General features: G+C 33.7%; 1 protein-coding gene across 8 annotated transcripts; it reads left to right on the forward strand.

The window, feature by feature from the left end:
* Positions 1 to 4,542: 4,542 nt before the first annotated feature.
* Positions 4,543 to 48,173, forward strand: LOC129220044 (cytokine-like nuclear factor N-PAC). Of its 8 annotated transcripts, XM_054854378.1 has the most exons (7): positions 4,543 to 4,833; positions 13,771 to 14,396; positions 16,609 to 16,705; positions 17,145 to 17,427; positions 35,733 to 36,457; positions 39,727 to 40,013; positions 47,390 to 48,173. In XM_054854378.1, exons 4-7 carry the CDS (start codon positions 17,188 to 17,190, stop codon positions 47,911 to 47,913), a joined length of 1,776 nt encoding a protein of 591 aa, XP_054710353.1. In that variant the 5' UTR covers positions 4,543 to 4,833; positions 13,771 to 14,396; positions 16,609 to 16,705; positions 17,145 to 17,187; the 3' UTR covers positions 47,914 to 48,173. The 8 variants fall into 8 exon arrangements, with proteins under 8 accessions (XP_054710353.1, XP_054710351.1, XP_054710355.1 ...); XM_054854376.1 differs by lacking the exon at positions 16,609 to 16,705; XM_054854380.1 differs by lacking the exon at positions 13,771 to 14,396.
* The last annotated feature ends 23,916 nt before the right edge of the window (positions 48,174 to 72,089 follow it).

Consider the following 72,089-nt stretch of genomic DNA (forward strand, 5'->3'; position numbering starts at 1 on the left):
AAAGTTTTTTTTTTTTTTTTTCTTTTTGTATGCCTTTTCTGTGTAGAAAATGATGCGTACGACAGAGAGAGATTTCAAATGAACAGAGCAAAATAAGATAACGTAGTAAAACGAAGTTTTTCATTTTTAGTACAAAGTATTTGACAATTTCTCCAGCCCTTTTAGCTAATGCAATTCAGGTTAGAAAATTTATCAAACTGCACAGATACACGGATTAATCGGAAACCAGCGGCATTTTTCTGATTATTTGTAATCGGCAGATTTTACCCATTAATTGGTTGAAATATCATTTTTTATTTTAAATTAATTAAAGCAAGAAATTATGCTGAATGAGTTTAAAAAACAATTAATACATGTATTTTTCCTTAAATAAGATGATTTGTAGCAATAAATAAATTCATAAAAATAAAAATATACAGAATTTAAAACAAGTTTCTTAGTTTATTTTTTAAAAAATAGTTTACTGAAATATTTTGCATTAAAGAAAATGTGACTGTGATTAGTTCTCCCCTCCCCTTCCCCCAAGCGATTGATGGAAAACTACAATACAATCTCTCTCCTTTTTTTTTTTCAGTTATTACATTCAAAGTTTATACATACAATTACAACGTACATTTAACAATTTTCCAATTTAGTACCTTTTTATTCAACCAAAACTTTGTATTATTAAAAAATTTTTGACTTCATAAAATTTAGTAAATATGCTTTAAGTTTTTTCACAAAAATTAACGGTAAAGACATTTTAATTTATTATATTGATCTGTACATATGTGCATGGAAGGTTGCACATGTCTCTTGTGTTAGTACTTTTCGTCCTATCTAACCTACGGTGTAGATCTTTTTAAGATTGCTTTATAATTTTTACAATAATTAAACGTTCGTTGTTAAATGGCTACTAATAATAAAAGAAATCAATTCTAAATTTAAAATACCTGCCAATCATGGACTACTAAACAAATATTTGAATTTTCTTGTCCAATTAACAGAATGAAATTTTATGAACAATGATAAGAAACATTACGCACAGTTTGAGTAAAATTTCGAAATATTATTTGCAAAAAAATATGAAAATAATAAAAAATAAACTATCACTCACATGAATGAACTAATAATAACCAATTTTGAAAAGTTGAAATTTCAAAAATAAATAAATGAATATGTGGTGATTGAGTTACTGTACATTTTAATAAATCAACTGTTGTCTATTACCGATAAATCCACAAAAGGTCAGTTTGCATATATCGGTGCCTCCCCACTAAGGAACTTTGTCTCAAATATGACAAATAATACATTTTTTAATAAATTAGTTCATATTTCCATATTACCTATAATCTAAAATTTTAATTGATTTTTGACATTAATATTACACCTTTATTTCATACTTATTGTGTTTTGTGTCAAGATAGTCCATTGGAAAAAAAACGGGCAGGTCCACCAAGCATCTTTGAAATTCTTATTTGGTCTGAAGTCCCTATCTTCATAAAAACAGGTGAAGCGTTCGGAAATTTTTTTTTAGTCTGGAGTTTGATGTGCCAATGGCGCCACACATTCACTCCTTTCTCATACGGCAATAGCGGTGCTAGCTTTTACGAGGCTCTGTGCATTAGGAGTCAATATAAATGGGAGACCCTTTTCGAATGCGCCGCGTAGTCCCTAGAGGAACTAAGCCCTATGCGATGGACAGTTCTCATTGTGTGTAGCGTTGCCTGAGATATTTGGAGTGTCCGGCCACGACACAAAGAGGAGACATCATGCAAGGTCACCATGTTTATCTTTCAATTTTCTGCGGTGTCACTGCAGGTGCCTCCATGTCTAGTCCATTATTTAAAGTGTTCGCTTGACGCGTGCCACACAAAGGTGTCCAGCTCCTGTCCGTTAACCGGTATGTACTTCTGGGATGTACTTCTGGGTCGAGATGAGAAATCCCGAAACATTCAAAGGGCGATCATCTGTAAGGAGCACTTGAACGTTTCATTTTCGAATGCGAATTCGAAGCAGGTGCTGCCTTTTTTTTTCCATTTAGAAACTTCATTTGTTTCGTCTCTGTTTTTGCAAAATGTTTCGAAAAGCAAAGCGACTTAAAAACCAACCTACTATTAGTGCATGTTTCCGCAAGATTCCTACTGTGGAAAATACAGGTGAAAGTCAATCGAAAGACGCGGATTTTTTAAATTTCAATGCAACACTGTCTGATTCCATGCCAACGACGTCAATCAATACAAATACAGAAGACTCGATGGTTAATGAAGACACGACATCTTGCGACAACCATGATATCAGAAAAAATGAAGTTAATGAAGGCCCGCATCAGCCTTTGGACATTCAATATCCAGTTAATAATGGGAGGGAATTCCAGAAAAACTGGTTCGACCAATTTCCATGGTTGGAATATTATGGAGAACTGAACAAGGCATTTTGTTTTCCATGTCGAATGTACCAAAATGAACTTCAAGGTTGTGCAGAAAAAACATTCACAGAAATAGGATTTCAAAACTGGAAAAAAGGTGTTGAGAAATTCAAAGCCCACGGAAACAGTGAAGCTCATAAGTCGTCTGCTGAGAGACTCAGAGCATATAAAACTTCATTGAGACAAGGGAGCGTGTGTGTTCAACTAATCTCCCAAAGAGCAATCGAAATTGAAGAAAACAAAAAGTATCTCGAGTCCGTTTGTGAAACTTTGTTGTTTTGTGCCAGACAAGGCATTGCGTTAAGAGGACATGACGAAAAGGAAGAAGCAAGCAACAGAGGAACTTTTTTCGAACTGTTGAATCTCCGTTCAAAGGACAATACTCTAATTAAAAAATTCTTTAAAGGAAAAGAAAAATATTTTTCTTACAGTAGTAAGGAAATTCAAAATGAAATTTTAGAGCTCATGGGCAAGCAGGTCTGTGAATCCATAGCTAGCGAAGCAAATCGGTTGGGTTGTTATGCAATACTTGTTGATTTTATCTGTTATGTTGTTAAAATCTAATGTTACTGCTCAATTATGCGAAAAATAAAAAAGAAAAGAAGCTTGAAGGGTGTTGTGTCCCGCCCACGCACTCACATCGCTTTTGCCCCCCCCACACTTTTTTGAGGCACCAGCCGCCTATGCGCACACTCAGCCTTGATTTTAGTCAGGGTTGCCCTGAACCTCAATTTGTTGGAAGGCGAAAATTTTCAACTTGCCGAATGCATGCAGCTTCGAATTTTACCGAATGATGAATTATGAGCCTATACACATATTTGCATTTAATCAGGAGACCTTAAAGCATCACTATTTAAAAAAAAATAATAATAATACATGAAAGTTTTGTAATAAAAAGCAATAAAAAATGAAATTTTTTTGCTACTGTCTCCAAGTTTGTCGAATTGTCAGTTAAGATTAGCCAAAAAAGGAATATTTAGGAGGTCACAGTGACCTCCCATTGGAGCACCATCGATTACAGGCGTATGTCAATTCTAACTTGGTAATACAGACGAATTCTGGTTTTATAAAGAAGCTGAAGGGACCAATGTGAAGATTTTGCTAGCGAAATTTCGTTGTCTCGAAATTACAGTGACCCTATGCTAATAAATTTCGGTATCTCAGGAGTTTTCGTTGCAACAGAATTTTTGTTACAACGATGTTCCCTAAAAGGGGATTTAACTGTATTTAGGGTGGACCGAAAAAAGGATATTTTCGAGAAGCAACTTCTATCCTATTCCTATTCAGAGTCATAACTAACTACAACTGTATTTATGTCGAGGACTGCATACTAAGTGCCTTGCCTCCATTATTTTATATACCGATAGATGGCAGCACCATCACCGCATCGAACAGTTAATGAGAATTTAGAACTAGTCCAAGAGCTAATAGCTACCTGGTGCTAGCACCCCCAGAGGTATCGTTTCACTTGGAGGACATTGAGACCACGAGCATATTTAACGTCGCCCAGTCCCCTTTAATGACGACGGTGGGTCTTCGACCATCGAGGTTCGAACTCAGGACCCTCCGGCCCCGAATCCGACACTCTACCGATCGGGCTAATGCTGAGATTGAGAAGTTAAAAAAAATCTGCCGTCAAATAGCGCTGTTAGGGCCGTGGTAGCCTGATCGGTAGGGCATTGGACTCGGGGCCGGAGGGGCTCGGGTTCGATCCCCGCTGGTCGAAGACCCACCGTCGTCATTAAAGGGGACTGGGCGACGTTAAATATGCTCGTGGTCTCAATGTCCTCCAAGTGAAACGATACCTCTGGGGGTGCTAGTACCAGGTAGCTATTAGCTCTTGGACTAGTTCTAAATTCTCATTAACTGTTCGATCCGGTGATGGTGCTGCCATCTATCGGTATATAAAATAATGGAGGCAAGGCACTAGTATGCAGACCTCGACATAAATACAGTTGTAGTCAGTTGTGACTCTTGAATAGAAATAGAAATAGAATAGAAAATAGCGCTGTTTGCGGCCAATATAAGAAGCTCTTTAGTTTCCTCCGTAGACTACGGTTTCCTCACTATCGATGACATTCTTACAAATTCCTGCGCCGGGTTGCCAAACGCTTGCTTTCCGAATGTAACCAAAATAAAGTCATTGTTGTTGAGTGATGCGTAAATTAATTTTTGGTGCTTAAAAAAAGTGTTGCTGATCGAAACTACTTTGATGTTTTCATTTTGCGTTCCTTATGTAAAAAAAAACCGTTGATTTCTTCTTGTGTGAATCGGTTGTGTTGTAAAGGCGTTGATTTTTCAAAAAATAGAAGAAAAAAAAACTTCATTTTATAGAACAAAAAGTCAGAAAATTAATTTGAAAGTGAAATTTACTATTTTATATGTGGTTAAGGTTTTATAAAGCTTTGAACAGTATGTTTCATTAGGTAATTAAATATAAAAATATCGAAAAAATCGCTCTTTTAACAAAATTTTTTTGAATGAATGAAGCAAACCATTTGAATGAACATAATCAATCATGTTTTATGGTTTTTGTAGTTTTATTCATGCATGAGTGCGACACATATTGAACATATTTGGCATATGGGCAGTTCCATGATAAGGTCAACCAGATAATAAAAATTTCTAAACAAATAAGGTGTCATTTTAAAGGTAAAGATGAAATGCCTGTCTAAAATTTGATCACTTCAGTTATAAATAAGTTACAGGAGGTTAAACTAAGGTCAACATCTTGAGTATTATTTTCAAACCGTATTTGGTGACTCTTGAAGAAATTCTGTTTTTTCCAAAAAATATATTTATACTAATATTATGAATTGAGATGAATAACCATTTAAAGATACAATGTGTTGCTGGGGATGTTGCAAAAATGTGTCAAAATATAATTTATTTTGATTTGTAAAAGAATCCCTCTGGGGTACATTAAGTGTTTTATGTCCTACATCAAAATGTGCAGTTAATTATGCTGAGCCAATAATTTTAAAGCTAGAGCTACATACATGTATTTTTGGGTACAAAGTGAGATTTTCAATCTCAATGATGTAACCTGTTTTCTTTTTGTAACAAGTGAATATTTTTTACTAAAATCTTAAGTATCGGACGTAAAATTGTTTTTATGTCCGACACTGTTAATATTCCTTTAAACAACGTATGTTTTCAACTGTGTTTCTCCTTTTTTGGCCTTTAATTTCGAAGTTAAAGTGAAACATGCATAAAAAACAACTTAGTGAATTTACTGTATAATACATTTAGGGTTGCTAGCAGTAAGTAGGACCCCTTTTGAGAAAAGGTGTGTTGAATGAACGTAATACAGTTGATCAAGATCAATTTTGGCAAATTTGCCAAAACTGTGAGTGGTAAAAGCAATTGGAAACACTAAATGACTACGTCTATGTAAAGTTGGCTAAGGAAGAATCATTATCAACATTCAACCCATATAAATCTTGATGGTTTTCTATCAGGTAAGTTTCACAAATAACTAATCGCCAGCTTTTGTAGCTGAACTATGTCATCATAGTTGTCTTCTTTTCCACTGATACAAATATTACGTCAAAGTTGCTTTTGATTTTCAAACCCTCCCTGTTATGGGGGGAACTACTTACCACATAGTGTGGGGACCTCTTATAGCGAAAATTTTACAGGATAAGTGGGGCTCGTAGAGGGAGTAAACGGGTGAAGTAGAGGAGGAGTCCCACCTCCTCTAAAAGTTTAGAACAATATTTTATTCAAAAATTCTGATTGCAGTATGCACTGTAAGTTAAACTGTGTACATGAATGCTTAATGATCATAAAAAAAATATATGCTAACCGGGAAACTCTTTGAAAAATGCTGCTCTAAACTCTCAAACAAATATTTTTCAGATTTTTTTTTACTACGTTCTCTCACCTAGAAAAAAAAATTCCACGTAACCCAAATATATGCAAAACTAATCACTGTGATTAACCATGTCAGTTGGTTTATTCATTTAGAGAGCGATATTAAAAGTAGGAGCCAAACATGTACAAAACAACGCAATACATTTATTTAAAACCAACTAATTAATTTAAACATTTGGAAAACGACTGTAGGTGCATCACTTTTGCGTGCGGTTCACAGTTACATCTAACATCCCCCCTTTTAAGATAATAAGTTATTTGAAATTTTAAGTACAAAAGCAAAATAAGATTGAGTTACATAATCTTTTAAATAAGCAGGACCGAGACCCACGTGATAACCAGGCCAGACAACTCCCCTCCCCCCCGCTTCGTTACGCCACCAGTAGTCGATCTTTGAACTTGGCGCGAAACTTAAAAACAGTGCAGTTTACCAGTAGTGTTGCTTGCTCTGGTTGATATAGATGAAATAGGAAATATGTAACTTCGGATGCACATTTTTGAATACAATTCTGTTGGATTTATCTCTTCCTTCCCACGTACCGGAATGTAGAGGCAATTAAAAAATATATGTATAATATAAGTCTTAAGTGTCTGCTGAATGAAAAGTGAGTCAGCGAGTTCCGCTGCCGAACAACCTGCATGTAAAGCAAAAAGTTGGACGCCTCATAGAATAAATTTTAAAGTTCGGAGGTAAGTACTCTTTTCTCAGATAAACAAATTTACATTTTATGCAGTTAAGATTTCTTAAGTTTTCCTCCATTACACAAACAATTGTCAGTTTCCTTTCCGATATCTTTGTCTGTAATTTGTAATTTCAGCATACTGCTTTAATATTTGAAACGGTTAACTTGCAACTTTTTATTTCTTTATTTTTTCAACTTTGAACACGCATTTATTCGAAATGGATTTTCCAAACTAACAATATACATATGTCAAAATTTTCTGCGAATATACTTGTTGCTATCAGAAGCGTAACTTGGTGTTGATATTCAGTAAAAATGTAAACAAGTTTATTGAAACAGGCTTTTAACTGAACTAATCTTATATTTTCGGTTTCGATTAAATTGTTTTATACGCTAGCATGTGTTATTTTGACCAAAAAACATTCCTTGATGGGTTTCCGTAGTTCTGAGATAAAAGATTAGATTTGAACGCCGGAGGTCGTGGGTTCGATACTTAAACATTTCCCCCCAACTACGCCCCTGCAATGTTATTCAAACAAGCTGGTTCTGTGCGTAAATTAAAAAATATATATATGGTTTTTTTTTCACTGTTGTCTTTAGGTTTTATGATATTTATGCACACATTGTGGTTAAGTTAACGGTATTCATAATTTCTGGGCTTGCGAAAGATTAATTTTGAGCAGTGGATACACAACGTGTTTTTGCCAAATGCTCTATGCTTGTTTGTTTATGCTTAAAAAGGGCAAAATGTCTTGAACTACATATTTTTTGAACTCCTTGGGTTTTCTGTTAATAAGCTTTCAGGAACTCTGAAACTGTAACATAAATTGAATTAAAGGGCTGTCTATAAAGTATGTTACAAACTTTTGAACAAATCCCCCCCTCCTCCTTGTTACATGTAACGCTGTTCAACATGAGCATATTGTTATAAACAACGCGTGATGTCACACTTCTTGTTATCCCCTCCCTTCCCTCTGTCACAAAACTGTCACATTGATTTCCTAAAAGAGCATACTTAGCAAAATGTTGATCTAAATTTAACATATATGAGGTTTTAAGTATTAAAGAAAGTTGCTAAAATGGTCATTCTATGAAAAGTTTTTTGAAAAATATTACTTTGTCATCAATTAATGCTTTTTAAAATAATTTTTCAAAAGCCTAAAATGATGAACAATTAAAGCCCCCCCCCCCCCACACACACACACAAGAATCATTAGCAGCAAAAAAAGCTAAAAATGGGAAAGTAGCCGAATTCCAAAAAAAAAAAAAAAGGCTGTTTAGATATTGAATACATTTTTTGATATACAACATACAGTATTCATGATGTATCATTCATTCTTTAATTAACGTTTTTCAAGTTGAATTCCTGTGTAATTTTTCGAGAGTGCCCACCGAAGGGGGGGGGGGGTCGGAATCATAGTCTCATAGTAATGATAGCTTTTCAACGGCTATAGTTATAAATAACTGTGCCCTTAAAATTTTAAGGGAGATGGAGATGTTTTTTTTTTTTTTTTGAAGGTTTCATAATTGAAGGGGGTAGGGCACCGTCTACTTTGGGGATGGCACCCAAGCATTCACGTCTTTTTAAAAGCATAAATTTGCTCAGCTAAGTTAACATTAATAATCTGGTATTATGTACTTTAATTTGATGTTATGTCTTTGAAACATATTGCAGTCCTGTTTCCCGTTTACTTAAGTAAAAATGTTTATTTATTTTTTAAAATTTCATTTAATTCTTATTCAAATACAATAGTAATATTATTTTTTGTTTTGATGTAATTGTAAAATGAAAGTTCATTTATTTATTTGAATACTTCTTAAGACTTAATGTTTCAATACAATATACGAGTACTTAAAATGCGATTAGTTAAAAAACAATTTCTAATGAAAAATAAAACTGTGTTTATTTATCACTTTGTTTTAACATGATTGTAAAATAAAATCGTGTTTAGTTATTTGAATACTTTGTAAGACTATGAATTAAGCTCAGTGTATTTTTAATGTATGATTATCGGTTCCTTTTTATGTTTTCAAATGAAAAAGTAGAACTTGTAATGCTACTTGAATAACAGAAGACAATAATAAATAAACCAAATTGTTTTATTTAACCAAAATATTAATCGAAGTGCTCCCTTCCCAATATCATTGTGGATCGACAAACGATGACGTCATTTGCTAGTTGGATGGCCTTTTTATCTCGAAGGCCTCGGCAGGACGCCTTGATATTCATCCACTTCTGGTTCGAATACAGTTATCATTGTTCACAGTTGTTCTATTGCTGACATCAGTGTGAGTATCTCCATCGTCATTAAGGCTGCTGTTATTATCAGGAATTTCATTGATATTATCATTTGATGCGGAAATATTTTGATATGTTTGTTCTTTAAACTGCAAATTTACTTTCCTGATGTCTCTACGGTTTCTTCTTAACGTTTTACCATAACTGTTTTTAACTATATAGGATCTTGGAACAGATTTTAACTTATGTACTATTTGAGCTGGTTCCCAAGTCTTATTTGCGTAATTTCTTATTGTCACATTATCTCCTGCTTTGAGATCTTGTAACGAATGAGCATTTTTGTCGTAATAAAACTTCAGCTTATTCTGTCTGTGAACTAATTTTTCTCTTATATTACTGAAAAGCTCTGCGTTTAATAATTTACTGGTTATGGTTAACTTAGTTTTGAGCCTTCGGTTAAACATTTGAGCAGGAGAGAGATCTATACCTGCAATGGGGATATTTCGGTACTCCATTAAACCTACATGATAATCTTTGTTATCCTCCTTTGCTTTTCTGAATAAAGATTTGACTATTCCTACTCCTCTTTCCACCATACCATTACTAGGTGAATAGTGTGGACTTATGAAGACGTATTCAAAATCCCATTCTTTGGAAAATTGTTTGTATAAGTAGCTATTAAATGGAATGTTATCTGAGACTACTTTATCTGAAACACCGAATTTTGTGAAAACAGACTTCAGCTTGTCAATAACTTCATTTGCAGACTTATCATTAAGTTCACAAACTTCCAACCACTTTGAATAATAGTCAATCAAAACTAAGAAAGACTTGTTTCCAAAACTCATCAAATCAAAACCAACTTTTTCAAATGGTCTGTAAGAAATATCGTGAGGATGAAGTGGCTCTTTTAGTCTACCCTGTAGTTGTGGTACCTGTCTAGGAAGATGTACAACTGGAACAGCATCATCTTTTAAAACAATCTTGTATGGTTCATCAGGGAATTTACCATTTCCACTGAATACACTCTTAAATTGGTCAATAACCTGTTGTTTACTTTCAATTTTCAGTACGTCAACTCTTTCAATTAACATTAACTTACTACATGCATCTAATCCTAAAATAGGTTTTGACTCAAAATTCACAATGTAAAATTCTAGTTCAATGTCTCTAAGCTTATCTGTAGAGCATTTAAATAAAGCAATTCCTTCCGGAATAATTTTATGATTCCCATATGACAGTAGGGTAATGCTCGTTGGCTTAAGATCTTGTTTCCTTACTAGGCTTCTAATTTCCTTATAAGAAATTATATTGACATCAGATCCAGTATCAAGCTTAAAATTCATACTTAAACTTTTCTTATCATTTGACAAAATTACATTCTTATTCCATGAATTTGTCTCTTTTACTTTGGCGGAGTGTACTGAATCAATAAAAACACAAAGTTCGCTTTGTTGTTTAATCTCGTCAACTTTTCTTCCATGTGATTGGCAACCAATAGCAAAATGATTTTCCTTTTTACATTTGGCGCATTTCTTTCCATATGCCGGACACTGTCTCGCTTTATGACGTCTTCTGCATTTCTTGCAATCAAACTCAGCATTTTGTGACGATTTAACAGGCAAATTTTTCTTAGTAAACTTTTTCCGCTGGACGACATCCACGCTAGTTTCATTAAATATCGGTGCTTCAGCGCCTTTCATCAACCTTAAATGCTCTTGGCTCGTTTCTGCTGCGCGGACAAATTTAGCTGCTTTGATTAAAGTTAGGCTTGGCTCCCTTAACAATCTTTCTTTAAGTCCTTGGTTACGTATCCCAAGTACAATCCTGTCACGGATTAGTCCATCTGTTTGTTCTTCAAATTCACAAGTCGACGCTAAGGTTTTCAACTGAATTAAATAGTTATCGAATAACTGTCCCTCTTTTTGGCTGCAAGAAAAAAACTTGTAGCGTTCAAAAACTACGTTCTGCTTTGGCGAGCAATAGGCCTCAAATTTTGCAATAACATCTTCGAAATTATCACTTTTGGAAGAATCGCCGTCAAAATTGAACGTGTTAAATATTTCTAAGCCTTGATTTCCCAATAAATTCAACAAAATGGCGATTTTCGTTTTGTCGGATTTGGCGTCTTTTTCTGTCGCTACCAAATAATTTTCTAACTGTTGTTTCCACTTTTTCCATGATTCTTTTAAATTTCCTGATGAGAAATTAAGTTCTCCAGGAGCACGGAACGAATCCATTTTTAATTGTGGTTGATTACTTCTTAACAAAATTTATCCACTGTAGGATCTTCAATGTTTAATAATTTCCTTCGTGAAAATTAAACGCTCATTTAAAGAAAACCAAAACGTCTCTAATGGTTTTGCAATCCACTTACTATATTGGTTTTAACTCCTGACACCATGTCAGTTGGTTTATTCATTTAGAGAGCGATATTAAAAGTAGGAACCAAACATGTACAAAACAACGCAATACATTTATTTAAAACCAACTAATTAATTTAAACATTTGGAAAACGACTATACGTGCATCACTTTTGCGTGCGGTTCACAGTTACATCTAACATGTCATGATCAATGTTATTCTTTATAATATCATTTGAAAACTGAAATATGCTTCTTCAATCATAAGTATACTTTAGAAATAAACTGTTTTTAAAATTAAAATGCAAGCAAATTCACAGACTTTTAATAATTTTTAAGTGAACCATCAATTTTACTATTTGTGTGTCTATGCCCGACACCAACTCTTTAAATTTTTTAAATTTATACTTTAGGGATCTATTTTGAAAAACTGACATGATTTTTTATTCAGTGGGATGTATCAAGTATCTTTTAAATAAATTTAATCATTTTGGAACAGTTTATATTTGGTAAATGGAATTAAAACTGAGAAATTTTTCTTCATTTTTTACGACTGACACCATGGAATTGCCCATATATTAAAAGTATTGCAAAGCAAAAAGAAAAAAACAGCAAGCAAATGTGCAGAGGAATTAGCAGATGTAATTGTAAATATTTTCAATGCTTCTTATAACTCGGGGACAGTGCCAGAGGACTGGAAGCTGGCTAACATTACACTGCTCTTCAAGAAAGGGTCTAAAGGGAGTGCGAGAAATTATAGACCTGTGAGTCTAACTTCGGTGGTTTGCAAAATTTTTGAAACATTGATAAAAATTAAGATAGTAAATTTTTTAGAGACTAATAATCTATTGACTAGTTTTCAGTACGGTTTCAGGAAAGGTAAATCTTGTGCAACTAATTTATTACATTTCTATGACAAAGTTACAATGGCTTTGGACAATAAGAAGCTTGTAGATGTTGTTTACGTTGATTTTCAAAAAGCTTTCGATAAGGTACTGCATGTTGCTCTACTTAGCAAATTAGCTGATATAGGAATAGGAGGGAAAACTTTCATTTGAGTAAAAAACTGGCTGACCGGAAGGAAACAAAGGGTAGTTGTAAGGGGAAATTATTCTAATTGGAGTGAGGTTTTAAGCGGGGTTCCTCAAGGATCAGTGTTAGGGCCTGTTTTGTTCATTGTTTTTATGAACGATATTTATAAAAATATTTCTGGGAACATGAATTGTTTTGCTGATGATGTCAAAGTTATGGGGAGTGTAGAAAGTGAAGAACAAGCAAATCAGCTGCAAGGGGATCTAGATCGTATTATGAAGTGGGCTGATAAATGGGGTATGGCTGTTAATGTTGGGAAATGTCAAGTGCTACACTTAGGGCATGGAAATAAGTGTACAAGTTATTATTTGCAAGGTTCAGTCATTAGTTAGGCAGAAAAAGTTACTGATCTGGGGGTCTTAATAAGTCAGGATTTAAAGTTTAGCCAATACAGTGCAGCATAGCTAATAACAAAGCCAATAAAATGCTTGGGTTTATCAATAGATCTATTTCAAACAAATCTAAAGAAGTTCTTCTGCCCTTATATAGAAGTTTGGTAAGACCTCATTTGGAATATGCTGTTCAGTTTTTGTCTCCTTATCTTAAGAAAAATATTGATGTATTGGAAAGGGTTCAAAAGTGGGCTACAAGGCTAATAAATGGACTTTCTCATTTAGACTATGATTCCAGGCTTAGAAGGCTAAAAAAGTACAGTCTTGAGCAAAGAAGAGACCGAGGGGACATGATTCAGTTGTTTAAATTTATTAAAATGAAAGTAATACGGGGCTGAAGTTTAGCACTGAAAACAGGACAAGGGGTCATTATTTTAAGCTATTTAAATCTCAGACTAACATGAATATTGGGAAAAATTATTATTTTAGCAGGGTAGTGGAACCTTGGAACAGCTTACCGGAAGAGGTGGTAATGAGTATGGGAGTAGATAGTTTTAAGAGGGCCATTGATCTTCACTGGGGATTGTAAATTCACTAGGACCAGTCTAGCTAGGCCCAGAGCCTGTTGCTAGTTGTTACTATTGTATTTGTATTGTATTTTTGTATTTATTTTTAAAGCATAAAAAAATGTTTGCTATCCCCCCCCCCCCCTGCTTTAAAAGATTTTTCTGCTCCAAAACTTTGTTTTCCCTGCTATGAAAGTGGTTTGTTCTGTTAGAAAACTTGATTTCCCTGTTGCAAAAACTGCTATAAATCTGTCCAACTGAGTGTGACCCCTGATGGATTAATTTCGGATTCTTTTGAGCATTCTTATAACTGATTTATCAAAGGTCTTGATAGCTTTTAAAATTTGATGACCTAGTCTTCAGCAGAATTCTTATTCAAGAAAAGCTTGGCACATTACTGAAGTAAAATATTTCCATTACTCTGCGGGTTTTCAGCTATTTCTAAAACTAGAAATAAGGCATTCATTAATATAGTAGGGACTGATTGTGATCATAGTGTCCTGTAACCTTTAAAATTTTGTTGCTAAACCTGTGAATGGATAATAAGAAGATCTAGTGTTAGAAATAACATAGGATAAGTTTTGTAAGTGTCAAAACGAAAAACCCAAGTGTCACTTTAAGTAAACCAAATTGACGTGAGTTTATTTTTAAAAATATACAGTAAAACCTGTGAAGTTGACCATTAGGATGGGCCAAAAAAAGATAATTTTTAATAAGCAACTTCTAATAGCAAAAAAAAAAAGCTGTGTATGGCCATCCTAAACATGGGAAAAATAATAAAAGAAATTAATATTCATGTCTTCAGATCATGCATTGGCAGCAAAGTTTGAAAAAAAAGGTAAAAAATTGTCAATTTTTAAATATTGTTATAAAAATCCAAATGTTAAAATTTTTTGTTCTAATCCTGTTTAATTGCTTTCTTTTAATAGTATTTTAATAAATCTTTGAAAAGATTTATATTTCTTTACAGTTTTTAGTTCGCGCATAAGCCGCAAAGTTACGTGCCGTCACCCTAGTGGTGAGCACCTCGAAGCAATTTTTCGAAAATTTGATTTTGTTCTTTTTCTGTTTCAATTCTAAGAACATTTTACAAAGCAAATTATCATAACGTGGACAAACAAATTACCTTAACGTGGACGAGCAAATTCCAATAAAGTGGACAAGCAAATTACCATAAAGTAGATGAGCAAATTACCATAAAGTGGACGAGCAAATTACCATTTAAAGTCAGGGTTCGTACGAGTCATGGAAATCCTGGAAAGTCATGGAAAAAAATTAAACAGATTTCAGACCTGGAAAAGTCATGGAAAATTAATGTTTTCATTAAAAGTCATGGAAATTTATTTCTAGTCATGGAAAAATGTCTTGGGCAGAAAGAAAGTAACAGAAGTTAAAAGAACATTAGAAATCTTCAGTGATTTAACAGTATTGCACGTAACAGCTATTTACACTGGAAAACTGAACTGTCCCAAAAAACGAATCTGAGTTTTGGAATCCTATTGCATCTGCTTGTGTTACAGCCTTCCGCCTTTTTTGTAATGTGGTTTTACTGCTGGGATATCACTTATTTAGAGTTCACAATTATTTTCAGCGCATTTTATATTTTTTTAGAACTGGACTTGCACGATCTAGATTTTGCCACACCCTCTCAAAAAGTATAATAAAGTAAAGTAAAGTAAGTCTCAAAGTAAGTTCATTTCAACCACTCATAAAAAATCACTATTAAACTTGTCAGAGTTTGTTTTAATTTGTTGAAGGCTTTAGAAAATAAAGGTTTAATCAGGCGATAGAACAAAGAAATAGGGAATTCTAATACTTAAAAAAAATAAATTAACAGAAAAACGAGGCTTTACTTCAATGAATAAAAATACTGTCAAGTTACAGTATTTTCATTCATTGAAGTAAAGCCTCTAAGTTAAAGCCAATAAGATGCTTGGGTTTATCAATAGATCTATTTCAAACAAATCTAAAGTTCTTCTGCCCTTATGTAGAAGTTTGGTAAGACCTCATTTGGAGTATGCTGTTCAGTTTTGATCTCCTTATCATAAGAAAGATATTAATGTATTGGAAAGGGTACAAAGGCAGTCTACAAGGCTAATTAATGGACTTTCTCATTTAGACTATGATTCCAGGCTTAGAAGGCTAAAAATGTACAGTCTTGAGCAAAGAAGAGACTGAGGGGACATGATTCAGTTGTTTAAATTTATTAAAATGAAAGTAATACGGGGCTGAAGTTTAGCACTGAAAACAGGACAAGGGGTCATTGTTTTAAGCTATTTAAATCTCAGGCTAACACGGATATTAGGAAAAATTATTATAGCAGGGTAGTGGAACCTTGGAACAGCTTACCGGAAGAGGTGGTAATGAGCAAGGGAGTAGATAGTTTTAAGAGGGCCATTGATTTTCACTGGGGATTGTAAATTGACTAGGACCAGTCTAGCGGGGGCCAGAGCCTGTTGCTCGTCGTCACTTTTGTATTTGTACATAGATAATTAGATACACTGTTGACACCAAAGTGCAATATTTTTATGAAGTAAATTTATTTTTGAAAACTTTGTAATGACTCATTCAACCTTTGTCCCATTTATTAATATTCTGCCTCATTTACTGCTACAGTAAAATCTGTCTAAGTTGATCACAGGCACGGAATTTGCTTTTATCATATAAACCAACCTCTGTAAGTTGATCACCTGTTTAAGTTTACCACTAAAGTAGTGCACCGCAGGTGGTCAACTTACACAGGTTTTACTGTATCATGCTCTGTTTGTTAAATATTTATTAATTTTGAACATCTATATATTGCATTCACTATATTTTTACCTTACTTAAATTAAATAGGTAAATAAGAACAGTTATTAGTTTTTGTACTATGTGCTGATGTTTTTTCTGTCACAAGTAAATGTTTTGATAAGGTAGTGGCAGTCACATAATAGTTTTGCCATTACCCATTGCAGAAAAGTGGTAAAATAGTACTATTCTCTTTGTGTAACAAGATCATGAAAATTTTTATGAAGTCATGAAAAAGTCATGGAATTTTTTCATCCAAATAGAGTATGAACCCTGTAAAGTGGACGAGCAAATTACCGTAATGTGAACGAGCAAACTACCGTATGCGACGATAGGCGATCAAATGAACATAGCTAATTGGCGAGAAATTCATTATCCATTATTTGTAAATATACAAACAAAATGACCTTTTAATTTTCTACTACGTGCAAAGCCGTGCGGGTACCACTAGTTGTCAATAAATTGGCCAATATGACATCAATAGTGCACAGGGAATTCTGTTCCGATATTTTTTGAAAACAGTTTGCAATGAGTAAGAAATTGGTAGCAAATAAATATAGGAATAATAAGCTCCTTCTGATAGGAAACACCAATTTTTCTAAACTCGTGTGTGTGTGTGTTTCCATTGCCATTAAATATATGCTTGATTTAATGCTAGTTATTTGTTTATAATTTAACTAAATTACGGAGGGAGGGGGGGGAATATTTCATCTTTTCATAAATACATATTATTTTTTCATTTATTCTAATTTCATCTTTTCATAAATACAAATTATTTTTTCATTTACTCTAATTTCAGGTCTTAGTTCCTCTGCATTAGTCTTTGATCATTTTTATTGACTATGGCTTCCCAGTTTTTTAAAGTTGGAGATCTAGTGTGGGCTAAAATGAAAGGGTTTGCACCTTGGCCAGCCCAGATAGAGAAACCTCCAAGTGAAAGTAGGTCACCTTCAAAAACTAAACATCAAGAGTATGTATACTTCTTTGGATCTAAAAATTATGCTTGGATTCCGAAGAAGGATATTACTCCCCATTCTAAGAAGATGATCCAGGCTGCTAACTTGAAAAAGAAAACCAAGCAGGTTTGTATGACTTGAAATTAAAAAGTATAATAAAATTTTAATTTTTTCTGAAAGGCATTCTGATTATATAAGTGAACAAATATGATGCTCATTTGTCATTTTATTGTTATGGATTTTTGATAAAGCTAATGAGCTCCACAGAAATGTGCTGAATATTCAGTTTGCATTCCGTATATGCTGCCAAGTTAAAACCATGGGACAACAGTAATTCAAATTGTTATTTACTAATAGTATCACATTCAAAGTAATTTTAAAGGGAGAGGAAAACAGAGCTGTTATTAATTTTTTTGTAAATCTTGTACTACACAGCCACACAATTACTAACTCATTTACGTATAACTAACTTATTACTAACTCATTTAAATATGAAGCAGTAACCAAAAAAAAAAAAAACTCCATATTATTGTGTGTTAATAAATATGTAAAGTAAAATCAATTAACTGCAAATTTATTGGCAAAGTAAGTGTCCATTGCACTAACAAACAAAAAAGAAAGAAAAAAAGATTTGGCAATGTTTAATCATTTAATTTTGGTTTTTATAAAACCATTTGTCTGTTACTGAAGAGGTTAAGGTTGCAGAAAATCATATAAATTGTAATTTGTAATAATATTTTAAGCAACTAGGTTTTGGATTAGTAACATAAGGACTAGATTCTTTATTCATAACATAAACATGTTAAACCAGTTACCTCGCCAAAGATTTCAACATGTGCACCTAGACATTGTTGGACCCTTTCCACCGTCTGATGGCTACCAGTACTTGCTCATCTGTATCGATAGATATACAAGATGGCCTGAAGCTATCCCTATAGTCGACATGAATGCAGTCACTGTCGCAAATGCATTTCTTTTACATTGGATAGCCAGATTCGGAGTGCCCTCTATGGTGACAACCGATCAAGGCCGGCAGTTCCAGAGCAACCTGTTCTCTGTACTTAACAAGGTCTTGGGAGTTCAACAGACTCGCACATCACTGTACCACCCTTCTGGGAACGGGTTGGTTGAGCGCTTCCACAGAACCCTGAAACAAGGGCTCCACTGCCATAAAGACAAATGGACTCATGCTCTACCCCTGGTTCTATTAGGAATTCAAGCGACAATCAAGGAAGATCTGCAGTGCACCTGCGCAGAACTGGTTTATGGTGTTCCTCTCTGATTACCAGCAGAATACTTAGAATAACCAACAATTAATATTCAACTCCACGATTTTTTACAACAGTTTCGTCAATCCATGCAGTCGGGAAAATCTACTCCTACTGCTTCCCACAACAAAAGATCAATATTTATTCATCCATCTTTAAGTAAAGCCACCCACATATTTGTTCTTGTTGGCGGTGTTAAAAAATCTCTTCAACCTCCATATAATGGACCCTACTTGGTAATGCAATGTACAGACGACCATCACCCTAAATATCAATGGTAAACCTTCCATAATCAATATCGACCAACTCAAGCCTGCCTTTCTGCTCAACCACGAACCAGACCGTCCACATCCACCACCAGATCCAGCTCATCAGTCTGTACAACCCTCCCAGTAACCTGAAGCACATGTTGCAATAACTCATTCTGAACGACGAGTGAGGTTCAACCCAAGGCACTTGGGGGGGGGGGGGGGGAGGGGAGTACTGTGGTGGACACAACAATATAAACTTTAACTTTCTGTTAAAAAAAACAAACTTTCACTTCCACCAAGAAATAAGAACTTTAACTTGCACCAGAAATACTAACTTTCACTTCCACTCAGCAATGCGGCTGAAAAACAGCCGCCATTGATGTGTCAGTAGCAGTTCCTCTCCACATGTGTTAACTTGTGTCGTGTCACTGTGCTCGTGCAGAGTGGCTGGTTGAATAGTTATGTTCACGTTTACTATTTTAATTGTTTTTTAACGTTTTAGCATTTACCAGTTATTAATAAATGTTTTAATGTTTAACCAAGAATGTTCGTCATCTTTTGAGATAGTGTTGCCCAACAGAAAGGGCTCTACACGCAACCATCTAATTGATAAGTAAAGTCACACCCAAAGAAGTGACTAAAGTGGCGACCGGTGGGAAACAATCACCGGTCGTCATAATTTGTTTCGACCGGATTTGATTTGTCGCCAATTTATTGAAACATTAACTTTTTTTTTAACAATTTTCTCAAACTATCAGTGTTATTTTCCTCTAGTCGCTTGTAAGGCAGAGAACGTTAAAAAGGGAAAGACTATCACACAGCACATAAAAAATGAACACAAAGCAAACATTTCTTGAAGCAATGAGTAATAATTTTAATTTGTACATTTTTTAAATGATGGAGGAATAAAAGGCTCACTGGACAAAAAAGAGGCCCCTTTCATTGTCCCTTAGATTTCAAAGTTATGAAACACCAGAAGAAAAGTCTAGTCTTGTGTGTTCTCCAATGGCAGAAAGCAGAAACTCCTTATACGTTTATTTTCCTAGTATTGTTAATTGGCAAGCACAGCTATTTTCCATTGATCATTACTGGTTTCGGTTTATGTTATTCTGTTACTTTACTTTCAGAAAATTACCTGACAAGGCATTCGTAGCTATTACAAAAAATGATATCAACTGCACATCTGCAAATGGAAAAACTTGAGCGAAAACACAGACTAAAAGCATTAATCAGTATTTGCATGAGATCTGTTTCTTTATGTAACAAAAGCTTTTGTTCAAAATATCCAATGTTATGAGGAAAACATTTCAAAGTAAAAGTTTTTTGATATCCCGCCAAAATGTTCTTAGAATGCCAAGCTTTTGGGGGGAAAAAATTAAGTTTCTTACTTTATGGTGTATGAGGAGGAATAAGGGGGTTGTTGGGCTGCTTTTCTTCTTTTCATTGGCAATACTGCCTGGTATAGACGAGGGATCTGAAGGGGGTTGAGCATACATGGAAAGGCTGACGCAATATTATTTCTACTTATTGTTACAGGCACGATAGTGATTACAAGAACCACATGTCGTCGCCCTCCTGGGTGTTCGACAACCCCGGGGGAGGGGGAAAAGCAGTGAGGGGAGCCGTTTGCTAAAACATTCATAACTCGCCAACTATTTCAGATAAAACATAGTGAAAAAAATTGGCAATCGACGCAACAAAAACAAGGGCTTTTTAAAAGCTAAATATGATTATGGTTCTATCTTTATTGGTTTCTGAGTAAAATTCCATTTTTGGCAAACAAGCAAAAATTTTGAATAAAATACGCATTTTTTTTAAACATTTTATTTCAAGGATAAAAATTATTTAATTGTAGGACAGATAAAATTTGAAACATCATTATCCAGTTTGTTTAAAATTACTTAATTATTATCAAAGCGTCAAAAAGCGAAATAAAAGCAAGCTCCGAAAGCATTCGCAGTAATTCATGAAAATAACAAGCTTGCGAAATGTACCTTGAAGACTCGACTTAAACCGAAGTAAATTTTGTGGCTCTCTTGTTTTGGGGGGGTGGGGGCGCTAGAATATCAAAACAATGTCCTAATTAAGTAATTATTTAACGCATTATAACTGCTTAGTATAGGTCACAATGGCACTTTTTTTTAATTAACACCTGCAAGTACGAAGTAATTACAGAAATGGGGCCTTTTTTTTCATTACATTTAAAGAATTTCGGAAAGATAATTCACTTTCTTACAAAGCCTGCAAATGGTGTAACTATTTTGAATTATTTATAGAAATTCTTTTAGACTGCTAGATCTGAGAGAGTTAGAGCAGAGAGTGATGTAAATAGAATCATACTTTTCCTTTTACAACGATGCAAGGGGATGTATATTTTAGCAGATATTGCCCGTTAACCTCAAGAGTTAAAGGTAAACTTCCGTCAAAGATTTCTTTTTGTAAGGAGAAAAGTAGAAAAATTTAATATTGTTTGCCTCGGGTCTTGTTTTGGAGCAGTGCTAAATTAGCTCTTCTAAAGTGCATATCTAAGGTCTTATTGGAATTCATCGAATGAAAGTGCAATGCACAACCAGTGTTCATTGTATCATTTTAAATCTGGCATTTTTGACTCCAACAAGAATTTTGAGATAAATTCCAAGATCCTACTGGTGAGGTTGAAAAGTTTCTTCATTGAGAATTGAGCAGAAAGTGATGTCTAACTTATTACTAAGTTCATAAATGATCGTGACAACTCTTATGATGATTTTACACCTGAGTAAAGAAACATAGTGAGTGAGGCTATTGTCACATAAGCAGCATCAAAATTTCAGTAGAACGTTAAAGAAAATCCGAATAGTCTCTATCCAGAGAAGTCCTGCAATGACAATGTCTTCAATAGTGACTGCAAAACAGCAAAAGCAAAAAAAAAAAAAATAGAGAAAAAAAAACACTGGGAAACATTTGCTCAAAAGTGATGTTAGTAAATCTGAAATACATTCCTATACAATAAGTCCTACGCTAGGTTAAGCTCATCAGAATGATTTACTGAAGAAAAGCGCAAGATCCGATTTTGTGAATGTAATTGAAAATGAAACTCCATGTCTCAAAACTCTGGAAGAAGTACCCTATTTGAAGAACAAAGTTCAAATTATTGATGAAATGACTTTGGTTTATAATGTCCCAAACACTACTATCAATTGTAGTAAAGATTTGGGAGATCTCCAAATAAAAAAAAAATAGTATTTTCTCACCAATAGTCAAAACTATGCAAGTGGACCTTCTACACGGTCCATATAGCAATGGCGCTTCATAACTTAAAAACCAGAAGTTCAGGAAAGTCTCCTTTGCTCATAAAAATTCATAAAGTACCAAACTAGTACGTAGCCATTCCTGAAAATTAAAGGAATCTTTTAAAGTACATTTCAAATAACTTATCCGTTCCTGCAGGCAAACAGTTTTGGTGTCTGGTAGCTTTGAAAATGAAAATGAATATTATTTAAAATATGAGAGTCAAGTAATGAATTTCTTTGAAATACTCAAGTCGAACCAGAACAAAGCACTCAACAGAATCTGTTTTCCTGCTTATGATTCAGTGCAAAATGGATAAAAAAAGTAACTAATGGAGTTTATAGACACTGATGACTTTGCATTGGCAATATCATACTGGTCTTTGTTAAAGGGCAGAGGTTGCCATTTCACGTGCTTTGTCGTTGGTATTAGAGAGCTTTAGGATGGCACAGCTTCAGAAGCAGCTATAGAAAAAATGTCTAAAAGTTTACAAGCTTTTCACACGTTTTCCGCCTGCGGTTCAGCAAGTAAAATAGGAATAAAAAAAGTATTCTTTCACTTTAAAAAAGTCAGAAACTGCTTTATGTACACTAGAGTTATTTTTTTGACAAAATATCTGAGAACTTCCAAATTTCAACTATCAGAAGCTGTATTTTAAAAAATCATCAAGAAAAGGGTATTTCCTGTGACAGCAACCATTATATTAATTTCTTGTCATTTCCATCAGAAATAAATAATATCAGCTCTCTACCATGCTCCTGCAATTCTTTCCGGCAACATGCTAAGAAGTATAATTGAACTGTACTATTGGATCAATCAGTGGCGCACCCAGGATTTTTTCCTGGGAGGGGCTAGAAGTTTCGTAAGGAACTCCCATTCGTAAAATAAGGGGCATATATCAAGAATGCCCCCCCCCCTTTGATGCGCCTTTTTTTGTGTAGTTTAAAATTTTTGTTGAATTTTACAAACTTTAAACGAGCAAAATAGTTTTATTTCCTCTTCTCAGAACTTTTTTTTATCCATCTGACTACAAAATTATTTTAAATTTTTTAATGGTAATAAGACACGCAGTAACCTTATCACTCTCAAACTAAGAAAAAAATTTAATAAAGAAAACTGCAATAATGTTATCTAGAAAAAGAAATGGTGTGTTCTACAGTTGTGAAAAGCATTTTTTTTCTTGTTTTTTTTAAATTAAATATCTCTTTTAATTAAATTTTCTAAGTTCCGTACTTTTCCCCCAAATTGAAATCAATTTTAGGTAAACTTTGATGAGTTTAGGGGGTTCTCCTGGAAATTTTCCGAAATTGAAGCTTTAAAAACGCAATTTTAGGCTGTCTTTGGTGATATTGAGGAAATGGAAAAGATTTTGGGGTTCTTTCCAGAAATTTTTCAACGCTGAATTCTAAAAAGCGTAAGGCTGTCTTTGGAGACATAAGAGGGAACAATAAGGGATCTGCTCTGAATTTGTTAAAATCGGTTTTCTTTAATAAGACAAACATAGAGCGACATCAAGAATCCGACCGCTCGTTGGCGGGAAATTTTCACCATTGAACTGTGACTTTATTTTACCGAAATTTACGACTTAGGGCTTCTTTTGGAACGAGGATGCAGGATATTCGGGGTTTTCTCCCGAAATCTTTTTTGCCGTTTTTGGGGAGGAAGAGTGTTGGTCTAACTAAAAAGCAGTGGAAATGCGGAGAACAGAATTTTAATTCATTCGAGGCAACGTTTCATGGGGGGGGGGGGTTCCCCCATTGCCTAACCCCGGAAAATTTCGGGATTGAAGTTTTAAAAACGCACGTTTAGTATATCTTTGAGAGCGACAGTATTGGGGGATATTTAGGGATCTCGTTCAGATTTTTTTCGAATTTTAAATCTTAAAGATGCAATTTTGGGACATCGTTGGTAGTAACGTTAGGAAATGAATTTGATTATCCACTAATAATTTTTTTTTTAAATTGAAGTCCTAAAAATGCATTTTAAGCTATCTTTGTTAAGGGTACAAAAAGGGCCAGGATTCAGGGGCTCTGCAGTGTAAAAACAATTCAGAAACATTCCTGGAAGATAATAGACAGCTGATGTGCCCAATTTCTGCCACTAACATGTCTTGCAAAAATCGGGAAAGTTTTTCATTAAAATTCAGAAACCTTCCAAAAGTTCTCCCGAAAAATTTAGAAATCTTCCTGTCTCAAGCCAGTTGTGTCTCTGGAACTTCTGAATAACCTTAGGTTGGATAATATAACAACTTGGCACCTTCCTGATTTATTAAGGCAGTTCCAAATGCAATATTGCAACCATGGCCGAAGCTGAGCCAGAATTGCAAACATCAAGCATTTCACTTACTTGCAATTTGTGCAAAACTACCTTGTCCAAAGACTTATTCTCTCCCTTTGGAAGCTTAATCAGTCTGGATGAGCCGTAATCGTTCTGAAGTCGATATGTCTTGTAAATACTCTCAGTTATTTTTTAAACTGGGAGCTAAGATTTTCTTTTTCAAGAGAGAGAATTCGTGCAACTTGTTTGTGCAATCTGCATTCGTGCAACTTGTAGCAATTCAGGAAACTTTTTGGCAATGATACTTGATATTTCCAGGAAGTGGATAAAAACCATTGAAATCCCGAAACATTGGAAGGAATAAATCAGTAACATTTCTGAATTTTTTTACAGTTTGTTTCTGCCCTAAAACTTTTTTCCAGAAAATTTTTAGAATCACAACTTTATATGTTGAGACATGAGGAAGACTTCCTAGAGCTGTGTTTTGCAATGCAAAAGACAATCGAGACCGTGTCACGCGTTCCTCTTAGGCCTTGACCATGATAAAACTTTTAGAATGAGTGTTTTTCCTTGATTTTTTTTTTTTTTTTTTTTTTGAAATTATAGGACTAAAAATGCACTTTGAGGATTATGTTTAGTGATAAGGTTTGAATTCCACAGAAATTTTCAGATATTGAAACTCTAAAAACGCAATTTTAAGCTGTCTTTTGTCATTTTTGTCATACCCGGGGAAGGGGTGGAAGGTTCAGGATTTCTCTCTCCTAAAAACACATTACAAAGCTATCTTTTGGGATCTTTAGAAAGGGGAAGCTGGAGATTCCCTGCAGGTAGTAGTTTTGAAACAGAATTCGAAAAAGAGCCATTTCAGGCCATGTTTGGCCAAGTTAGGGAAAAAAGCGAGTGAGTGGATCTAATACTAATATATATTTTTTTTAAATTGAAATACTATAACAGTTATTTAAGGTTATCTGGTAAAATTAGGAAGGGGTGGAGATCGGGGACCCATTTCTAGAAATTTTCCGAAATTAAAGGCCAAAAAACGATATTTTATGTGTTTTCTTTGATCTAGTCAAGGGGCTGAAGACCCTTTTTAAATTCCTTTTGGTTTCTGGGAGGGGCTTAAGCCCCTTAGCCCCCTCTGTTGGTGCGCCACTGGGATCAATTCCTCTGTACCTCATGGGCGGATTTATGGGGGGGCGGAGGGGGACAATGCCCCACCAGTTTTGGGAGGACTTTATGTAGTAACAACACATCTTCCAAAAGTTAAAAAAAATATATTATTTTTTCTTTTTTGAATAGTTCAGAAGGGCATGGGTAGATTTATAGGGGGGGGGGAATATGGGGCAATACCCCCTCCCCCAGTTTTGGGAGGACTTTATATAGTAACAACACATCTTCCAAAATCTTAAAACAAAAATATCATTACTTTTTCTTTTTTGAATAGTTTAATGAAAATGAAAAGAAAAGCGAATGTCCTTTTCAGATGGAAGAAAAGAAAAGGAAAAAAAAAACGAACATTAAATACAAATAGTACATCTGTCACTGGGGTGCTGAAAATGTGTCTAAATTCACTATTTTGGACTAATATAGGCTAAAATGTATGAAAATATAGGCTAAACGAGCTATACATTAAACTGCAACACTTAAAATAATTGACGATTATTTTAACAAATTAGAACCTAAAGCAAAGGGGAAAAAACTCCCCTTCTCCCCATTTGCGCTAACAGAACGAGCTACTCTTTATGATTTGTGTCCACATTTCAAGTATATTTGTGCATAATATTTATGTTCTTGGTAGATTAATTGGCCTTTTGGAGAAATTCTAAAAAACAGTTTTTTTCCCTTCTCTCTCTCTTTTTTTTAAGAGAGCGAGAGAGAGAGAAAAAAAATAAATACTATCGCAAACTGAATAAATTTCAGTCATCTGAGTGTTCTGATTAAATGAATCTTTTTACTTAGAGGGAGAGTACAATTTTACTTACTTTATAAATGCTGGTTTAAAAGTAAGGTAAGTCATAATCATCTAAGTCTAAATGAGTCAGTCCTTGTCAACATTGAAATTTAAATAATTTAGTCATCAAAAGTTTTGGAAAAATTTGCTGAAATTTTATAAAAGTCTATAAAAACCTAACAAAGACTGGTAAAATCATAAAAATCCTTTAAACATAAAAACTGAGGAATTTTCGTAAAAATTACAAAAAAATCAAACAAAAATTTGCAGGTAAGAGTGAATTACAAACAGGGCCAAATTTGCCTTCAAGATAAACAAGCTATTGCTTAGGGCCCCTGCTTTGAAGTGTGACCCTAACTCCCAAAAAAAAATTCACAATTCGTTCCTTAAAAAATAGAAATTGCTTGAAAAAACTAATTTCATTTTTAAGTGCTTGAAAACTTTGAATATTTGGAGACGTATGGCTACAAACCTTAAATTTAAAAATTTCTAACAAATGGTAGAGGGGAAGGAATGCCAAAATATATCAAATTCAGCTCTTTGCCACATCCTGTATTAAAAATGTAAAAATCGTGGTTCTTACGTTTGTAACATATTATATGAAATAAATTTTTGTGACTCACATGTTTCATATCTTGCTATTTATTCAATCCCGAATGCAGTATTTTGGAAATTCTTTTGTATTGATTCCTTTTATCGTACTTCTTCTGCATATTGTCTATCTATTTAGCACAGAAAAAAATACACTATCTCTACTCCTTTTTGTTTTCTGCCCCACTTGCAACTGAAGAAAAGTTGTCATGAGAAATCTATGGTTTCTTTTTTCTTTTAAATTTAAAACAGTATTTCTCACAAAGTTAGAACAGAACTGTAAAAATTTACCATCAAGTATTAAAATATCACACACTGGAAAGTACAAATGAATTGTGTTAAATAATTTTATTTATTCTAGAGTAATTGAAAATAATTAGATAAGTCTTTGAAAATCCTAAGCAAAGTGGACTCCACTTACTTCTACAGCATATTGTTAATCTGTTTAGCCAGGAAAAAAAATGATACACTACCTCTATTCCTTTTCATTTTCTGCACTATTTATAATTTAAAAAAGGTTGTTGTAATGAGAAATCTATAGTTTATTTTTTCTTTCAAACTTAAAATGGCTGTTTCTTACAAAGTTTGAACAATACTGTACAACTGTATAATCTAGCTATCAATTTCTACGTCTATCCAGTTAACCTTTTTAAGGCTTCATAATGCAGAAGTTCATATCCATTTTTAAAAATTTCCTCCGGGGGTGAAACACCCGGCCCTCTAAAATTGGAGATAATCTGTTTCCCACTTAAAAGGGAGCCCTGCGTCGCTCTCTCGATGCCAGCTCCCTCTCTTAAGGTCAATTCAGAAAGGACAGCATGAAAACACACATTAATGAAAACGACACACAAAAAAGTAAAGCATAGACTTATGCATCACAGGAAACAGACAAAAACATGGTAGTGAGGGGCAATAAAAATGTTGCTAAAAAAAAATCCTGCCCCCCCCCCCCCCCAGGAACTTAGTCCTAAATCCGCCTATGCTGTACCTTAGCAGAGCCTTTAGATGTACCCAAGTTTGGGTTTTATTTGAATGAAAATAAAACACTAAAGCCACACCTAATGATGCAGTAAGTTCTACCGGAAAGTTTTAATTCCATCATTCGCAGGCAAGAGCTATTCATCTGCCTGTAAATATTGTGCTTTTAAGTCTAAAGCAAAAACCCATAAATTACAAAATACTCGGAAGACAACAATTCAATAGTGCAATTACAAGTAAACTAAAAAGGGCTAATTAATACTAAGTTTTTTAGTATTAAATATCAAAAATTCAACTTTCAGAATTTCTGATATATTAACACTAAAAACTTTAGTCACTTTATGTATGCATATTGATATTCTATGATTATTTTTATTACGCATTATTTTACTAATTTTATTTAATTTGTGATTTTTTTTTTAGGAATCTAGTTTATGATTTTATATTTATATTTGTTTTGATATAAGCTCAAAGAAGCTTCTCATTTTTTTATATTTATTTAGTACATATTACTTCTTGTATTATTGTTCTTTGTTGAGTAAATTATATAAAAAAATACCCGCTATATTCATTTGTGCAAATTAAAAACATAAATTAATAGAAATAAAGTAAAATTGTTTTTGAATTGAAACTACTGGTGGGCCCCTGATTTTCTAATTCCTCTCAAATTTAAAGCATTAACGAAATTATTACAAAACAAAAATCATAACTGCATGCTTTACAATTAGAGTATGTTCGTAAACTGCAGAATGGATGGATCGCGATAAGGTTGTCTTTTTTTTTCTTTAACATGCTGCCGCTTTATTCAGTGCTCTAACTAAAGCGGTGCTTTCTATTTCACTTTTTAACACATATGTTGGTAATAATTAAGTAGGTAACAAACTGAATGAGGAAATTTCAGTCTTTATTGATTCTCTAAATGGTTAAATAATTTTAATAAAGAACTTATCTTTGGGGAAAAAAAAACACTTTTGCCTATTTTATTCAAAATTTTTGCTTGTTTGCGAAAACAGGAATTTTACTTGGAAACCGACAAAGATAGGACTATAAACATATAAAGGTTTTTCAAGCCTTTGTTCTGTTGCATCTTTAACGATAACTGTATCTCAACAGTTGACACCAACAAGACACAAGCTATAGTACAGCTTGAGGACTTTGTATTTTCCAGGGATGACGTTTTACTTCATTTGAAAAAAATTAGAGACTAAGGCTCCGGGACCAGATAATATTTATCCAAAAATTTTAGTTGAATGTGCGGAGGAATTAGCAGATGTAATCGTAAACATTTTCAATGCTTCTTATAACTCGGGTACAGTGCCAGAGGACTGGAAGCTGGCTAACATTACACCGCTCTTCAAGAAAGGGTCTAAAGGAAGTGCTGGAAATTATAGACCTGTGAGTCTAACTTCTGTGGTTTGCAAAATTTTTGAAACATTGATGAAAATTAAGATAGTAAATTTTCTAGAGACTAATAATCTATTGACTAGTTTTCAGTATGATTTCAGGAAAGGTAAATCTTGTGCAACTAATTTATTACATTTCTATGACAAAGTTACCATGGCTTTGGACAATAAGAAGCCTGTAGATGTTGTTTACATTGATTTTCAAAAAGCTTTCGATAAGGTACCGCATGTTGCTCTACTTAGCAAATTAGCTGATATAGGAATAGGCGGGAAAACTTTCATTTGGGTAAAAAATTGGCTGACCGGAAGGAAACAAAGGGTAGTTGTAAGGGGAAATTATTCTAATTGGTGTGGGATCTTAAGCGGGGTTCCTCAAGAATCAGTGTTAGGGCCTGTTTTGTTCATTGTCTTTATGAACGATATTCACAAAAATATTTCTGGGAACATTAATTGTTTTGCTGATGATGTCAAAGTTATGGGGACTGTAGAAAATGAAGAACAAGCAAATCAGCTGCAAGAGGATCTAGATCATATTACGGAGTGGGCTGATAAATGGGGTATGGTTGTTAACTCTCTGGCGGTTTGACATACGAGCGGAATTTCACCTGGAAAAGGTCACCTTGGGAACATGGCTATCTGCTCGAAATGGTCAATACTTTTTATCTTGAAATTCCCTCCCCCTTTCGGAAGGAGATAAAAAGCACTTAATCCCTTTTGTCCAGGACGTGCTGTCAAAGCTCAACCCCTTTCTTTTCAACGCGTGTTGCAGGGAAGAGTGGAACTCCTCCAGACATGCTGCCAAGGTCCGTCCCGCCCATTTCTCCCCTCAACACGTGTAGCAAACGAGTTGAATTCCTTTCAGCCAGTCGTGTTTTACTAATCACAACTTTCTGTAATATTTATGAAGTAATAATCTAGATTTTAAATCTCTGGAATTTCTATCTCCTACTACTGCTCTAAATTACTATTCACATATTTTATTATTGAATTTAACTACTCATATTCAACATTTATAAAACATATATTTGGAACAAGTTATTTCAATATGAAATAGCTAAATGCATTTAGTTATGATTGTAATGTTTTGCATAACCTGAAATCATACGTAATAATAAAGAGCAATAAAGGAATTCCCTCCCCCCTTCCGCGCAACAGCAATTCGTTGTTTTTCTTTTAACGCTGGGGGAAAAAAGCACTGCAAATTTATACATCTATGCATACTTTTTACATACTATGTTTGTATATGTATATTTTTTTCTTTATTTGTGCATTTTTATGTTTCGAATCTCGCCATATTTGAGACTAAGTGATCGTAATAGCGGTATACCTAGACTTGCCTTATTTCCGAAATGTTCAACCAGGACCCCCCCCCCCCCCCCACCGTGGGTATTTCAAAAGGTACACACCCCGGCTGGTTTTCAGAGTGTTTTAGAAGGTAGTTTATTCTCAATGCTATGGATAAATGATTACTAATTATCAGCCTAAACCAGGAATAATAAATGATACATGACGCAAGCAGATACATTTAAACAATTTATTTTGTAAACGTTAATCTTTTGATGTTACTTCAGCAAGAAATGAGGAATTGAATTTTGAACAATATTTACTTGTTTATTGCATTGGCTAGGACTTTTTTAGAAAGTCTTTTTTGTTTTAAATCTTTTTGTAAAATTCCTTACAAGCAAATCGGATAGCAATTTTATAGCTCATAAATTACAAATCTGTACCTCAGAGCTAAACTAACGTGATTCACATACGCTACTTTACAGGAGAGAAAAAAATATGTCATGTGAGTGCAATTTTCGAAAATATGTAAAATATCCGATATTTTCAATCAACGCAAACTAATGTCTTCAAAATAGTAAATGCATCCTCAAATCACTCTTTATTTATTATTATAATGTGCAGACTTAAAATTAAGGTTTCTTTAATTATTCATATCTAATATTCCATTTTACATTTTAGTCAATTTTAATAGAGTTAATATAGCGTTAGCTGTTCTACTCATTTGTCTTCTGTTAGCTACTTTTACACAGTTATATGATTCAGAAAAAAACAGTATGCAACAGTCAGGGGCACAGTCATAAGACATTTTCTTTTGTTCCAACCAATGGTTAACATTTAATTAGGTACTTTTAATATGCATTAAAATTGTTACATTACTAATAATTTTATGAATAAAAAAAATACATTATTTTGTTATATTAATGTGTAATAATACATCATAAAACTATAGTGCATAACTTTTTAGGTATTTTTAATAATAAATGAGCTATATTACTATGATTAATATAATTTTTATACTGAAAATACCGTAGTTGGAAAAATAAATATCGAAAATATCAAAATATCATGATATTTTCAGAACAAATATCGGATATATATCGGCGAACCCTAGCAGTAATAAACAGAAAATTCAAATTTTTGGACTTACGTCAGTCTGGCTACGAGGTACAGAAATGAAAAATTTATTATTTTAAATAATCCTTCACGGTTAATTATTTTTATATTTTTTTTTGGTCATCTGTAATGAAACTTATATTTTACCGAGACGTGAAGTAAATTGGCCGGGACACTGGATTTTTGAATGAAAATCGGGACTGTCTAGGATCTCGTTTGAAAATCGGAAAACAAATACTAAATCCAACATTCACTGAATTATGGCGTATTTAACAAAGCTATTATTAAAAAAACACTGACAATCACATGGGATCTAGTATGGGGGGCCTCGATGAGAGGCTCAGAAGGACAGTGTAACCTCCCCAAAAAATTTTCATTTGAAAAATGTGGAAACACTATTGCAACATTGAGATTCTTCTTTCAAATTTTAAAAATTGTTTTTAATGATGCATAATGTTGCTTCTCATTAGATGTTATGTAAGTATGATATAATGTGCATGCTCATGTTTATCATTTGGAAAAAGTAGAACTTCATTCGAAAATTTGAGAATCCACCTCTCCCGCCCCCCTCTCATTTTATTTCGGAGTGCCCCTGCTAGTAGTTAAGACCTAAGTGACCGAACTAGGTATCAAATCAAAGTTATGAAAACACAATTAAAGCAAAAAATAGTAAACAACGAAATACTTTTAAATTATAGTGGTAAAAAAAAAGTCGCAGCAAAAAAGTTGTTAAAAAAATTTTACGAATTTTCATCCCCGTAAAAGGTTTATTAATTAGTATGAAGCATGAATTATGATGATTTTTCTATAAAAATCAAGGTTTTATAATTATTTTTGCTTAAGTTGTTCCAAGGAATTGAAAGATCATATGACTTGTATCAAGCAATCGCACAGATTAAATAGTGATTTGAGATAAATATCAGGCTTTGGGCAAATTGAGATCAATGAAAATTCTGGATTTGTTGCTTAATAAAGTACAAATAGTTAAGCTCTGCTGAAGTTTTATTTTAATTATAAAACGGTTTAAACCTTTATTTATTTTTCTCTATTTATTATTATTCCTTTTTTTACATAAAAGAATAGTTATAAATTCTCACTTAACCATTTCCCCATTTCCATCTTCCTACAAAATACTGTAGATCTTAAGCAACTCCATAGAAATTTCCTTTACTAAAAGTCAGGTCCCATTCTTCTGAATTTCTTCCCCCTCTCAATGAAAAAAATTCCGAGGCTCTTTATTTTTTATTGAAAAGAAAAAGCTACAAACGATTCAATTTTTGATTTTTTTTTTTTTTTTTTTTTGAAAACTATTCATTTTCATATATTTTTCCATTTTTAATAACAATAAAAAAAATATTATTAATGTTCTTTGCTAACAACTGAAGTTTTTTTTTTTTTTTTTTGTATAAATGTTAACACAATAGCTGCCTGGTGTTGTGCAAAATTTTTGCTCTTACTATATATTGTTTATTTAGTTTTTTTTTTTACTTATACAGAATTGAAATTGTATGCTAAGAGATAAATGTTTGTTTTTCTTTGTGATTAAAATAATTATAAGCTGAAGTATTAGACAGAATCGGTGAATTTAAAATGTTTCTGATATTAATGATTGAAATTTGCGACCAAAACCCAAGGCCAATCAGTTAGAGTAAATAAATTTGAAAAAATATCCCTTTTTCTTATATTTTTTATAATGTGTTTTGAGTACAACATCTGCCTAAATGTGCGTAAAACGCAACGTAAGTGCACATAAAAGTTCAAAATTGATCTTTTACGTGTACTCTTTGGTTTTTTTTATGGCATTGTGATTTTATAACAGTTAAAGTTCCTAAATTATATGTTAGTAGCGAATAAAGCCGTAGCTATAAATTTATTTCCAAAAGGATACTTTGTTTTCGTTCAATTTGAAATCTCACGGCTTTTATTTATTAATTTATTTGAAATGTAATTGAATGTCATTGTCGTCGATTAAATTATGTTGCATCCATTTACAGCACAATCATTAATTAAATGTAAATTTTAAGCTTAGAAGAAAGAGAAGTGGATATTTCATTCTTGGAATCAAGTTTTGCTTTTAGCAGATGCTTACAATAAATAGCAAGGAGAAAAGCTTAGAAATCTTTGCGTTGATAAGAAGGATGCACTGAACCTTGAAACCCCAACCTGATGAAAGGGTATTGTTTGCATGTGTGAATACAGAAGGTGGGCCCCTGCGCTCCGGGGTGCCGCTCTCAGGAGAGGGGAAAGGAAACGCAGGATTCTACGCCTTGGACCGTTTGACAACGAAAATTTAGTGTCAGAAAAATACGTGTAAAACGCTAGCGACGTGATCTTGCTACGGCGTGATAAGACGTGCAAAACCGCCGGTAAGTTAATGTTGAGAAATGTCAAGTGCTACATTTAGGACATGGAAATAAGTGTACAAGTTATTATTTGCAAGGTTCAGTCATTAGTCAGGCAGACAAAGTTACTGATCTAGGGATCTTAATATGTCAGGATTTAAAGTTTAGCCAACAGTGCAGCATTGCTAGTAACAAAGCCAATAAGATGCTTGGGTTTATCAATAGATCTATTTCAAACAAATCTAAAGAAGTTCTTCTGCCCTTATATAGAAGTTTGGTAAGACCTCATTTGGAGTATGCTGTTCAGTTTTGATCTCCTTATCTTAAGAAACATATTAATGTATTGGAAAGGGTTCAAAAGCGGGCTACAAGGGTAATAAATGGACTTTCCCACTTAGATTATGATTCCAGGCTTAGAAGGCTAAAAATGTACAGTCTTGAGCAAAGAAGAGACCGAGGGGACATGATTCAGTTGTTTAAATTTATTAAAATGAAAGATGTTATGGGGCTGAAGTTTAGCACTGAAAACAGGACAAGGGGTCATTGTTTTAAGCTATTTAAATCTCAGGCTAACATGGATATTAGGAAAAATTATTATTTTAGCGGGGTAGTGGAACCTTGGAACAGCTTACCGGAAGAGGTGGTAATGAGCAAGGGAGTAAATAGTTTTAAGAGGGCCATTGATCTTCACTGGGGATTGTAAATTGACCAGGACCAGTCTAGCTGGGCCCAGAGCCTGTTGCTGGTCGTCACTTTTGTATTTGTATTTATTTGTATTTGTATCTAATGCCACTTTTGACAGTTTTACCTCGTACGGTTCACGAGTTATGAGGATTTAAGTAAACGGCGTGCCCTACTGCTTATCCCCCCTCCCCCGGGGATGTCAACCACCCAGGGGGGGAGACGACATGTGTTTTCGTAATCACTATCAGGCCTGTAACAATAATCAGAAAAAATTTTGCGTCAGGTTTTCCATGCATGCCTAACCCCCCCCCCCCCCCCCCTTTAGATCATGAAATATACTGCAAATTGTGTTCGAGCTTACTACTGTCTTTTTTTTTTAATGCGTTAAGAATACTTAAATAGTTTTAACAGACTGAATAATTATATTTAGGGTTTTATTTATTTAAAAAATAATTAAACAATTTTGGTTTAGAATTTATCTTGATAAAAAAAAGTTTGTTTTGTGCATTTCATTCAGAATGTTTGCTTGTCTTCGAAACATAGAATTTTATTTAAAAACCGACTAAGATAGAACCGTAATCATATTTAACTTTTATAAAGCCCATGTTTTGTTGCATCGATTGCCACTTTTTTCAGTCTTTTATCTCAAATAGTTTGCAAGTTATGAGTTTTAGCAAACGGTTTCCCCCACTGCTTTCCCCCCTCCCCTGGGGTTGTTAGCCACCAAGGGAGCGACGGAATGTGGTTTCATAATCGCTATTGTGCCTATAACAGTAATCGGGGAAAAAAATCTGTTCGCCCTTTGCATGCTCAACCCTCTTCAGATCCTGAACTAGTAGAAATCATATCATAGCAATTGCTCGCAGAAGTGTCCACACTCAAGGACCATTACCTAAAGAATTTTGATGTTTTATAGAAACGTCTAAAAAACTCTGTAATCTTTCCCCTTTTTTTTATAGCCACCTATATATACCTTATTACAAGTATTACATTATGTTTTTTTTTCTTTTAAATTGTAGATGCAAAGTGCAATTGATGAGATTCTGCTATTGAGTGAAAATCAGCCTAAGAAAGCAAGACCTCAAGATGTGGGATCAGATTCTGAAGCAAATACATCCAGAAAACTTTCACCAAGTAAAAAACGTCTTGCAGGTGCAAAAGAAGTGCCATTATCAAAGAGACAAAGAGAAATGGAAAAAAGTTCTGAAGAGCATATCAATGAAGTTGATAGTAACATGGAGGAGAGTATTTGTTCTGAAGAACAGGTCGTGGATTCTGATTATGAAAGTGAACAACGAAGTGAAACAAGCTCTGGTACAAGTTCTAGTTCGCGAGCGCAATCACCTTGTCATCGGAAGCCAAGTGCTGAAGTAGAGAACAATGCGGTTCCAGAAAAACCTATAGTCCTACATGATTCTTTTTCAAATTTTTTGCAAGAATATAAAAAAGAGGGTGGTTTTAGCAATAAATTGAAAAATCATCACAAAAGAAATCCCCATCCAGCCAATCCAAACCCTCCTGTTTATGTGAAGATACCAACTCCAGCATCATTGGATATCCTAACTGTATGTGATTATGTTAGGGAAAAGAAAGTAGTTGCAACAAAAAAGAGGATTGGATTTATAGGTTTAGGAGTTATTGGACAAGGTATTGTAAAATCTCTTCTGAACACTGGTCATGATGTCACAGTTTGGGACCATACTGCTGAAGTATGCCAACCATTTCTTGCTGCTGGTGCTCAATGGTATGTGTGTGATTCTGTTACATGTCAAGTCTTGCGTGTAGAGTTTCTGGGTACCTAGAAAGTCATGGAAAATTTTCAGCAAACAATGCTAAAGAATCATGGATAGTGGCAATTAATTGGTTATGGGTTTGCAATTTTAGAACAAACTTTCTTACCAACTTTTATGGGTTAGGTGTATACTTTAATCATTTTAGCTGTTCTTCAGTTTCACGTGTCAGCCCTGTTTTTTACACATTTTAAAATCTGATATTCAGAGTATAAAACTGGTCAGTAAAAGTCAGTATTCAAGTCAAAAAATTTATTTTAAGAAAATTATCGGGTTTTTTGTGTTTCATATTTACCTTATAAACTTAAATTCCAAAAAAGTGAGACATTGCCAATACTGCAACGTAATTTTACCAACATGGTAAAGTTTGCATTATTTGATAAGAATAATTTACTGTTAACTTTTTAGTCTACTTCCCACAAATATTTGTAAGAATGAACAAATATATGCTTCTTCTCTTGTAAAAAATTCTTAAAAAGAAATAATTGCACCGTTTATATGTTTTTGAAGGGACTGTATGAAAAAAGCGTACAAATGAAAAAAACGTATAATAGGTCAGGGGTCTGGCCAGAGCAAATTTGGGTCCGTTAACGGACTCTTCACAAAAATCTGATCAACCAAAACGGACCTTTCACAAAATCCCTACCAACCAAAACGGACCCTTCACAAAATTCTGATAAACAAAAACGGATCTTTCACAAATTGTTTATTGAAAGAGCAAATCTCAAATTAAAATAATACAGCATATTTCCTGTATAAAAACTATAATATTTGGAGCCTTTTTAAAGTTAAATTAGAGGAATCAACTTGTACAAAATCAGCTAATTTTGCAAAAGAAAAAAAAATCGGCACTCTTGTGATGCTTCTTTGTGATGCTTCTGCAAGCCATAAATAATCACAACTGCCAATAAATATAATGCCTGTTGTTGGTTTCTGTGAATGAAATTAACAGCTGAAAGTCAGTTTGGTTTATAATTTTGCTTGTTTGTTTTATGCAGCGATGTTGTTGTAAACTTCTTTGAAAAAGGGTCAACATTCTCTGAATAGGCGTAGTAAGCACTTTTCTCCCCACTCATGATTTAATCTTCAATAATGTACAGTGAAAGGAACTTAGAACTGAAAAGGATAGTAGGGGTGGGGAGGGGAGATGTGATCGCTTCAGCGATGTTTAACTGTTTATCACCACTTAGTGTCTGGTGGTGCAATGTCAAACTGTTATTTTGGGAGGAAGTTATATGGGTTTGGTTTTTCGATGCTGAAAAGCATAATTAACTTGAAATAAACTTTTATTTACCTTTTTTTTTTCTATAGATGCCTTTTTGAAAAACGCAATCTTTTTATATCCGATATGAGAATTATATTTTGTTCTTTTTTTCAAGCCAGTAACTTCGCTTTATTAGGATGCAAATAAATGAAAAATCTCTTTATTTTTGTAACAAAGCTTATTTCAAGTTTTTAAAGTGGAATTCTATTTTCTTTTATGAGTCAATAATTAAAATGTGGAATTGATGGTTTATTTTTTATTTTATTTATTTATTTATTTTTCCTTCAACTGTGTCCAAATGATAGTCCTATGATAAACATTAATGATATGTTTATCATAGGACTCTAAAATGCAATTCAAAAATAATTTTATCAAAAAAATTTATTTTACAAGCCGTTTTTATACTTTTAATGCCTTTACTTTAAAGATTGCAATCTCTTTGCATCTGCTGTGGAAATCTGATTTTTCGAATTTTTGATGTTCAGTACGCTTAGTTAAGAGGTAAACAAATAAAATATTTTTTTATTTTTGTAAAAATCACAGAGTTTATAAGAAACGAAACTCTGCTCTTAAACAGTGTCTTGGGTTAAAAAGTTAAATGCTGAACCCCTGCCTGATTTTTTTTTCTAACAGTTATTTTAAATACTATACAAATAACATTTCTAGTATAATTTAACATGATGTAGAATGGTTGATAAATATTGATACTTGAGGGGTGCCAATCTTCCAGGGAGTGATGCCTCCCCCCCCTCTCCCCAAATACTAGATAAACACTGAGAATGATATTCTTAACAGAAAAGAGAGAAAACACTCAACTTAAAGTGTCAGTGATTCAGTTTCCACCATCTCAAAAGTCTAAACTTACGTTTTTACAAAAAAAAAAATTTTTTTTTTTTTTTTTTTTTTGCAAAATTATTTGATTTTTCACAAAAATAATTGATTTTTCACAAAATTACTTGATTTTTCACAAAAAACTGACCCTGTGAAAAATCCTGGACAGACCCCAGTAGGTATAGGTTAATGTGTATTAGACTCTGCAGGGACCAATTTTAAAAACGTATAATTGATAAAAATGTATAAAAGGGAAACGTATAAACGGGGATCCACTGTAAGTAAAGTAATGGATACTGCAAAATAAATTTTTTGAAAGTAAAGTATTGAGATGAGGAAATATGTGTATGATAGTCTATCTGATCAACCCCCCCCCCCCTCCCTTTCCACCTTTGAAAAAAATATTTCTTGTTCAAAAAATGTTGGAGAGGGTGCATCATTCTCTTTCTTTCCCAATGGTTCAACAAAATAACAACATAAGCACATAATGCAAAAATTGAAAGAAAGATATAAATCTCGAAATAAAAGAGAGATTTGTTTTGAAAAAACTTATTTCAAGAGAGCTTTAAGTACAAAAAATATTTCTCAAATTTGGTTATTTTAAGGATAATTTTGAGAAATTTAAAATGTTTTATTATCCATTCCAATTTAAGCCCTTTATTTAAGAAATGAACATAATATTTCTTGCAAATATTTACAGTGAGTAGATGCATGTTTAAAGGTTGTTGTTTTTTAAAATTTTATTTATTAATTTTTATTATTATCATTATTTTTAAATTTTAAGAAATAAACAAAAAGTTTCATATTCTTTAATTGAATTGGTTTCCTGTAGATTTAATGGCATTGACGAAAGTTGGTGATTGGTTGATTGAATAAAAAGGAAGAGAATTCAAAGCATAAATCCCCCCCCCCCCCTGTGGACCCTTACGTAATTAATGAATGGCTCCGAATTTATGCAGTCAAAGCTTGCATTGATTTTGAGTAAAATGTTTTTTTATCCTTCTTAATCATTTGATGTTTAATTTTCGGATTGTTGTCGTCTTTGTTAACTAAATTAATAACATTTAAAGTAAGAAAAAATTATGTGCACTTTTTAAATATTATCTCATTAATAAAAAAATTTTACAGTGCCGAGACACCTGCTGATGTTGTTTTGGCATCAGACATAATCTTCTCCTGCTTGGAAGATCAGGAGGATGTAAAAAATTTTGTGTTCTATAGCAAAGGAGTTATTAACGGATTTGACCGCAGCTCAGAACCTGGAAAAATATATGCAGAGATGACATTAATTAATAAACAGTTATCTGAAGATATACGTATATATATTGTAAAACGAGATGGAAAATATCTTGAAGCAGGTTTTTATGGTACAAAGGAAATGGCTGAAAATGGAAAGCTAGTATTATATGTTGCAGGTAAGATATCCATGATTTTTTCATACTTTTTTTAAAACCCTTTCCGGGGTGATTCATGTAGGGGAGACCGGGGTTAGTGGTGCCATCAACCTTCCTGACTGAGCCAATAGATTTCAACACCTGTCGCATCATGTGAGTTAGCAGGTTTATAATCTCAGTGTCTTGTGTAAGTTTGGAAGTATAGCGTTGGACTGTTTTTAAGATAAAAATATTTATTGTGTTTTCTACAGCAAAAATAAATTTTGTGACCTGCGTTGTAATTGTCATTGCCATTAAGCACACAGAGGTGTGAAAACTTTCCTAACATTATTTAAACACCTAAAATTCGAGCTGTTATTATAAGCATTTTATTTGTTGATCATGATACTATTTTGGAAACTATTCAGTAAAGTTCAAAATGGCATAACACGGGCCTAGTTTGACAAAGTCAAGGAGGCAAGTTGGGACAGTGTCCCTATTTGCTCCGGTCTGTTATCCATCAGAGATGAGAGCGTTGATGACCAAAATGGCAGTGAAAATAATAAATTTGAAGTATTATCAAAACCGGCACTTCAGCAATAAATTTAGTCAATAATAGTAAGAATGCAAAGAAGTCATCAGAACGGAGAAATCTTTTTGAATTAGATGAATATATGGCAGTTGACATTTAGCATTGTAATAGCAGTATGTTTTACAGAAAAAAAACCTAACCTGGAAATTGAAAGTGCAAGCACTCCGCTCATAAATGTTTTAAGACCTCTTATTCTAGCAATCGCACCTAAAGAGAAAATGCGAGCAAAACAAAAAGTAAGAAACAAATTGAAGAAGAAAAAGCAAAATTTAAACTTTACGAAAATACCGAAAAGTGTACAATAAAATTAAACCAACGTTATTAAAAAAATAGGAGAAAAAATATTCAAATAGCTCTAAAAATGATAAAAATTGATTATGTCTAGTTTGCTAGTTAGCAATACAAAGTTTCTAGACAAGTAGAAAACTGGATACAATGCATGACACTTAAAAACTGGTCTCATGTCAAATGTACCAAAAAATAAACCTTATTTCATTTGCATTAACAGCACATTGGATGTTGAAACAAGCGATGATAATGAGTGATTATAAAAATAGGTAGGCCTGTAGGATATGGGCTTAAAAATTAATGCTGGTATAACCGGGAAGGCTGGCTAACACCCGGGAAGACTCTGACAATTACATTTTCACTTTTAACGAGACGTAACAAAAAGTTGTTCGCAACCCAGTTGATAGGGAGAAAAAGCCACCGAAACATTCAGGTGGGCAATTAAATTGTTGGAACTTGCAAAAACATTTCACAAAACATGATGCAAAGAAGGAAAATTTAAAGTACATCATTCAATTTCAAAAATTTTCAAAAGTTTCTGAAAAATATCGAAATGTACACCATTCAACGGTACATGTACTTTTGGCAGTAGTACAACCCAGCCTTTTTACAGATGCATGTACACTCTTTATCATTTCATAGTCTTATTCAAAAATATGTTCACTATGTCTGCACAGGAAAGGGACTGAGCCCATAACCTGTGTTGGAGAGAATTTCTAATCTACTAATATCTCCCTAATGTTTCCTTTGATACTAGCAGAGTGAGTTCGGAAATAAGACTAACAAACTATTTCTAACTTTCATGACATTTATTTAAACAGTAATGTAAATAGTTAAAACAAGCTGTAAATGATAAAAATAAATACTAAGAACACAATCTCTCCACATGCTACTTTTGCATGAGATAACTAATACTGCAATGCAAACTGCATGCCTATCGACTAAAAACTTCGACGAAGAAACCCATTGGGAAATAAGCTAACTCCAGCTCATCATTTTCAATAAAGGGCGAACGGCACGAACAAGCAAGTGCGAATACCGATCTAGTGATCGCCTACATCGACAAGAGATGATCAAAGAGCGAGAACATAAGCCACGAGCAGTTTAAATATCCCCCGATTCATTAGCATATCCGAGTCACGTGAATGGACACTCGTCACTGCTATTGTTAAGCACACGTGCCATCAGATTCCTTCTAGAAGCATCCATGTGACGTCATCCACTACGGACTTCCCGCCAAAGGTGGACGAAAGTGAAACCAAACATTCAGTCGATTCGACCAATGTGAATGAGTGCTGATAAGAATCTTTTACCCCAGTCATGCATAATTATTGGTAATACATTATAAGGAAAAACATTCTTTTACTCTTGGTGTTGTGAGATGATGTATTAGGATTATTTACTGTTGTTATTAACAGGCATTTATGCCTAACAGTTCCTTCGGGTTTTTTTTGGCTCCCCCAAACCTGTGCGAATTCATGTACTTTACTTATTTATTTTTGGCGCCCTTGAACCTGTACGCCTTCGTTTTTTCACGCCCTCAAACCTGTGCGCTTTCATTTATTTTTGCACCTTTAAAACCTTTGTGCTCTTGAACCTCAGTTCTTTCGTGCCCTTTGGTAGTTAAGGTTAAGTATCCAGTATTTCGTGCTCGTGTTCCAACGAGAAAAATTTCCTGAGACAAGTTAGAACTGAAGAGTAAAAAAAAAAATCATTTTGATGTTGATTTAGTGATACATCCCTAGCAAAGCTCCGTCTTAACAAAAAAAAAAAAGCCTTTTCGATGTTATTGTAGTGTTGCAGAATTTGCCACCCCTGGCAAAGTGCCGGCAGGGGTGAGTGCCCCCTTTGCCCTCCCCTACGCTACGCCACAGGCTCAAGGTTTACTCTAATGATATGACTCATTAAATGTTTCTCATCAGTACAAATCTTATGGCAATATCAGAAATGACAAAAGTCACAACTAGCCCCGGTCTCTTCTATTTATCGGCTGGGAAGATATCTCATAGCCAGGCAGGAAATTTATAGGTATTAAGCCTAATATGGAACAGCAGTTTCATGTTGGACAATTATCGTTTGCACAATCTCATTTTAAATTAGCATGAAAACAACTTGGAACATTGCCATTTTTTTTTCTCGACTGTGATTAAATAAAATTTTGTTATTGATTCAAGTTAAAAATTTCCCCTGTGTATTACACTGGTCAGCAAATAAGAACTTTTTGTCTGCGTCGTGGTTTTAAAACATCAACTCCTACTAATTTTGGGTCAAGAAAAACTTAATTTGGTGCTGGGTTTTTTTTAGCTCTCGTTTTCAAGAAACATAAAAGCCCACTGGAGAAAGATGCACAACAACCACAAATAGATTTAAAGGCAATGTTAAGAAGGAATAAGAAACCCTGTGCAATAAATGTTATTAAATAATGCTTATTTTTTGGAAAGCAGTGGTTGTTTTTGGCTTGTTGCTATAAACGCTTCATTTTCGATTGCTTTTTGTACGTCAAAGAAGGACCATCTCTTTTAATAGTTCAGCGGCATTTGGGGAGCGTTAACTCAACCCAATGACCCTGATATCTGCATTCCATTGTAAAGATATTTTGGTGAAACCTTTCTTCATGCTCACTGCTCATAACTTTAGTTTTTAAACAAAATATCCTGAAAGAAGTGAACAAAATAGTTTCAGAGACACATTATTCATCAGGGTTCATTGATTTAATTCAGCTTGATTTAAATCAAGTGATTTTTTTTTTTTTAAATCATTGATTTGAATCAAATGATTTTTTTAACAAAATGATTAATTTGAATTAGTTCATTTTATTTGTATGAATTAATTTTGTACTTTTAGAATGTTTTGCTCTAAATTTCACTACACTGCATAAAATATTCTTAAATTCAAAAGGCAAAACTACATATGGATCCCTCTTTCTGTGTGTGAAACAGATTTCACTCTTACAATATTGCTTTGATTACGAAATTACAGTTCAATTCATTATAGAACCAAATAAAAATTTGCAGTTTTTCTAAAACACCATCACTAATAGTCAAGAAAAGTAATTGCTCAGCATATTTTACACTAAAATGTACATGATAATGTAAACCTAATTTTTAAGCAAAGCACAAAACAAAATCATTTCTTATCTGAGTAAAATAACGTATTTATAAATCTTAAAAATGTATTGGATAGTTACGGAACTTATCTTAGTTTTAAAAGTAAGCTGAATTCATCTATTGTATGAAATATATTATGTTTATAGGTGTAAAGTAATTAAAAACTACACATTTTTGAAAATTTAAAAAAAAAATCTGATTTAAATATAAAAAATCAGACTTTTTTGATTTAAAAAAAATCAGTCACTAACCGAACAATGTTATTCATCAATGGTCACAGAACTTTCGCAGGGATTATTTGACCAACTGTTTTTAGTTCTAGTCTTCTCTGCTGCTTAGAAATACTTGTAATATACCCTTAAAGGCTGCCTGGGTAATTTTTTCTCCCATCGATTTTTTTTTTTTTTCAAAAATACTGATTTTAATAATTTGCGCGTATTTTAAGGGCCGTTAAAAATTCTCCCCTCAACATTAGCTTCAATATATCTTGGAAATTTCCCTGTAAGGTATTGGAAAATTGTCTTTGTCCACAGCTTTCATTCTCAGCAGAATCAGCATGGGTAGAAGCAGAAATGGGTAGATCTACCCATTTTTTTGAACTCCAAATTTGGCTGATTTTGGGCATTTCTCTTCCCAGAATTTAAATTTCTTGTAGTCCTTTTCGGTTTTCATGTAGTGAGGTTTTCTATATCAACCTAGGATCAAAGTTTAGAGGACAGTCAGTCCCATGGCGGGTGTTTCTATCTGCCAGGAAAAAAGAGCATTAGTGAGAATTCACTATCCTAGTTAGCCCTGTACCTTGAAAACTAGAGCTAATCTCAACTTTTTGTGGTGATTTTTGTGTTTAGCTAGGCAAAATACTTCAGAAATAGCTATTTTTGAGCCGGATGCATTTTTCGTGTTAACTAGTCTTATTATTTGGCAATTTATCTTCTTTCTCTTTTTTTTTTCTTCTTTTTTTTAGGATTTTAGGTGTTTTTATGGATTGTTGTGCTTTATTTATGCAGGAATTTTTGATATGCGGTTTTTTTCTTTAAGAATGGTTTTTTGACGGGAAATTTCACAGAATTTTTTTCCTCCCTAATTGAAGCCTAATTGTTAAACATGCATCACTTTCACTTGACATAACTTTTATTTTTGAGGCACACCTCAAAATGCCGGGCAACACGACTAGTAAATAAAATAATATAATTTCAAGACCTTAAATAAAATAATATAGAGTTTAAATGTTAAATAAAATAATACAAGGGCAAATCAAAAAGTCTTTGAGCCTATTTTTTTTAGCCAAAATACGGCTGTGAATACAAAGCAAACATATACATTCCCAACAGTGACAGTTCCTTCAACCGTACCAGCCGTATCTTTTTTTTGCTCGGAAAAATGGAGCTGCTATCCGTCATTTAAGATGACGGTTGTTATTCTGACCTCCACAGCTTATCAGCAGCCAAATGTTATTCGTTTTTTATGGAGCAAGGGACAAAAGCCCATAGCAATTCACAGGGAAATGCACCTGCAGTCCAGACCTTGTCCTAGTGATTTTCATTACACTGAAGAAGTTTCTGGCAGGACCGAGATTCACATTTGAGGAAGAAGCCAAGAACGTGATCCGCCGGTGCACAGTTTCCACAGGCAGCCAGAAGAGTTCTGCCACAGGGGGATTTCTAACTTAGTCCCCGCGATGGGACAAATGTCTGAACCGGTGTGGTGACTATGTGGAGAAATAGCGTAAGTGGCATAGTTTACTATGTATATTTTTAAATACTTGTAGGTATATTTTTTTGGCAAATAAAAAATAGGCGCAAAGACTTTTTGATTTGCCCTTGCATATTATAAAATGTTAAATGAAATAATATAGTTTAAAAATGTTTAATAAAATAATAGTTTCAAAATGTTAAATGAAGTAATATAGTTTCAAAATGTTAAATAATATAATATAGTTTGAAAACGTTGAATAAAATAGCATAATTTCAAAATGTTAAATAAAAATAATATAGTTTTGAAATGTTGAATAAAATGATATAGTTCCAAAATGTTGAATAAAATAATATAGTTCCAAAATGTTAAATTAAATAACATAGTTTTTAATTGTTAAACAAAATAATGTAGATTTTAATAATATAGTTTTAAAATGTGATCATTATCTCACTACTTATATTACACAGCTGAGTTAGTAAGCAATTAAAAGAAAAACTACGGTTGATTTTAGGACAACAGTTTAGGGTATTTTCTTTACTGAAAGTATTCCTTGTGGTAATTAATAAATCCAGCTATTATTTTTTTTCCCTTACCCTGCTTTTGAAGTCAAGTCTCTTTAAATTTCAGTCTAAATCCTTTCTCTCTCTCTCTCTCTGAATTCTTGAGGGATTTAGCCACTTCTTAACATAAAGCGTGTGTTGAAAATGTACAAAATGGCTAATTAAAAGGTTTTCCTGATACTTGCCTATTTATTTGAAATAGTGCAAGTTGATTGAATGAAAAAAGCTTTAAAAAAGTTTTCTTTTCTAATATAAGTGTGAAAAATTCAGTTAATTCTGTAAATGATTTGTAAAATAATGGGGTTTTTTGTGTATTATGTTTGCTTACTCTTTTAAGTCTTCAACCCTCATTGAAATTTTATCATATTTGATCTCTTGGGAAAGGAGAAGGGAAACATATTAAATGTTTTGCGTGAAATTTCATAAATGTGGCACAGGAATTCAAAAATTTTATTTGCATTCACTATCGCCCTGATTTTGATAAAATATCGAATTTAGACTAATTTCAATCAACTTTTCTGCTTATTTCATAATAACGGCTCAGTCTAGAAAAATTATATTTTGGCAAAAAGGGTATCCTTAAAATATATACTATGTTTATTTAGTGACAAAAAGTTTAACCAGACATTGTTCCAGTTGCAAGGTAATTATTTCTTTGCATTAAAAAACATTTAGCTTTTAAGATATAAAGGATGTGAAGTTTTAAACTAAATTAACTTTTTGTTCCTTTCCATTTTATGATAAAATGGCGCCTTATTAGCATTGGTAGGAAAATTTTATTTCATTTCGTATTTTTATCTCATTTATTTTTTGTTTTAAGTAATGAAATATTCTCATTTAATTTTGTTTTTGCAACACAACAGGGAAATAGGAAAATTTAGAGGTTGATATTTTGTGGGGGTTTTTTTTTTTTTTTTTTTTTCAATTTCTTCACTAATTTGAAGACTCCAAAGTACTCCCAGTTAAGCAACCTGGGCATTGATTTAAAAAAAATGTGCCATCTAAATTGTGTTGTAAATTTGCATTTTAAAACCCTTCTGTACAAAATGATCTATTTTTACTTTTTATTTTTGATGTGTAATATTGCTTTTTCAGATCCTCTTAGTATATTTTCATTGCCAGGAGTTGTTAATTTTTATGAATGAAATGCAATTTTAGAATTTATTTTCCCCCCAGGCAATCCAGCTGCATATAAAGATTGTGAATCATGCTTTAAAGCTATGTCTCGAACAATGAAATATACTGGCACGAATCTTGGAAATGTGCCTAATTTTGCCATCCACATGCTTGAAGGAAAAATATCTGCAGGTGTTGCCGAAGCATTTCACATTGCAGAGAAATGTAACATTTCTCGGGAGGATTTTTTCAAACTCCTTAAACTTTCTCCATATTACTGTGAGTTGATGAAAGATACTGGAGAAGCTATCCTTTCTAGAGATTATTCACCTAAAGTATCTATTTCCAGAATACTGAATGCAATGAAATTAGCGCATGGAACGAGCTCAGGTGACGATTATTCTAGTTATTTAGGAAATGCTGTTCAAAGACTCTATGCTAAAGCACAACAATTCAATTATGGCTCACATGACATGAGTGCTGTATATTTATTGTATGGTTTACCTAGACAGAGTGTAACTTCTGCACAGGAAGTACAGCCAGAATCAGACAGTGCAGCTAGTGACGGTCATAAAAAGCAATGAACTTCATGGAATGGAAAATAAAAAATTGTATGTGTGATGCAAACATACCTTTTTTTTCAGATGGCTTAAGTCAATAAAGCTAATGAGGCAAAAAAAAAAATTGCCAACTTTCAAAATTAAATATGTGATTGCATTTCTCAGCCTTGCTTTAGTTGCTTTCTGTGGAACTGGTGCTTTTCAAGTTTAGGGCTCACGTTTGTCTTTATATTCACCTGTATTGCTTTGTTTTGAATTAAAAGCAAAACTAATCTTTTCTTTCATAGCTTTTTAATAAAATTTCATTTCACAAAACACGGTAAATATTTTCCATACTGCATATGTTGCTGTTAATTACAAAAGTAGGGATTGATTTACATGGGAGCTCACAGAAAATCAGCTTCTGTACACTACTTTTTTGCCAAAAAATGTTTGAAATTTAGGCAGTAAGCAGCAAGAGCTCCGGAACCCATCAGAACATCATTTCTGAAACTTATAAATAGTCATTTTATTCCTGAAAAATACTTCCTACTCTTTCTGTATGGAAAACATGATTTAACTTGCCTTACAAACTGGCAAATTCTTTCTATCACTGGAATTGCATTCAATAGTTTTCTATCTCAATTAAAACGCTGCAATGAGTGATGCTGCTATTAACCATAATTGCCGTTGTTCCTACACAGAAAGGCAGCATCTCTTTGAAAATATTTTCCTCTTTCACATTATGATTACATAATTTTTAAATTTAGCATCAAGCATGTATGGTTTTCTGAGTCCTTTATATACCACTTGTCCAACAAATGCTATTGACTTGATGACATTTTTCATTATATAGCCGTCTACTTCAACGAGTAGTTAGTGTTTTTCTTTTCCCAGGCAAATTCAAAAATGTTTAGCAGGGCCTGTCCTTGATTACTGAATTCATCAACTAGACTATGGCCTAAGCAGGGCTGCCAAGAGCCAAGGCGGGCCCCTTGTTAGTTTGGTCACCAGGGCCCTCTCCGCCAGGAAACTTATTAAACTTATACTACAAAGATTCCAATCTGGGCCCCTAATTTAGACTAGGCTGACATGGCTTCACGTCGGCACTGGGCCTATGGTCCCCAATTTAAGGGTTTCCCCAATGGCTAATTCTTTTAAGCTCAAGTCCATTGTTTAAGAAAAATAAAGAAGATTACAATTTTCTCCTTTATTTATTTCCCTTTCCTTTTTATTAGGGTTGAGATGCTCTGCACCTCAAGAAATATTTAAGTTAGCGCTTGAGCTCTTGAAGTTGGCACTCCTTGTTCCTAGTGAATGTTTTGGTTTATAAGATTTGATTACAAGGGATTTGAAAAATGTGTTTGGCCTAGGTCTTCTCAAAATCTTAATCAAGCCCTGATATTCAGATAGGGATAGACTGCTGAGGCTTTCTCAAAATAGAAAATGGAACAGAAACCACCCATGCATGACCTTGCAACATCCTATCACAAGATTTCAGGAAGATGTGCATGAAGGGGGATTCAAAGGTTTTCACATTTTATGAAACAAAGAGTTTCTAGAAAGATCTACATCATTTTTAATTATTCAAAACAGGAAAACACTCCACCTTCCACTTATCAATACATAAAGTCCAAAACTGTGTTTTTTTTCTTTTGAAAACGTGAAGTTTGGTATTAGCATGAAAAGTTGTGCTAATCAATCTCTAGTAGAGAAAGATTCAACTCAGTACCTTTCATGAAAATATCTGATAAGTTTGAAAATACACATTGACATTCTTCATGATTAAAAGTGTTAGCCACTTTGACTTGTGTTTCAACAGTAGACATAAGGTTTCAGAACGTAATTACAGTAATAGAGAAAGGGCTTTCCCATGAGATACCCACCTGATTTCTGTATGGCACCACGTGGTTCAAAAACTGCCCTAACCTAATTACCTGTGAGCCATGTACATAACTTTTTTTTTTCAAAAGTAAGCAGACTCAAGAGTTAGTCCATGTATTCACTTTGCGGCATTCTTTTTTCTTAGCTCTCAAATGGAATCATACAAATTTTCCAAAGGCAAGAATTATTTTACCTACGTAAAACTCTAGTTTTAAAATGCACACTTGTGTCGTAAGTATTATTTAACATTTTTCAGTCTATCTTCTTTTTTTTCCCTTAAATTTGCCTAGGGCCTTCTGCTAAAGGCTGACAAACGCCCAGGGGTCCTCAGACCATAGTTAGGGAAGCCTTGATATAGCTAGAGGATAAAAAAAATCCCGAGAAAAGAGAAAAACGAATTTTTAGAAATACAGTATAACCCCGATTAAAAGATTGTAAAGGGATTGGAAATTATCGCTAAATAAAGGAGCATACAATCAACGCAGTTAAATCCGGACCAGTGAAATGTATCATTATAAATTGAGGAAATCGTTAAATTGAAGTTATACTGTAGTTTTTGTGTTAGAAAGCATGAGTTTTTAACAGGTGCTTGGGCGTGAGCTAAGAAGTGGAAATAAAACTCCACACAAATACATTGGAAATTGGTTAATAAAGAACTAAGCTAGTGTGTTGCTTGAAATTACTTCTCATACACACATTTGAGTCTACAAAGCGGAAGATGGTAGGGAAAGAAGAGATGTGTGTGTTCTATTTTAATTTTTACCAATTAGAAGCTTTGAATTTTACCATTTAAAAAATAACAAAATATTCAATGTAATTTTTTTAATTGCAATTTATTTGTCTTACTTACACTCGAGAAAAGCTCATTCTGCAATATATGGTGGATGTTGATTGCCATGGAAACCAGTTTATAGTGAGGCTTGACAACAAAAGGCTAGTTTATAGTGATTTTACAAATGTTATTGACAGAAGTGCTATTTTATCCTTCTTTTAAAAAGTTAGTTTGCAAATTTAGTATGACAGGAACCAAAAAATATCTTGTTCTGTCTGTGTATCTGTCTGTTTCCTAAACAAGATATTTTTCTGTCTCTTATCACCTTAGATTTAAAAATTAACTTTAAAAAAAAGAGTAAGAAAAGTATTTCTGACTAACAACAGTTGTAAAATCCCTATAAACTGGTTTATATGGCAGTCATCATTCTTTATATACTGTAGAATAAGCTTTCCTAGAAAACAACTGACATTCAATCTCATTTTTTTTATCCTCATATGAAAGAACTATCAGAAAAAAAAAACTTTTTTGACAGGAAAAGTTATGTTCCTTCTTATGGTATTAACAAAAAGAAAGTACTAGATGACAAACTTAAACTACAGCGCATTGAAAACGGACTATTTTTCTTGTGAAGCATTTTGATGGTCAATTAAGATGACAATATTGTTTACAAATAGGGATTGCAATACTGGAGCAAAAATACAATCGGTATTCGGTATTTTCAAAACACAATACCGGAATTCCAGTAATAATTCCGCTCTTTGATTCTTTTTTTTTTTAAGTGAACAAAAGCATACTTGTTTCACTGCCGTGTTTAATAATTGTTATAGAAACATTGCTTGAAATACAAAAATATGAACAATAACATTATGAACAAACATATAATAAAAATTAAAATATGTTTGTGAAATCTTAATAACTAAGCAAACCAACAATACGAGTACTTTATGACATTTGGATAAGAAAGTACTGGGAAAAAAAATAGAAAGGAAATATTAAAGTATTTTAGTAATATGAAAGAACAAAACATACATTATCATAAAGAAAAGTTAATAGTAGAATATAAAAATTGTGTTGTGATGCCTATAATATAAGTATCCATTGAAGAAGAAAAAACCTTTTTTTACAGCTTTTCTTTAAAATGATATCTCAAGAAACAAAGAGCGTCTATGGAGCAGTCATTCAGTCTAGAGCGTATTTTTGTGCATAAATTTTCAGCAGCAGAAAATGCACGTTCAGAGTCGATACTGGTTGGTGGTATAGTTAGCAATGCGCAATCGGTACCCTCTAAGTACTTACTCCGAACTCCTTCAAATAATTGAATTTCTCTTATGATGGTTTTAGAAATATCAGTTTTAGGTGTTATGGCAGTATTGTTTGTGGAATTTTGTTTATTTATAGCTAGTTGCAACTTTTACTGACAAGACAATTCTTTTTCCACTTGAATATCATTTTCAACAATTTGCTCTTGTTCAGGAAAACTTGCTACTTGCTTTTCAAATCCTTGTTGATGGAAATTTATGATGAACTTGGAAACATTCGATCGCGTTAGTTTCTTTTCTTCTTTTGCAGTTTCTTTTTTAAATTCATTAAAATTATGCAAATATTTCAAAATATCTTCTACTTCACTATGTCGTTCCTCTGTGCGCATTTCAAGGCACTGTGCAATTGTTTGGAGAGTGGAGTGTCTTGCTCTTTTAGTGATTTCAACATAAGTTTATTGTTGCATTCGCTGTTAATAAGTTGGAGTCCTTCCGACACAAAGCTTCCACTGCTAGTTTTATTGGAAGCAGGGCAGATACTGTTCTGGATATTAAATTAAATTCACTATCTGAAAAGTTAATTTGCAAGTATAAGTCCATTAATGCTTTCTGTATTGGATTTTTCAGTTTTAAAAATTGTTCCATCACCAAGAACAAACTTTTTCAACGTGTTTTGGAGTCCAAAATGAGCATAAGCTCTTTTTACTTCCTTTTACAAAAAAGGAAGTATTGTATTCGCAAAAAAAATTTCCACTCTAAAATCGGCCTTAATTTCCATTTTTCTCATCCCCGAATGAATGTTGAGCTTTTTTTCCGACCCGACCACATGTGGATATATGCCTAAAAACGTACAGACACCAGAAATATCCATTTTGACGACCCCCGAGTTAATTACAACGAATTTTCTCGTGACGTCCGTATGTATGTGTGTATGTATCTCGCATAACTCAAAAACGGGATGTCCTAGAAAGTTGAAATTCGGTACGTGGACTCCTAGTGGGGTCTAGTTGTGCACCTTCAATTTTGGTTGCATTCGGATGTTCCTAAGGGGGTCTTTTGCCCCTTTTTGGGGGCAAATCATTGTTAATTTCGATGTAAACTCAAGTTGTGTTAAAATTTGTCGGACACTTGGTGATATATCACCAGTCTTTTGGTCGCTAAGTTTTGTCGCCAACTTGGCGACAAATTTGGAGATTTTTTTTTTTAATTTTTAAATTTTGTTTCAGTTTGGCCACTATTGGTGATATTTAGAGAGTAAATAATTGAATCACATTAAAATTGCCAATAATGGGGAAACGACATTAAATTGGAGTAAAAGGAAGTCATGTGATGCACACAGCTCATTTTATTTCTTTTCAGTACGCACATATTTTTGTAAAACGGCATTTTTTGTTGGGGAAAGTTTAAATAACTTAACAAGAATTCTAATTTTCTTAATTGCTGGAAGCAATTCTTGGCATGTCAAGATTATTATAGTCTTCGTATCCTAATAAAGTATTTTCTTCATTGTCACTCTCTTTGACGTCAGAATCAGAAGCTTCTAAATTTGAAGTATTGGGCTTGTTCTGATTTGAATTTTGCGGATATTGCACACTTAATACTGCAAGTTGAATTCCATGAGCATAGCATAGCATAGCTGTTGATGTGCATCAATCCAGCTCCCAACTTTTTTCATCACTTTGCTCCATCACTGCTTATTAGTAGTTATGGAGACAATGTCTTCCTTCAAAGATAACCCATGTACTTTCAACTTGCAGTTAACTACTTCTACACATTTCGGAGCAGGCATACTTCCTGAGACGCACACACACATATGTGCGAGTCCTATATTCCAAATTTCCTTTTCTGAATGAACATTTATATTTAAATACTGTCTGTTTCGTATGCTTGTCCATTCATCAAAAGTGAGACTAATTTTTAACCGTTTAATTTTAAGTCAGTGAATTCTTTCTTCAGAGAACTGCGAACTTTGCTACTGTAGTCTATGACAATACTTTTTATTGCATTAGCTGATTTTGGTAAATTTTTGAAGCCTCTTGCAATTAATGATTTTCTCAATTCAGTTGAAATACAAAACACTTTAAACGGCAGACCATTCATTGCTGTCATTTTACTTACAACTTCATCCGAACATTTTTCTTGTAGAGAAATCTGTGATTTGTGGTGATTGGGGAGTAGCAATCTCATCTCTAGGCGAGTTAGAATTAGCTTCAGACTCTTTTCGTTTCAACAAGTTAATGTTGTGTTTGGTTTTCAAATGTGTATGTAGTCCACTTGTACTACCTCCAAAAACTTTGATAATCCTCGAACATGTTTTGCATTTTGCCAGCAAATTTTTTTTCATCAATTAAATAGTGAAACGAAGCCGAAGTACTGTCAGCAGATTTTTTATGTTCTTTAAATTCATCATTATTCATTATGAAGTAGAAAAATTATGTGCGTTATAAATATTTTGAGAAAAGTATAATGTATAAGATGCACTTTTGTGAAGAAATGAAACTCACTAATCTAAATAAAAAGAAACTAAACTTTCAAAGCTTTAAATCAATAGCACGCAATTTAATTACGACAACACCTTCTTAAGATTTATTTTACGAATGCAAAGACAGAGCTGCTCTGCTCAAATGCATACATGCACTTTATGTAATCACAAATATATGCTGAAAAATTTTCAACTGATTTCATTTCTCATAACGGTTTCCACTCTAAAAAAAATCTATCTGTCGACAGCTTTAAAATCAAATGACTGTTGCGATGGCCAAAAGTGCAAAGACAAAAGAAAAGTCAAGAAATAAACGAGATATTAACTCGGCAAGTACAGTAAAACCTGTCTACAACGATACTGTTGGGACCAAAAAAAAAATATCGTAATAGACAGGTTATCGTAAACAGTTTGATTATTCATGCTGACATTTTGCTGGGGCCAAAAAAAATCATTTTAGACTGGTTATCGTTATAGACAGTGTTAAACTTGTGTAAATTCATTTTCATTCTGTTTTTTTTTTTTTTTTTTTTTTTTGTCCCAAATTAAATGCAATTATTCTGCATAGGGTCCCGCCAGTGTTCCGATTTAGCCCCGCTTTCGTTAAGGCCGACTCTGATCAAAGATCGTCTAAAACTGCATTCTTAGAGCTACAATTTCGAAAATTAGGCAGGGGAGCGCCACCGAACCTCTTCTCTCCTAAACATTACCAAAGATCGTCTAAAATACGTTTTTTAGGACTCGACCGATGCATCGGCGCCGGCGGCTGTTGCTAACTTGGAGGAAAACATCGGCCTTAAAAAACATCGAAAAGCCGGTAAAATTGACCAATGTTTTCCGAAAAAAATTACCTTTGCTGTTTTACTTTTTAATACAAAGTAAAGGGAGTTATATTGTTTTCATATAAAATTTTTTACTTGAATTTCTGTTAGTCACCCTGAAAGAATTTTTAATACTGCATTCAGGTCCAAACAAGTTAATTATTGCGTTATTTTTTGCGGCTGAATGTACGTATCTCTCATAAGTCCAGGGTTCGTACGGGTCATGGAAATCCTGGAAAGTCATGGAAAAAAAATTAACAAATTTCAGACCTGGAAAAGTCATGGAAAATTAATATTTTCATTATAAGTCATGGAAATTTATTTTAAGTCATGGAAAAATGTCTTGGGCAGTAAAAAAGTAACAATAGCTAAAAGAGCGCTTGAAATATTGAGTGATTTAGTAATATTGCATACAAACTGAACAATTTCAAAAACAAATCCGAGTTTTGAAATTCAATTTCATCTACCTCTGTAACAGCCGCTCGCCTTTTTTTGTAAGGTGATATTACTAATGGGGCCTCACTAATTGTGAATTCACCATTATTTTCAGCACTTCTTATATTTTCTATTATGTAATAGTGGACTTGCACATTCTTGATTTTGCCACGCCCCTTCAAAAAGTGTATTTTGATTGCATCCGAGTTCGTTTCAACTACTTGTAAAAAATTCATTATTAAATTTACCAGAGTTTATCTTAATGTGTTGAAGGCTTTAGAAAATGAAGACTTTAGTCAGGCAACAGAACATAAAAATAGGGGAATTCTGATACTCTAAAACAATAGTGTCCTACATACAGCTCGCAAAACTGATCTCGTGGCCAACTGAAATATCTGGTTTAGAAAAAGGAATTTACTGAAAAACGTGGCTTTATTTTAATGAACGCATATACTGTCAAGTTACATGGATGATTAGATGCACTACTGACACCAAAGGACAATGTTTTTATGAATTAAATGTATTATTGGAAACTTAGTAATGACTCATTTAATTTTTGTCTCATGCATTACTATTCGGTTCTATTTATTAAATATTTTTAGATATTTAAACATCAGTGTATTGCATTCACTGTATTTTTATTTTGTTTGAATTTGTATGATAAAGACAAATAAGAATAATTTATATTAGTTTCTGCAGTGTGCACTGATTTTTTTTCAGTCACAAGTAAGTGCTCCAATGAGGTAGTGGCACTCACGTAACAATTTTTCTGATGCCCATTTCCGGAGATTGTCAAGTGAAGTTTTGCATTAAATAGTATAATTATCTTTGTATAACAAGGTCATGAAAAAAAATTTATGAAGTCCTGGAAAAGTCATGGAAATTTTTTATCCAAATTGAGTATAAACCCTGTAAGTCATAACTCAAAAATAGCGTAGAAGGTTTAAATGTCGTATGTGGGTCTGTGTACGTTCCAGTTGTGCACTTCCCTTTTTGTTTTCAATTGGGTGTTTTTAAAGACCTATTTACTCATTTTTTGTGGCTATCATTTACTTATTTCAATGCAAAACTAATATAGCGTCTTAGACTGATCATTTGGTGATATATTGCTGAATAGGAGATAAACTTGGAAACAAATAGGAGAGGTTGGCCCAAAGCGGATAGGTTTTCGAAGAACGCTCAAAAGTTGCAGATTTTGGATTTTTATCGTTGCAAATTTTGGTTTTATTTCCTAGCAGGGTTCTTGAACTTCAAAATAAAAAATGATTTTTGCATTATTTCAAACCCAATATTTTATTTATTATAAAATTTTTCAAACATTGTAAAAACCGCTTTGCCCTACCAGGGAGCCCGAAGGTGGGTAAGCTTAACTAATTGTGGTTTGGCACATTTGCCAATCAAATATGAAGTTACTAGCAAAAATACCCGGCGTTGCCTGGGTCAGTAATAATTGTGAGAAACAATCGCTACTTTCTTTCGTTTTCTGTTTTAACTGAAAGAACTCAAAACACACCGCTTTGACATGATTGAAAATTGAGCTTCCTCCTTACCCATAAAAGTAAAATAGCAATAAGTATAAAGAACGAAATAGTACTCAGAAACGAAAGCACAACATTTAAGTATATAAAAATTTGAAGAATTCCAAAATATGAACTAACAAAAACAAGGATCACTAAAAAAAACCGTTTGCTTTATCTATTGAAAAATAGTACACACACACACAGAAAAAGCTCTCTGCTATGTTTCCCTAAGTGTTCAAAAAGTAGAGTTTCCGGATGTTTAAACAAGGCTTCACTCGATGCGCGTCTTATCAGGCTCAGTCATTTCAATAAAAGTTGTAGTATAATAATCAATCAATCAAACAAAAAACCCGGTCAGACTCCAGGTACATTTTGTGGCAACTTTTAACGTATAAACATCAGATAGTTTATTTTTTAAACAGAATAGGAATAGGTATTCAAAATTGAGTTCAAAAGATTTGAGTTAATTTAAAAGCAGATTTTTCTTCCTGAAGAAAAGTGTTCGAAAAGATATTTTAGGTTAAAAGTGAAAAAATATGAAACTTTTCAAGAAAAATTTATGGAGAAATAAATAATAGCCTATGTTGCTTCCTGATAATGTAGCTATCTACGGTGGAAAAATGGTTAAAATCGGTCCAGTAGTTAGTTTTGAAGATTACTCCGGACATACATACATTGTATTTGAGGTGATAGGGGATACGTGACTCAATTTCAGAAATAAAATGAAGGAGTTTTTAAGGAGTAAAATGAGATTTTGAAGGAATACTAATGGGCTGTCATTAAATGATGTCGCATTTTTTTTCAACATATTTGACCCCCTTTCCCCTTTATCGCAAAGTTTCACAATTCACGTAACTCCTCCTCTTGTCACATGTCATATTTTTTATAAACATTGTTACAATAACTGTGTGATGTCACTTTTTGTCACCCTCTCTCTTCCCCTTATCACGATTTCATGCCATTTTGAGATAACAATGATCTTCTTATTAAAAAGTTTTGAATGATTTTTGACAAATTTCTATCGTTACTGTGAGTGTTTTTTTTTTTTTTTTTTTTTTTTTTTTTTTTTTTTTTTTTTTTTTTTTTTTGAAAGGAATTTGGAACCAATTTTCGATTTATGGTAGTTTCAAAGAGCTAACAGATCAGCATTGAATTTTCACACAGAAAATGTTACGTTTCTGACAAAAAACACGATTTGTAGATCATGTATGTTTATAGCTTTTTATGGGGAAATGTCGATAAAACACAAGAACTAATTCAAACGTACATAGCATTTTTTAAAACTGAAAAATAACTTCTATTTACTAATATATGAGGGAAAACATTTTTTAAAAAACACCGCAAAAAATTTTAAAAAATTTTGTTTTAGTAGTTTGTGTGTGTTTTGCTGCATATTACCATGGGTGCAAGACCTTCCGTCTTAGGACGGATTTCCGTCTTGGACAAAATTTCCGAGACGGAGGTCGGGACGGAAAGAAATTCGATCATTTTCCTTCAGTTCTTACCTAAAAAAGAAAAATTGAGTGTTTGAAAAATATGCATTAATATATTATTGGACCGTTCCATATCCACGAATTTAGATCGACACTCTCGATTTTCCTTGACTTGTTTCGTTTACAATGTGCTGTTGGAGGAATAGCTTTTAGAATCGCGCCGTTTGACAGAGCGCGGAGTTGCTCACTATTATCCCTGATTTATCGAATTAATCGTCTCTATTTGAAAATTTAGCCTTTTCTCTTTCTATTTTCGATCATCCTTTTGTTCTTTCTCATTTGTGGTTTTTTTTTTTTTTTTTTTTTTGTAAACTTTACACGCATACATGAAAATTATGTACGCTCTTAAAATGTCTTAAGAGTTGAATCTGAATCACTGATTGAGAGTAATTGCTGATGGGATGAAATGTTTACGCATACCACTTTTTTTTTTTTTTTTTTTTTTTGCCACATACGAGGCAAAACGGGAACTATCAGGGACTTTACAGATTTTCATGAAAATGGGAATTTTGGAAGGAATCAGAGGGGGAGAGGTAAATTTCAAGCTGGTTAGAAACACCGATGATGGGCAACTGTTCCTGCATTTTTGACATGTTTCTGGTAAAATTCTAAGACTTGAGGAATCACTAAATTTCAATGTCTTTCAATCTAACACTCGCTAGAGTAGAAATATGGTGGGGGGGGGGGAAGAGAGAGAGAGAGAGGAAACAAGAAAAATAACGGCAGCACGAATTTGCGAAAAAAACGCTGCTCTTGCAAAATGGGTAGGCACGCAAATTAACCCACGATACAGTCTTAAAACGTTTGTATCTTGGACAATCTAAGGGGGGGGGGGACTACTCAAGGGCTCCAGAATGAAATATCGAGAAACTGAATTGAAAATCATTTTTGAAGCCAGGAGTGGTTCGGGATTTTTCCTCTGCAAACTTAAAAATTTTAAAGTCAAAAATGTTTAGGCTGTTCCTAATAATGTAAAAGTAGCGAGTATTAGGTTTAAAAAAATCGGACACTGGAGTCTTAAAACACTAATTTAGGCAATGTTTGATGAATTGATAATAGATGGTTTTGGTGTTCTAACCTGAAAATGTTTTGTTGCTGATGTATTAAAAACTATTTGAGGCTATACTTAAATTTGTTGAGAAAAAGAGAAATAGGTACAATCTGCGGCAAAGTGTTTGTAATTGAAGTCTTAAAACTTTTAAGCTGTCTTTGGCAATGTCAAGAGGGGGGGGGGGGCTCTCTTTAGGCGAAATTCCGAAACTGGAATCTTAAATGCGCAACTTTATTCCGTCTTGGGGTTCGAGGTCCTCCTTCCCCACCAAAAAAAATATTCAAAGCTGAAGTAGTCAGAACTCAGCTTTAAGTAATCTTTGAGGAACTTAAGAGGGAATTCGAAAGCTTTCTCTCAATAAATTTTAGAACTTAAATTCTTAAAACTTTGGTGATGAAAAGGGGGAACCGTCAAATGTAGTGAACTTAGGGGATGGAATTTGGTGGTGAGGGGGATAGGGCTCCATCCTCCGAAAATTTCTCCATGCTGAAATGCTATTTTTGAGTGAGTTAAGAGTTAGGGAATTTTAGGGTCTCTCTCGGAACATTTTCGAAATGGAAGTCTTTTCGCCAAAGACAACGCCAAGACAACTTTGCGTTGTCTTTGGCGATGTGGGGAGGGGAGTTTCTCTATCAATAGAAAAAAAATTCTAAACACAAACTTACACTGCCTTTAATAAACACAAAGAGAGGGGAGGGGACATTCCATCGGCCAGCCCGAAATATTTCCGTTTCTGAAATTTTAAGAGCTCTGTTTTGGGCTATCTTTGGATGACTTAAGGGGGAATCTTCTTTCGAAAAGTTTCCTAAATTAAAGTATTAAAACTTTTAGGCGGTCATAAGTCATGTATATAGGTAAGGGGGGTAATATTCCTAGAAACAAAATTTAGAAACTGAAACCTTGAAACTCAAATTTAGGATATTTGTGGTGAACTCAGTGGAAGGGGTTCGGGAGTTCTCTTCCAAAAACTTTTCGATGCTGAAAGGTTTAAAACACTACTTTAGGCTATATTTGAGTGCCTTAAGAGGGATTTGATTCGAGGCCAGTCCCTGGGGTGAGGATTCAGTTCCACTATTCCTTTTTTTAAATTAATGAATATTGTAAAGTGTACCTTGTTTAAAAATTGTATCTACTTCACTGAAGTGGTTTTTTTATTGCTAATTTCACCTGCTGTCTTATAAAAGAATTATTTTTCAAATGAAGACTGTGTGGGGGAACGGTGCCAGTTCATAATAATCATTAGGCGCCCATACCGTTCCCCCACTTTTCCTCCTTTTCTGGTTTGTTGGCGCTACCTTCGGTAGGCTTTCCGATTAGAACTGATTTATGTGGCAAAAGTGAAAATCTTATGTCCTAAGCGATTCTATTGCCGCAATAAAAATTTTTACCATCGGCAAAAAAAAATAATGGCGGGGAACCCCAAACGCTTTTACACCTAACATTGTCCAACATCGTCTAAAATTGCGTTTTTGGAACTTCAATTTCGAAATATTGACGAAGAAGAGTTCCTGAACCCCATCCCTTCGATACTGCATTCAAAAAGCGTATAAACGTTATGAAAGATGGAGTGCAATTTCGTTTCTAAAGCTTCAATTTCGAGGAGAGTGCAGAGCCCTTTCTCTAATATTTTTGATGGTCGCCCAATATTGTGATTTTGGGACTATCACTTTGAAACAATTGGTGTGGAAGAGTCCCTGAACTTTACCAAAATAGCCTAAAATTATGTTTTTTGGACTTCAATTTTTAAAAATTTCTGGAGGAGAACCCCTGTTAATGGCGGTTTTTAGGTTTTTGGAATTACGATATCAAAACGCTTAATATATCACAATTTAAACTAAGTTCATGTTGTTAGAAAAGTCAAAAACTTAAAATTCATACCAAACACTGATTCCAAAACTGGCATAGTTAAAATCTACAACATTTATATACATAAATTTTTCCATAAGCACGCATGGCTGGCTGGGCGGGGGAGGGGGATGAAAATATTTTCCGTCTTGAACACATCACCAAACTTGCACCCATGCATATTACATATAACACAAAAATTTCAGTTTTTAGTGTCAAAATAAATATTAGAAAATTTTTATTGGTTATTTTAGGTTATATATCAAAACTAGTTTTTTTTTTTTTCAGAACTGGAAAAGTTTTATTTCTGACTGAGTTATACGAAAATAAAAAGTACTAGGCGGTCATCTTTGATCCGTCATTTTGGATAAAAGCTCACATGGGATAACTTATTGTTCTACACATATTCAGGAACTAATCCTGGAAAATTTAGCTAATTATAAATTTGTGGTGCATCGACCCTATTTTCGGCCTAAATTTACTGGACTAGAGCAGATTTTTTCTTTCTGGAAATAAGTTCGGTTTTGAATCATTAGTAACAGGAAATTAATTAAGAGCTGTGTAATTACAGCGAAGTAAGTACTTACATGAAATATAATAATTTAATGGATAAATTTATTCCTGCGTTAAATTAAGAAGCAGTTTATAAGTTAAAAAATGTTTCTTCATTATGTTGTTATTTTTGAGCAATCACGGATTGCTTATTATCCTCGCTGGACCAAAGTTGATGCTGCTCTGATTTTGCAGATTACCATGAGGACGATTGTTTTTAATACATACTTATTTAGACGACCTAACGTAACTGACAACCCACCAAATCTTGAGTTAAACACTAATTTAACAAAACGCGCAAGTCTTTAAAACTAAACCTGCTCAGTTACGTTAGGTAGTAGTTTATAGGAGGCTTCGACTTCAAATGGTTATTAAAAATTAAGAGATCGTATACAATTAGTTACAGGTATTAAAATAATTCATCGTATAGTAATTAAAATCAGTGTTTATTTTATAATTGGGTGTTTAGTTTAGTTGATTTTTGTACTGGAATGGTAAAATAAATTTGATTTATATGTTTGGGTAGAAAAACCTATGTAAGTATGGCCAATTATTTTTTACTTTTTAATTCCTCTTTGTTTTTCGAAGTCGGTTCTTTTTTTATTTGAAAATAATTTATTATTATTAACATTTTTGTTCATTTCGATAGGAATAACGAAATTGAGTTCATGCTGGAACTTCATAGTTTTTGATTGCTTCTCAGCTGAGTGTCGCGGTGATTGGGCACAGGCTTCGTATTTCTTTGGTATCAAGTTTGAATGTGCAGTTCAAGTGTTCAGCCGGTATATTTTTAAGACCCATAAAACCGTCAGATTCCTTGTCAAATGATTGCTGCACAAGATCCTTTGAGCGCCTGCTTAGCATAGACACTCGGAGACCATATGAACGAGATTCCCCCCCCCCCCCCGCCCCGAAAAGTATTGGTTTTCAAGAATACATACCTTAAAAAAAAAAAAAAAAAAAAAAAAAAAACTGGAAATGTGACATATATGTATGAAAACAGTTTCACAATAAATTTAGTTGACTTTCACTTTTATTCGGAACACATTTTTCCTGCCGTTTCCGAAATATAATCGAAAACCATAAAATTTGGCTCTTCCTTTTCCACCTTTAACTCCCCCCTCCCCCAGGGTCGGGGACTTTCAGTATGTTTACTTATTGATTACTTCTAACAAATATCTTACTGAGGAAGTGCTGGCTTTCTGCACTTCCTCAGTTAACCTTCGTTAAACAATGCCATGGGTATGGAGCTAATTCAAACTGCATATACGTAGTTCTACATATCTCCGTCCGATTTCTTGGTAAGGGGCTGTCGCTGTCCATAAATGATGTTACACCTTTTTTCAACATTTTTGACCTCCTCCCTATTTGTCACAAAGTACTTTTCATAAACTAATTTTTATAAACTAATTTTTATAAACATTTTCGTATTAAAAAATGATTGATGTCACGCTACTAACTCTTTCCTTCTCCCTTATCACAATTTCACGGCCCCCCGCCCCCCTTAAACATCATTTGTGTTGTAGTAATCCTCAAATACTTCTTTATTGTCCATCAGGATTATCGAATTCATTGAGGAAAGAGGAAGTGCGCGATCCTTTCGAGTCAGTTTGAAATTTGACTGGCAAATGATCCCTTTTTAGCCTACTTTCCCAGTAAAAATCAGAGAAAGAAGAAAAAAGCATGAAAGAAGGCTTAATACATCTTAAAAATATCCCGAAAAACAAAAAAAAGTCAAAAATAAATAAAATAGTTAGATAAATATTGAAAAATTAAAAATTGGAAAGTAGGGTATTGAGATGGGGGAAAATGTCTGTCGGTCTGTCTGTCTGTCCCCCCCCCCCCCTAATAACTTTTGAATGAATAGTCCGATTCGAACAAATTTTTTTTTGTTAGAAAGATCTCGGCGAGGACATCTCATTCCCATAATTCATTTTTTGATTTGAACAATTTTTCGTTCAATTTTGAACAGTTCAAAAAAACTTAACATTAGCGCCTACGGGGAAATTCAAATCAAAAATAAATCTTGAACTTAGAAGCGAAGTGGCTTCAAACAAACTTTGTAGGGAAAAACTTTTGATAAAAAACATGTATCGAAAATATCTTTTTGATTTGAACAAGTTTTCGTTCAATTTTGAACAGTTCAAATCTCTTAACATTAGCGCCTACGGGGAAACTGAAAGTCAATAGAGATTCCGAACTTAAAGGCGGATTTACTTCAAACAAACTTTGTTGGAAATAGCTCTTGACGACCTACTCCCGACTCCGACTCCGAGAATTCAGGGGCACCTGACACCGACTCTGACTCCTGTTCCCGACAATTAATCGGACTCCGACTCCCCGACTTCGACTCTGACTTCGTAGCTTTGGCAAACATTTATACACGGAGGACAAATGACTGACTCCGATTCTTGGATATTCGACTCCGACTCTTTTATCCCAAAATGAGATTGACTCCGACTCCGACTCCGCTGCTGTGGTTTTAACTGTGAAATAATTATTGTTGATATGATTTGTTTTTATTTTCACGCTAAAGTTTTAATTTAGGTATTTAGTTTTCGGTGAATAAACTCGAAAAATATGCGCAGACGATTTTTTTTTTTTTTTTTTTGACAATGAAAATTATTTCTTTAAGTTGACAGTTTATTGTTTTTTTTTTATTTTGGTAAGTGCATTAATTCGTTTAAAAAATTACTTTTGGCAACAGGGGAAAAAGAAACGATTTTTTTTTATATGATGTATTTATTTTAATGAACTTATTATTATTATTTTTTCGTTTTGAAAGCTGTTAAAAAATTTTTTAATGGAAAGAAGTGTATTAGCTGCTTTGTTTAAAAGGTGCTGCTATTTTATTTGTTCGTTTTTTTGCAGAAAAGTAAGGAATATTTTATTCCTAGAAATCAGCTTAAAATATTTAAAAAAATATGTTTGAAAAAATTTGCGATTTTAGCTATTTTTGAGAATATTGATCAGGTACTAGAAAGTAGTATGGGTATACGGGAAAGTAGGCTCGTCTAGTTCTAGATGGAACTTCTTGTTTACCATGAAAGTGCATGTTTAAAATTCTAACGTTTGATTGGTTGAATAAAATATAACAAAATAGCATGTCAAATTGAAGGAAATTTAAAGCTCTACAACTTTGTCATCGACAATTTTCATGAATACTGATCCTGGGAGGAACTAAGAGCAAATGTTTGACAAAAAGAGAGAAATTTTCCGAAAATCATCGATTTTTCATAACATATACCCGGAAAATTATTGGAAAACTGACAAATATGTGTAGGAACAGTTTCATAGGAAGTTTATTTAGCTTGAATTTTTATTTTAAACGCATTTTTTCCACCGTTTTCGACATTTTTTCGAAAAACCCGAAATTTTCTTCCCCCTCCCTCCCACCTTTAGCTCGCCCCTAGGGGCGGGGACTTTTAGTATGCTTACTTAATAACTACCTCTAACAATATTCTGAAGTCAAAAATTATCGCATATTCCATGCACGCTACACCCCTGTTTTGAGCACTCATTGACTGGACTATTATTGGTAAGAAATTTCAGTTGGAGATTCAAAAAACTACTATCTTCGAATAGAATAGAGCAGCGATTCTCAATACGTAGCCCAACGGCCGGCACTGGTCCGCAGAAAAGTTTGAACGATCTTCAGAGATTTTTGTTCGTCCCCGCTAGAAAAGAAACGAGCTGATGTGTGCCTCACATGACTTCCTTTTACTCCATTTTAATGTCATTTTCCCATTATTGGCAATTTTAATGTGATTCAATAGTTTAATCTCTAAATATTAAAAACGATGGCCAAATTAAAACCAGATAAAAAAATCGCCAAATTTTCCGCCAAGTTGGCGACAAAACTTGGCGACCAAAAGACTGGCGATATATCGCCAAGTGTCCGCCAAATTGTAACACCACTTAAGTTTGCATTGATATTAACAATGATTTCCCCCCAAAAAGGTGCAAAAGACCCCCTTAGGAACATCCGAAAGCAACCAAAAGGGGAGGTGCACAACTAGACCCCACTACGAGTCTATGTACCAAATTTCAACTTTCTAGGACATACCATTTTTGAGTTATGCGAGATACATACGCACATACGCACATACGCACATACACACATACGCACATACATACAGACGTCACGAGAAAAGTCGTTGTAATTACCTCGGTGATGGTCAAAATGGATATTTCGCGTGTCTATACATTCTTAGGCACTTTTCCGCATGTGGTCGAATCGAAAAAAAAACTCAACATTCATTTGGGGGTGAGCAAAATGGAAATTAAGGGTGATTTTTGAGTGAAAATTTTTTCGCGAATACAATACTTCCTTTTTTGTAAAAGGAAGTAAAAAAGAAAAAAAAAACCATTCCTCAAAAAAAAAAAAAAGGATAAAACACCACAATTAATGATATAATAATATCCTACACGGCTACACGACATCTTTTACGTGAATTTTGAGATTTTTTTTCAATGATTTTTCAGCAGTGCTTTATACTTATGTATATTTTTACGATAATTACTTATCTTAACTTTTAAGTATTTGTGTAGTTTTATTTATACATACATATTTATTTATTCATTTATTATATTTTTTACTTTGTTCATTTATTATTATTAGAAAAAAACCTTTCACAAATTTTTAACGGTCAAAAGTTTTTTTTTTTTTTTTTTTTTTTTTTGCAAGAAAAGAAAAAAAATAATAAGCATAACAGGCTTAAACTAAGTCACAAGCCCAAGTTCTTCTTTTTTTTTTTTTTTTTTTTTTGCGAAAAAAAAAAAAGGAAGAAGAAAAAGAAGGTAGAAGGGGGAAAAAATCTCCGGTCCGCGAATTTTGCTGTAAAGTTTTTGCAGGTCTAGGGTCCAAAAAAAAAAAAAAAAAAAAAAAGGTTGAGAAACACTGGAATAGAAAACCCTAGTCGAGTAATAAGATGAGGGCAAGTTGTTTTCTCCGCTTTGGTACTATGCTAGCAGGGGAACGACTTTTACAGAGCCACCAGGAGGCTTCTAGCTCATAAGTTTCACTGCGCGGCAAAAAAATGTCCTTCAGAATACTTTTTACACCATTCTTGCTAATTCTTACGTAAAATGACTCCCTGAATCCAAGTATAACCACCGTTTTTTCCTCCATTACCCCCCATTTTTTGAAGATAGTTCACTTCTATTTTTTTCAGGTTTTTACAGTTTCATAGCCATTATTTTGATTTGGAGAGGAAAGGAGTATTTTAACCATACCTTCTTCTGAGGGGATAGAAAGGTTGAAAAGTTCAAAAACATGAAGATTTGTAGCATAACGGGACACTTGGGGGGGGGGGGGAATTCTCCCCTAAAATATGTTTTTAATGCTGAAACGATACTTTTTTTCCCTTAGGGGATTGTTTTAATTTTTTCAATTACTTTTCGAAGAAAACTAGAATATCAGACTCACTCCTACGCGTACCACATCCGAAAAAAAAAGTCACGTGGTAAAAATTTTTTAAAAAAATCTTGAAATATCACATGTTGCATACGAGTCGCACCGCATGCCTTCATCAAAGAAACTTCCCGTATTATTTATATTTACTCAAGTTACATTCACAGATTTAATTAAGATTAACAAGCCATGTAAAATTAAAAATTTTGAAAACCCTGACTGAGTTGCAACTGTAGAATCAAGTCGCAACTCCAACGAACTATAGGGGGCACTGAAGTCACCGTCTAATGGCGGACTTAAAAACCAAAACAAACGCACATGGTAACGAAGAAAATGCTAAAAGTGTTGTGATTTTTGTTCGTACGTATGATTTTTTCGCTTTATTCTTTTTAAATTAATTTTCAAAGTCTTGTGGATATTCTGGCCCACGTAGAAAGAAATGAGAATTCAAGAAGCATTACTAAACGTCAAAGATTAATGCAAACTACGTAGTTCGTAGTTCTAAGCAGCTATTTCCACGATGTTGAATTCGATATTTATCAATTCTTGATAAAACTAAATAATAATTGTGGCCTGACAAGAATAACAATTAATGCTAGAAAATTCAATATGACATTACAAATTGTTATCAAAAGAAGATGATACTTCTTTGCCTTGCTTGGCTACCACTTATTGTTTTGCATTTGTTGGCTGAGTTATTTCTCTCGAATTCCCGAATCGGTTAATTTAAAAATTTTCTGTTTCGATTTTTCTAATTTCTGAGTTACGATTTAATTGTGTCATGTTATGCAAATCATCAACAAAATTTTCACGGATGGTAGTTTTCTTTTCAGTTGATTGACTATTATTTCTTTTCACTTATCGAATTCTGTAATCTTACTACCATTTTATTCCACTCATGATAAAAATTAAAAATGGTTTAACTAAAAACGCGAAATCTCGCCAAGACTACTTTGCTCGCACTATACTATAGAACTATAACCCTAAACAAATTTGGCGAAACCTTTCAGCTGAGAATAAAAGGAATAAAGTAAATTCTTTCTCGGTTATTCATTTTGTTCTACAATAATATATTCAAGAAAATATTTTGCATTTACTGTCCATTCCAACTAAATGCTGCTGTAAAATATGGTAAGTTTAATTAATTTAAGATTAAAAAAAACCCCATATTCTTACAAATTCATACAAAACAATAAAAATTTTTACCTTGTATAACGTTATCCAAGTTTGTTAATCCAGAATTTTCGCTTTCACCAATTATTAATTAAACTAGCTGCGTGCCCGGCGTTGCACGGGCTACCTAAAAAATGTAAGAGCAGTCCAGTTGATGCTTTTGTAGTACACTGACACTAGTTTCTAACGCGTTAAGGAATAAATAAATGCGCGTAAAGCAAGGTTTGCAAAACACCAGTAAAACATATTTTTGCCAAAACACCTCATCAACGTTAATAATCGTTATCAATGATGCAAGTTATGAGTACATTTTCAGTCAGCACAAAAGGGGAAAATATATGCATTATCAACTATAATCTTTACTCACGTTAAACTGAATTACTTCTGATAGACTATATCGGAAATATTTATGCACAATAACAATCCGCTTTTTTACATAAAATAGTCTACTACCCGGCGTTGCCCGGGTGTTTATTAATGCAACATACCACTCAGATAAATATTTGGATGGATTCTATCCACATGGTCGTACAAGAATTACATCAATCCGTTTTCCAGGTACAAACCCTCAAAGAACTCAAATAACTTGTAAATCACTCATTTACTTTACGACGTGCACGGTCCTCCTCGAAAATGAAAGTTATGTTATGTGACGCGTATTTAACAATCAGGCTTGAACCAAAAAAAAAAAAAAAAAGTCACTGAAATTTTGCGGCAGATTGCGGAAAACCCCAAAAAGTAAACATTTTAAATCCCCTGATTACAGGAAAAGCCTCAAAATAAAAACAAGAATTTTACCTGTTCATATTCGAGAAAAAAAATGGCAACAGATCTTTCATCTCAATGATTTTCTTCACCCGCTATACATTTTAATAAAAGCATTGTTATGGAAAGTTGAGATGAAGCACTGAATAATAATTTGAATGGAGGAAAGCCTTCGAAAAATAGGGATTTGATTTTGAAATCTAAGAGTCATAATTAATAGTTTTTAATTGATATCTCCGCTAATTATTACCGGAGGATTATGTTAAATAGCCAAACATGAAGACGGGAAGATGACGAATCCATCGATACCTGGTTCGATGGTCAGTTCACTGTCGTTCGGGAGAAGAAGCTTGGACATAGATAGATAGATAGATAGATAGATACTCAGATTTTATATGTATAAGACTAGCTGCGTGCCCGGCGTTGCACGGGCTACCTAAAAAATGTAAGAGCAGTCCAGTTGATGCTTTTGTAGTACACTGACACTAGTTTCTAACGCGTTAAGGAATAAATAAATGCGCGTAAAGCAAGGTTTGCAAAACACCAGTAAAACATATTTTTGCCAAAACACCTCATCAACGTTAATAATCGTTATCAATGATACAAGTTATGAGTACATTTTCAGTCAGCACAAAAGGGGAAAATATATGCATTATCAACTATAATCTTTACTCACGTTAAACTGAATTACATCTGATAGACTATATCGGAAATATTTATGCACAATAACAATCCGCTTTTTACATAAAATAGTCTACTACCCGGCGTTGCCCGGGTGTTTATTAATGCAACATACCACTCAGATAAATATTTGGATGGATTCTATCCACATGGTCGTACAAGAATTACATCAATCCGTTTTCCAGGTACAAACCCTCAAAGAACTCAAATAACTTGTAAATCACTCATTTACTTTACGACGTGCACGGTCCTCCTCGAAAATAAAAGTTATGTCAAGTGACGCGAGTTCAACACTCAGGCTTGAACCAAAAAGAAAAGAAAAAAAAATCAGTGAAATTTTGCAGCAGATTGCGGAAAATCCCCAAAAAGTAAACATTTTAAATCCCCTGATTACAGGAAAAGCCTCAAAACAAAAACAAGAATTTTACCTGTTCATATTCGAGAAAAAAAATGGCAACATATCTTTCATCTCAATGATTTTCTTCACCCGCTATACATTTTAATAAAAGCATTGTTATGGAAAGTTGAGATGAAGCACTGAATAATAATTTGAATGGAGGAAAGCCTTCGAAAAATAGGGATTTGATTTTGAAATCTAAGAGTCATAATTAATAGTTTTTAATTGATATCTCCGCTAATTATTATCGGAGGATTATGTTAAATAGCCAAACATGAAGACGGGAAGATGACGAATCCATCGATACCTGGTTCGATGGTCAGTTCACTGTCGTTCGGGAGAAGAAGCTTGGACATAGATAGATAGATAGATAGATAGATACTCAGATTTTATATGTATAAGATAATGAAAACTAACATTATTTTGAAAAGCTAGAGAATACTACTAAGGGACGAATTAATTTCTGTAGCTGAAAGCAAACTAACACACATCGATTGCGTTAATAAATACTCAGAACAAACTGCCTGTTGTGACGTGCTCCTTTACACGTGTTCCTACTACTGGACGACCTTGCTAGGTCACTAAGATTGACAGTCCGCGCCGTCCAGTCTGGGTTCTGAATAGGCTGGGATACCGGAAGATCCTTTGGCGGTGTCGCATCTATTGAGGGCCAATGTTCACGGTCGCGTGTGATCTGGTGCCGTGATGCCGAGTGCAGTGGGCGGGTGTAGACTTTTTGGTGCCTGTGGTCAAGCAAATCAAATCTCTTTCTGACTTAGCTACGATCGCAGCGCCAGGAAGTCCACCAATTAAAAAAAAAAAAAAAGTTAAAATTGGCAAGGACACGCCTCTGGTTAGGTTCCGGAGCCAAGAAGTTTTTGGTGGAAAAGGAGACGACGTCTGGACTCCGTGGTAAGGGGTCGTGGAGAGATACCTGTGGTCCCGCGTACCTGGTGTACGGGACAAATTTTTTCAAAAAGTTGGAACTGGGTTCCAGAGGCACGACTCTGTTGTCGTGCCGCTACAGTTGTAACGTGTGATCTGCATACCATTTCTTGAAGTCCTCCGTTTGAGGCAAAAAAGGTTATTGCGAAATAATCTATGTTAATTCTCTTGAAGAACTGTACATAGTGTAAATACTTGCGTGTGCATATAATCCAGAGAGTGCAAATAAAATTTTAGTCTCTAAAAACTGTTGTTACTGATTGACGCGTAATCATCATTTCACTACGCCACAGCTTTATGGTGGCAGCGCGTGAGGACTTTACTTTGAATAAAAAAAGTAACGAACTTAGCCTTTGAAGGCAAACAAAAGAAAAACATTTATTCTGGAAGTCCAGCCTGTGGTGTGTAAAGAAGAGAGTCTGGGATTACACCTTCATCAATTGGAGCGAGAATTCGTCGACTGACAGCCAACAGCCCTAAGAATAAAAAGTTTCAACTGGACAAGCTATTCGTGATGTGCGACGAGTGTGCGGAAAAGTGTTCGTGCAGCAAGGAATATCTGAATGCGGTAGAAGGGTGAGTCCTGCCTGTTTTGTCTTTTGTTAAAAATCACTCCAAAGTGGTGGGGGGTCGAAAACGATAGCTCTTTTGCTCACCGTGTTGTAAGGAATGGGTTCAGAATTTTTTTTCAGAAGTTTTTCTTTGTTATGTTGATGGTTTTTAATGCTGT

This window comes from Uloborus diversus, chromosome 4 (assembly GCF_026930045.1).
Source record: "Uloborus diversus isolate 005 chromosome 4, Udiv.v.3.1, whole genome shotgun sequence".
In the NCBI taxonomy this organism is placed as follows: Eukaryota; Metazoa; Arthropoda; class Arachnida; order Araneae; family Uloboridae; genus Uloborus; species Uloborus diversus.

Excerpts from the sequence above, each read along its gene's own strand:
- LOC129220044 (XM_054854378.1), top strand. The coding sequence starts at position 17,188 with ATGGCTTCCCAGTTTTTTAAAGTTGGAGATCTAGTGTGGGCTAAAATG. Across the intron at positions 17,428-35,732 it reads TGAAAAAGAAAACCAAGCAG|ATGCAAAGTGCAATTGATGA; the intron begins GTTTGTATGACT and ends TTTAAATTGTAG. Across the intron at positions 40,014-47,389 it reads GCTAGTATTATATGTTGCAG|GCAATCCAGCTGCATATAAA; the intron begins GTAAGATATCCA and ends TTTTCCCCCCAG.